At 41.9% G+C, this 70,738-nt stretch overlaps 5 protein-coding genes across 7 annotated transcripts in view; 4 read left to right on the top strand and 1 right to left on the bottom strand.

The window, feature by feature from the left end:
* The first annotated feature begins 571 nt into the window (after positions 1 to 571).
* ubfd1 (ubiquitin family domain containing 1) lies at positions 572 to 6,104 on the top strand. 2 transcript variants are annotated; one of them, XM_080486986.1, is made up of 8 exons: positions 780 to 819; positions 1,801 to 1,889; positions 2,546 to 2,818; positions 2,898 to 3,106; positions 3,419 to 3,484; positions 3,583 to 3,688; positions 3,791 to 3,873; positions 5,597 to 6,102. In XM_080486986.1, the coding sequence occupies exons 3-8, from the start codon at positions 2,563 to 2,565 to the stop codon at positions 5,705 to 5,707; spliced, it is 831 nt and encodes a 276-aa protein (XP_080343112.1). In that variant the 5' UTR covers positions 780 to 819; positions 1,801 to 1,889; positions 2,546 to 2,562; the 3' UTR covers positions 5,708 to 6,102. The 2 variants fall into 2 exon arrangements, with proteins under 2 accessions (XP_080343111.1, XP_080343112.1); XM_080486985.1 differs by lacking the exon at positions 1,801 to 1,889 and having other exon boundaries at positions 572 to 819; positions 5,597 to 6,104.
* Positions 6,105 to 8,603: 2,499 nt separating this feature from the next.
* On the top strand, positions 8,604 to 9,959 carry rmi2 (RecQ mediated genome instability 2). The gene is made up of 2 exons (XM_080488666.1): positions 8,604 to 8,896; positions 9,656 to 9,959. The coding sequence occupies exons 1-2, from the start codon at positions 8,626 to 8,628 to the stop codon at positions 9,805 to 9,807; spliced, it is 423 nt and encodes a 140-aa protein (XP_080344792.1). The 5' UTR covers positions 8,604 to 8,625; the 3' UTR covers positions 9,808 to 9,959.
* A 1,126-nt stretch (positions 9,960 to 11,085) lies between these two features.
* zc3h7a (zinc finger CCCH-type containing 7A) lies at positions 11,086 to 26,108 on the bottom strand. Its single transcript, XM_080487059.1, has 23 exons — positions 25,992 to 26,108; positions 23,601 to 23,706; positions 21,748 to 21,787; positions 21,434 to 21,637; positions 18,807 to 18,965; positions 18,547 to 18,627; positions 18,260 to 18,313; positions 18,135 to 18,174; positions 17,700 to 18,037; positions 17,365 to 17,614; positions 17,250 to 17,278; positions 16,993 to 17,137; positions 16,694 to 16,846; positions 16,122 to 16,327; positions 14,196 to 14,293; positions 13,878 to 14,059; positions 13,715 to 13,785; positions 13,469 to 13,602; positions 13,284 to 13,389; positions 13,092 to 13,200; positions 12,889 to 13,022; positions 11,939 to 12,102; positions 11,086 to 11,833 (listed from the first exon to the last, which is right to left on the bottom strand). Exons 2-23 carry the CDS (start codon positions 23,666 to 23,668, stop codon positions 11,644 to 11,646), a joined length of 2,955 nt encoding a protein of 984 aa, XP_080343185.1. The 5' UTR covers positions 23,669 to 23,706; positions 25,992 to 26,108; the 3' UTR covers positions 11,086 to 11,643.
* A 5,737-nt stretch (positions 26,109 to 31,845) lies between these two features.
* On the top strand, positions 31,846 to 41,709 carry pla2g10 (phospholipase A2 group X). Of its 2 annotated transcripts, XM_080488739.1 has the most exons (5): positions 31,898 to 31,990; positions 36,761 to 37,357; positions 37,770 to 37,938; positions 38,517 to 38,623; positions 40,708 to 41,709. In XM_080488739.1, the coding sequence occupies exons 2-5, from the start codon at positions 37,318 to 37,320 to the stop codon at positions 40,854 to 40,856; spliced, it is 465 nt and encodes a 154-aa protein (XP_080344865.1). In that variant the 5' UTR covers positions 31,898 to 31,990; positions 36,761 to 37,317; the 3' UTR covers positions 40,857 to 41,709. The 2 variants fall into 2 exon arrangements, with proteins under 2 accessions (XP_080344866.1, XP_080344865.1); XM_080488740.1 differs by lacking the exon at positions 36,761 to 37,357 and having other exon boundaries at positions 31,846 to 31,990.
* Positions 41,710 to 65,332: 23,623 nt separating this feature from the next.
* The window catches only part of axin1 (axin 1), a gene marked incomplete at both ends in the record, with an annotated part of 20,255 nt that continues 14,849 nt past the window's right edge, over positions 65,333 to 70,738 (top strand). Inside the window, 2 exons of the mRNA XM_080488653.1 lie at positions 65,333 to 66,219; positions 70,729 to 70,738. The exon at positions 70,729 to 70,738 is cut by the window's right edge and continues 116 nt beyond it. Coding sequence (XP_080344779.1) covers positions 65,333 to 66,219; positions 70,729 to 70,738 — 897 coding nt within the window. The remainder of the gene's footprint in view (positions 66,220 to 70,728) is intronic.

Raw genomic sequence — 70,738 nt, forward strand, 5'->3', positions numbered from 1 at the left:
TGCCATTTCCATTCTTCCATACATATATTAATTAGTCAGTGCATTGTACATATCAATATCTTTTATCTACTTTTTCCATTTTTATTCTAAATTGATATTTTAACGTCCTATTCTATTTTGTGTTCCCTCTGGCATTAATAAAACATTTTCAATTCTAATTATATCCTGCTCTACTCGACTGAATGGGACTGAATTGTTGCACTATTACAAGTTTAAAATGCGTGTATGTTTGCTTGAGAAAAAAAAGATGGATTGCATTTTATTGCCAGAGCTGGAGATAGTCAGAGATTAATAGCCAAGAGGAAAAAGCAAAAATGTTCCTCCTGGTGTCTTCGTCTGCTGCCACAACAACAAAGACGCTCAGTGAATCAGGATGATTCACTCCTCCTTGTTTCCGTGTTCGCCATCACTGCTCCATGGCTACAGATCACATGTTCAATTTTCAGTCAGTTTTAATGGAAATACTTATATAATGATTTTTTTTCCCGCTGAAATACGACTCTCAAATCATTCACTATTCACGAAAACTTCAGAAAAACAACTTAATATAGAACGCTTTCCCTCTGCGCATGCGCATTTTGAGTCTCTGTCGGCGTAACGGTTGACTAAAACTATGAACATTTTAAAAATATAGCTTTAGTTGTTACGCCACTTCGAAAAGCGAAGTTATTGATTTATTTCTGTGGCACTGTCACTTCAGAACGAGTGTTTAGCCGTGTTTTGGTTGACTTTTGTTTCCTGGGTATCGGATTCACGCCGCTTCCGGCTGTTAGCTCTCCTACAACGGATTGTACACAATCATCATGGCGACCCAGGATGGTGGGTACTGAGAACATTCAGCACAATTATCTTCATATTTTCGGCTTGAGAGGCAATATTAACAGGAAAACACCACGTCGTTATAGTAGAGCAGCTTTCGTGTAACGTTATGGACGGACTGTAATGTAACGGCGAGTTTTCTCCGTAACGATATTCTTCAAATGTTGACCAGTGTTGCTGCTAGCTCACGTTAATGCTAACCTCAGTTTTAGCTCCATCTGATGAACGTCAATGTTTAGGATTCAGCAAATGTAAGGGTTTAGACCTGCCGACTGTGGCGTTTAATACATCGATTTGATAGGACTGAATCGGGGATGATAAATACGGTGTAATACTCGGTGTTATACGGCAGCAGTTGAGTGTCGAGTGAGGCCAGACGTGAGAGAAGATGCGGTGTTTTAGTGGTTGAAACGAAACATGTCTGAGGTGGTCTTCAGGCGTGGTTCGCTCTTTTTCAGCCCATCGCCCACTAAATTATCACGGTTCCCGAGTGGACGAACAGAAAGAAGGGTGGAAAGAACTACAGAGAGAAAGTATGGGAGCAGTAAAAGTGAAACAGGAGAAGCCAGACGTCATTTTATCAATCTCATGTTGTCAGTTTAAAACTGGTTATTGTTATCTCTCGAGACAATCAGCACATGTGCAGCCATAGATGTTAAAAAAAAAAAAACAAATCCCTATCATCAGCTTTAAAATGAGGAGCTTATTTTGGATTTATACATTTTTAACTTCAAAAACATACGATTGCATCTTAGTTATCCAAGTCTGTACATGTCCAGTCCAGTCTTGTGGTTAAATTTGTGCAGTTGGAACTGCTACCAATACGTTTTAACCAATCAGTTCATAACTAGTATGAAGAACAATTTGCTGTTTTACCCGAAACAGATATCTATTGTCTCATTTTAGTATCTAAAGTCAGCTTTTGTTTTGTTCATTTGCTGTTGTGTCCCACATGTAGATATGCCTTTTGTGTTATTCTAGTCAAGACCACCTCACCTGAGACCGAGTCAAGACTTTAAAGGCTGCTACACACTGCGATTTCCGTCCATCCCAGACGAAAGATAACAATCGTGAGAGTCATGGTGATATCTTTGGTCTTGGCTCTACATCGGACCAACGTCACACTGTCAGACAGGTTTAAGAACGGAAGTTGTTATAGTCTTGTAACAAAAGACAGCATGTGACCAAATTCTGGCAGTGTCTGAAATTTGGAGTGATGTTTTATCCACTTTAACTCACGTACATCGTAGGCTGTGACTCAGCTCGCGTTTTCACCATGCAATCTGCACACGTCAAACTTACTGTCATGCCCAAAGTTTTTAGATTCATGTCATATTGTGCAGCTTGCTGGGAAGTGATTGTCAAAATCACAGTTTGTAGTCAGTCGAAGGGGCTGAGGCCGAGCCAAGACCAATACCGGTCTCGAGTACTACAACACTAGTGTCTTTACTTATAAGTTAGTGCATCAACTTAAAGCTTGACTACTTAATGTGAAGGATCCAAGTTTGTCTCATGGTTTGCAGCAGGAAGGTTTAAATGTTTTTGTAGCAAACGTTGAGCAGATTCTCGTCCTGAACGGCGTATTGTCAGGCGACGTGATCACCTGCTTTATTAAAAACACTAGGAAGTGCTCATTACAAGCAATGAAACATGTGTGACAGACTGCTCGGAGAGAGAACACACTTACAGCCACACAGATTCATTCAAAGATCTTGTCCTCTTTCAGGCGGTGAGGAAGTCATAATGGAAACTGAGACGAAGCCAAAAGAAGACGAATCACTGGGTGAGGATGTCGAGAAAAGCGACGCAGAAACGACGTCTCACTCAGATGCAGGAAATGCCACAACTCAGGACTCTAGTATTAGCAACGGGGACGATACGGACGACTCGCAGGAAACGGTGGACTTGAAGATCATCTGGAACAAAAACAAATATGATCTGAAAATTCCCGTGGACAGCACGGGCGCCAAGCTAAAAGACAAGATCCATGCCCTCACTGGTAAGAGTCACTGGAAACCTGAAACCGCGCGTCACGGCGGATGTTTTCGGCGGCTCACTCTTCTCCTCCGTCTCTTCAGGTCTTCCACCGGCAATGCAGAAAGTGATGTACAAAGGGCTGCTCCCAGAGGACAAGACGCTACGTGAAATAAAGGTTACGAATGGGGCGAAAATCATGGTGGTAGGCTCGACGATAAATGACGTATTAGCTGTGAACACGCCCAAAGAGGTCATCCAGCAGGAAGTGAAGGCCGAGGAAAACAAGAAGGAGCCTTTATGCAGGCAAAAGGTAGATTTCCTCATGTCACTGCGGGGCAGAGGTTTTCAAAGTGTGGGAGCATGAGCCTCAACGTAGAGCTTTAACAAGGGGTGTTAAACATAAGCGCCGTGGGCCAAAAAAAAGCCTGCAAGAGGCTCTAATGCAGCCCAGGAAATGACCACACAAATTGTATGAATTGCAGTGAAACTGCCTTTTTCACACAGTTTTATAAAAAGAAAATTCATGCGTCCCTCTGCTTCGCCCCACATTTTGACAACCGCCCCTACAGAGCAGATACCGTCTTTCATTCAGCGTTATTTTAAACGTCCACTGTGTTTCCAGCAACACAGGAAAGTTTTGGATAAGGGTAAACCAGATGACATCATGACATCTGTCAAAGGAACAAAGGTGAAAGCCGCTTCTGCCGTGCTTTTCCAATCAATGTGCAGCACTTTGCCTCGCACTGACCGCTGCTTTGTCCCCCCTCCCCCCTCCCCCCGACGCAGGAACGATTACCAACAGTGCCTTTATCCGGGATGTTCAACAAGTCCGGAGGAAAAGTTAGACTCACATTCAAACTGGAACAGGATCAGTTGTGGATCGGAACAAAAGGTAAGACAGCCGGCTCTCATTTTCTACAAGGGGCTCGCCGCTGTATGAAGGTGCTGATGATGAAGACTTCTCCCCCGTTTGTCTGTGTTTTCTTACCTGCAGAGAGAACAGAGAAAGTCCCAATGGGCTCCATTAAAAATGTAGTGTCTGAACCCATCGAAGGCCACGAGGATTATCACATGATGGTAACTGCTGCCTGCTTCCCGCACATCACACTTCACGGTTTTATCAAACAAAATGTCCAAGTTTTCCTCCGTTTTCTTCTTCAAATTGCTGATGGAGAGAGAAGGGTTTTGGAAATGGAGTGTTGGTTGCATTGGACTTGGTTATGCAGAATTGTTGTTATGTAATTAAAAGTGCGAGTGATATTAAAGCTCATATTGCCTGTTTGGTGAAAAGTGAAAGAGGTAAACAGCGGGTGTAGCTGTCGACTGGAGTGAGCACAAGTGCATCGACGCGATGGAGTCATCGCGGAGCGGGAGAATGTCAGCGACTTCTCCAGATTAACCTTTATGTCTAAACACACTTGTTATTGTCTTTGTCTGAAATGGAGGCTCGGGGACAAGTGATGTAATCGAACCAGGTAGTTTGAAGTAAATGGAGCTGTCTCTTAGCAGCACCGGGAAGGTGCATCGTCACGTCTTTATTGTGTACTAGGTTTTTTTTTTGTGTTTTGTTTTTTCTTGAAGTGGAATTATTTATTAACCATGAATTCATTTGGCGAGAATACACTTTTGTGGTTATACTGCTGTTTTATATTATTGCAGCGAGCTGAGTGCGTTTGTCCTAATCTAATACCGTTGAGGGACTTGGGTGTGGTTCAGGGTTTTTTGTTTTTGCCGCCTCATCACACTTCATAGCCTGTGTAGTCAATCCAATCCCACGTACGGTTACTTCTTAAGAGCAGAGATATGATGCCATAATGTGGAGCGGTGGCATTAAGACAGCACCGCAGTATAAAATGTGATGGCAGGGGTTTGAGAAAAAAGAGCTACGGGCATAATTGTAAGATGAAACAAAAGGTAATTTGAGATAAATGTTTCTCTCTTTACCAGTTCTTTGGTCATATTTATTTGCAGTATGAGTCCTTTTTGCAAAACGTATTGGGACTTAACAACCATTAATTCTTCATTTACACCCGCAGCATTTAGAGTCAGGTTAAAGAGGCTTTTCTAGCTGACTCATGGGAAACTGTAAGTTATCCATCCATTACAGTTCTGGCGAGAATATTCTGGACAGGAGTTTTTCCTTCAGTGTTGGCATGTCAAACATAAGGCCCGTGGGCCAAAACTGGCACACAACTGGCTCCAATCCGGCCAAACCACCAAAGTAAAAAGTCAACTTTTCAAAGAAAACATAGCTTCTTTTTTTTTGAACAGGTTACTTGAGACTGGAGCTAAGATATCGGTGTTGCTCCCATGAAACATAGCAAACTAGTATTGGCCTCTAAGCCGTGTTCTCAGGGAGAATTTGTAAACCCATTCCGAATGCATCAGCAATAGAAATATTTTGAACATTTCACTATATTTGACAGACGGTTTCATTAAAATTGGCTTCATGTTGAGATTGTAGTCATTTTCAGTAGTAATTGTTTGGTTTTGTGAAAATATGGACATTTTCATCACGTGTACTCTGCGTGACAACAAATAAAACCTTCAGAGTTTAAATTTGAAGATTATTTTGGCACCATTTTACTGGTCCAGCCCACTCAAGATCCTATTGGGCTGTATGTGGCTCCTGAACTAAACCGAGTTTAACACCCCTGATCTTCGACTCTACCACCTCCTGTGTTGTAGTCAAAGTAGCTCTTTTAGAATTCAGAGTGTTTTCATTTATTGATTGAATTTTCCCAAGCTGTGTTACTTTCGGAAAGTACTCAACATATTCACGAGTTCCTCTCCTCTGCAGGCTTTTCAGTTGGGTCCAACGGAAGCGTCTCAATATTGGGTCTACTGGGTGCCTGCACAGTTTGTGGATGCAATCAAAGACACAGTCCTTGGGAAATGGCAGTATTTTTAATGTGCCTCTTTTTTTGACAATGATGAACTTGGACGGAGCGGAGAAGCCGACGGAAACAGAAACTGGAGTGGAAGAGCGAGGCTTAAGGAACTTGTCAAGGAATTTATTGGAAGGAATCTGACGGATGCCTGTGGACTAATAATAATCTTTTTAGGTTAAAAGTGCACTATGTGGCAGCGTAACAAATCTCAGCCCTGTTGATCATTCAAAGGTTTTCAGCAAAATCCAAGGGAAAACAATAAAAAAAAACAAAAAACTACAATTGTACAGAAATTGCTAACAACTTTTCTTCAGTTATTCTTAAAGAAATAAAAGTTATTTAATGAAATGAATTCACCAGCTCATTGTTGTTTGTATATTTCATCTTTTCCCATATTAAATCCACTCAAACTATGTCTACATTTTCAATTTCTTTGGGGGCGTTTTCTACCTGCTGTGGATCAGTTTGGCGTCTGGAATAGATCATCTCAAAACGTCTCAAGCTCTCCTTGTGTGATTTGGGCTTTTGGTTTGCAATTGCAACACGTTCCTACAGAGTTTCTCTGTTTACCTATTAGCCCTGCTGTAATGAGAGGCATTCTCCTCATATTGAACAGCTAAATTACAAAATAATTCTGGTCTCCGACCATAAAACTTCTTAACACTTATTCCCCCCCGCCCCTGGTATCCCACATGTGCAAGAGGTTACAATGGAGTTAATTCTATAAGATACAAACCACATTAAGCAAGTGTTCACAAGTGAATTCTACAAATAAAATCATTTATCAAATTGTAGTTACAGCTAGAACAATCTTAATGAGTTTCCGCACAGCACGACCGGTGAATAAACCCGGTGAAGCTCTTGGCTGCAGCACTTTTCACAAGGAGAACCGTCGCACTGTGCGTTTGCTCGGTCTCCTGCCACCTCTTTGAGCATCAGTCGCTGTTGTAATATGCAGCTTTACACTGCAGGTACGAGCAGTGACCCTTCAGCACTTTGCAATTTCCCCCACACACACACACTCGCATAGCTGCCGTGCCAAACGCACAGAGACGTGAAGGAGGGGGATCAAACTGCAGACGCATCAATCAACAGAAGTGACAGAATCTCAAGAAAAGTCTTTTATTTCAATCAGAAGAAAGCCTTTCGTTGAGCTGCGGTTCTTTGTAAAAGTATCTGAAGAGCGAATGCTGACATTCTTTCCAATCTGTAGACTTTCAGCTGCTCTACAGGAATCTTTCCATTATTTTTTTATTGTTTGTTTTAATAGTTATTGAACTCTATGGTTTTGGTAATTAGTATTGCTTTGTTTTGCTCCTCTTGATATTGACAGTTTTAGATTGTTATTCTACTTTATTGTTAATACCTAATTAATTCAGTTTTGTTTGCACGGTTTGTTTATTTGTTCTGTGTGTCAGTTGCTGTAGCAGTTCCTTTGTATTCTCATCTTGTTTTCTGGATGCTGATTTGACGCACCGGTGTCAGACGCATACAAACCTGAAGGCTATTGATGTGGGTGTCATGAAGAGATAAGATGAGCATAGGCTATGTGCAATCTAACTTTACTTTTAAACAATAGACATGGGCACTGGGAGGTGACGGGGTCATTTATGTAAGCCATACGTTGGTGTTTCATGTCATAATAATAAGTGAGAATAAATAAAGGTTAGATAAATACTCTTATGGCACCTTTGGGTTAAATGATAGAGCAGGTCATATTCCATTCTCAAGGTTGGCAGTTTGATCCCCCATCTTGATCTGTTATCTTATGGGGCTGCAGTTGCAGTATAGAGGGCAAGGAGGCCCTGACATCTCTGTACCCCAACTTCCACCAGCTCTTCTGGGGGGACTCCAAGTCACTCCCAGACCAAACCAGAGATACAATATAGTCTCTCCAGAGAGACCTGGGCTCACCCCGGGGCCTCCTCCCATTCAGTGAACCTCTGATGAGAGACGACCAGGGGGCATCCTAATCAGATGACTGAATCTCCTCAACAGGCCTCTCTCAATGTGGAGGAGTAAATTCCATGACATTTGATTTTTTTTATGAAATGACTAGCCATGATTCTGATAAAATCTTGTGGCCCTCGATAGTGAGGATGATTTCCTTGTGACTCTCACAATGGTCAATGTTCTTTATCGCTGCTAAATAAGTAAAGATGATTTACCTGGTTTGGGTTTGTTCATTTTTACTTTTTTTTCTGTTGACAGATGAGAACAGTCCCCCGTCAAATGAATCAACTAAATGTATTGCATTTCAATCAGGTTCTATATAACCACATGAAGTTTGTATTTGGTCAAACTGGATTCTGGAAATGTGTATAAGGGAATACTGCCTGATTTCAATGAGTTGGGCAGTTGAATGCTGGGTTTCCTAAATCTCACAACAACATAAGTTTTGAACAGCTGTTGCGATCAGATGGCGATAAATAAACAGAACTCCTCGTGATAGGGGCTTATATAATATCTGGTAAATCCTCATATATAGTGTGCAACTGTTGTCACACTAATGGTTTTTGAAACATATTCTAAGATTTTAATTACTTTACTTTGCACTTATGGTAAATTAAGTAATAATGAATTGTGTCTGAATTAAACTATCAAAATTTCTTAGTAGACAATAAGAGGAACTCCAGATTTCCCAACAGGAGCTCCCCTCTTTTTAAAAAACAGTACATTCAGTTAATTATTTTCTTTAATCACAAAGTAAAACCCAAACATTAAATCTTATCTTTATTTACAGTCATGGCCTTGTAATAGTACCAAAAGTATTTTATCTTTAAATACAGTACTTAAAATAAACAGGTGACAAAATGATACTAAACTGTCGCGTTAGAAAATCCGTCGTCACTTCCGGTTTAAGCAAGACGTCTCGCGGCAACACGTACGCGCGGGAAAACTTAAAATTTTGCGTCACGGCGTCAGAGGCGCGCCTGCCATGTCGGACCCGGGGAGCTCGGAGGTGGAGAAGAAGCGCCCCCCTCCCGTGAAGGTCCTGTCGGGTCAGCTGAGGACGGCGGGCAGCGGGGAGGGCTGCGTGCTGAGGCTGGGCAGAGGCCGCGTCTTGCCCGTGTCGATGGTGTGGATGCAGGGGACCGTGATGGAGGTGCAGCTGCACGCGGACAGCGTGCTGCTCATGGACGAGACCGGAACCTTCACGGTGCAGGGCGTCAGCAGCGTGCCCAGGGGGAAGCCCTGTCTGTCCCCAGGTGAACAACGGCCTGCAGTTTGTTAAAATGGACCGTTTTTCTCTCCAAGGCGACATTGATCCAGTGTAGTGGTTCGCACTCTTGCGTCACAAGATAGTCCCCGGTTCGAATCTGGTTGGGTTCTTCCTGTGTGTGCATGCATACCCATACCCATAAGAACATGCAAACTCCTCACAGAAAGGCCCAGCTGTCTCACTGTGAGGCGATGGTTCAAACCACTGCACCTTGGATTGAACATAAACTCTGGAATTGTTTTATTACTTGAGCAAACTATAAAACATCCTAAACATTTAGTGCAAAGTCTTTTTTTTTTTTTACCTGAAGGAATTGATCAATAAATGTGCTCTCTGAAGCTATTTTTAACGTGTCAATCAAACAACGCAAAACGCGTTAAAATGCTTAGAAGAATGCACAATTGTCCATAAAAGCAATTTAAAATATTTAATACCTATCGTTTAGCTGATATGCACTAAAACTCACTGTAATGCAAAATATGTTCATACTCTAATTTAATTTCTCTAGATCCTCTCTGTAATTGCTCTGATTTGTGAAATTACAGCATTTATAAGATTCCCAGTTAATTAAATGCACCATTTCTCACATCCTGCAGAGAGAACCACTGAAGAAAAAAGAAAACAACTTTCCATCCACACAATAATATTTTGATCTCTGTCTCCTAAACTGCCTCATCTCTCGTCATGCTTGTTCTCCTGGATCTGCTGTCAGTGACCAGTCGGCCACCCGCTGCTGTTTTTGCAGGGAAATATGTCATGGTGATGGGTGTCATCCAGGCCTTCTCCCCGGAGCCAGTCATCCGTGCGGTGAAGATGGCAGACCTCTCGGAGCTCGCCGCTCTTCACAGACGCATGTGGAAGCTGGAGGTGGAGGACCTGCAGCACGCGCTGGCCTGAATGCAGAAGGAACGGCCTCCAAGAGCTGAACGCCACTCCCCCCCCCCCCCAACCCCCCCCAACCTGTGGGCTCGAAGCGTGACACTTTGTTTTTGTGCATACTGTATTTATTTTGTAATGTTTTAATAAGTAAACTTTTTGGCTCGTATTCCAAGGAGACAATCTTGTATTTTATGTAAGTTTATTTCCGATAGATCAAACACGAGATATTCACCCACCCTAAGGTAACTGATTACTTATTTAAAGACTTACTTCACTGATAATTACTGAGCTGTAAACAAGTGTGGGTCAGTCTGATTTGCACAGAAGCTTCAGCCACATTATTGGGAGGAAGACGCTCTACAATCTGGACGTTATGGTTAATATTCAAATATACTCATGTTGATTGTGAAGCAGCAACTAGACCGCCAGGTGAATGACCAGCATGCAGACTGGACTCACGACAGTAAGTCGTGTTTGAAATGGCAACTGAGGGAACTTCTCTTGAAGACGACAGCGCAGTGAGCAGGACAAACCACATACCTGCAGCTTTGTTTACACTGGCAACAAGAGTAATGAGCCCATCTCAAGTCATGGTATACCAGAACAACCTGGATTCAAGTCCAATCTTGGGGTCGAATGTGAAAGCGGTGCGCTTGTAGTTTGAAAACCTGGAAGGCTGAAGGAGGCAACGAAGTAGATGTTCTTCAACAGGAGCCTGCAGACTTTGGTGCCCAAGAAGAATCTGTAATGAGCTTTGGAAATAAACTGCAGCAGCAGAGGACGAGATAAAACAATGTGGAGTTAATTCAAGTCACTATATAAAGGCGTGTAGTTGTAAACAATGGTAGAGATTCTATGCAGTTCAAATTCAAGCTTTTGTGTGGAGTTTTAATTCAGAGAAACTCGGGCTTTGGACATTAAATTGCTCCAAGGTGTGTCAACATGTGTGTGTGTGTGTGTGTGTGTGTGTGTGTTTGCTCAGTGATGGACTGGAGACCTGTTTAGGGTGTATACTGCACTCGCCCATGTTTAGCTGGGATCGGCTCCAGCGTCCCACAACCCTGCACGGCCTAAAGCTGTATAGAAGATAAGTTTAATATCACAGTCTAAAGACATGTTTTTAAGGTGGGTCGAGTTTAAATGACACAATTTCATGAGAATCCGTCTGCGTTTCTTGTCCACTAAGATTTAAAATGTGTTGCATCACTGCTGACTTAAGATCTTAATCTTCTTGATTGCGACAAAAAAGAAAAAAAGATCCACACGAACACATTCCAGTTAAATAAATCACAGGTTTACAGATTACAAAACAATGCTTTATTTTGGTGTTGTGCCATTACACTGGTAACACTATTAGATAAATGGAAACGTGAAAATGACCTATTTTGACTGATTAAAATAAGAGAGAATGTCAACTGAACGTTTTAATTCACACTGAAAACAGCAATGGTCATCAACATACACAAATCTGCCCGTGAAAAAGAAATTACTTTTGAATTTTAAGGTCAACTGTTTTTAAGTATTTGAACTCGTTTCTGATGGTGGTTTAACACATGCTATTGTCGCCGCCACTTTCAGGTTCATCTACTGAATCGGTGCATAGCAAAGCTGCAAAGTGTCTCCCACTCATGATTTGCTAATATTGATAACACTCCAGCAGTTCTGCACAGAGAAACCCAGCCACCAGTGGGAGGGCCGGTCCTGAACGCCCTCCTTTTATAAATCACACCGATCAGGCCTGAGCACATCAGAGGGGGCCCCTCCCCCTCGCCCCCCTCCCAAAGGGCGACCTGACTCAAGACTGTTTGAATACTGGATCATTTGCAAGTAAGCACGAGTACTGTCATCGCATCATTATTTAATGTCTTTAAGCAGAAAACTGTATTTCCCAAAGTCATTGTCATTCGGTGCTATAAGATGATCTTTTCTGGCTTTGGCGAGTTTCATCAAAAGGAATTCCCTGCGCTCCATCCACTCTTTCAGCTCCTGCTCCCCGTGAGCCAGCTTACACAAGTCGTCCTCTGTGCACGTGCCTTTAAGGAACCTGTCGGAACACACGGTCACACGTCAGCTCTCACAAACCAGCAACCTGAGGCCCGCCTCCGTCATCGTAACCCCCCCCCCCCCGCCTCGCGTCGCATGAACTCACCTCTCACAAACTTTGAAAGTGCCTGTGGGAAATCGATACTGCCAGCAGTTCTGATCGTCCTCGGAGTTAAAAACTCGGTCTTTGTGTTTCTCTGAGGTTATATGCTGCTGCCACTGCTTCTCACTGTTGCAGTTTTTACCACACAGCCAACAATGATTGCCAGCCTGCAAAAAGGAAAGAAAACAAATTTGAGGACCATCTGTTTCCCCACACATATTTATTTTATCGAGTTTTTACAGCATCAACAGATGCCTTGACTAATAAGATGCAGAGAAAAAGACTGTTTTCATAACAGGGCAGTGTACACACGGGTCCCCCCTCCCTGCTAAACACTCTCAGTCATGTGTGGAGTTCTAAATCGACTGAATGTGTCAATGTGTTTGCTCTGTGAAGGACTTCACCCAGCGTCAGCTGTAATCAGCCCCTTTTACTCTCAGTTGGATGAAGTGACGTGGATGATGGGCGGACGTTCTCAAGCTGCAAACATTCCCCAGGATGAGGACTAAGATCCATTTCTGTGAAGGTTAGAGCTAAAGAAACTACAACCGATTCGAATAATGAGGGGGAAAAAACAAAACAAAATAGCATAGCTTAAAGTATGTCCGTACGAGCTTTATTGTTACTGGTAACAAACTTCACTGGAGAACGTCGAGCGCTCTGCCATCTAAACATGGAAAAACTTCAATGGAGCTGGTGTTATGATGGACCTTCATGTGGGATTTGCACCTAAAGTCTCCTGATATTTTCTTTTTGCCATGTTTTTGAATCTCTCTCACCAAGTCCTAAGTTTATACCCGGGGTATGAAATAACAAACAGTGACATAAGGACCAGTTTGGAGCGAGCGGAAGAACGATGACGAAGAGTTGAACGTTTGCTCGACTGCCAATGAGAGAGGTGCGGCCGTGCGGCGCTCACTGACCAGTTGCTATCCACCAGCCTGGTGACTCACCACTTCTTCAGCGTAGTCCGTGGGCATGTGGATCTGCCTCCCGTTCTCTCTGACGGAGTTGCTGGAGGTCTCCTCGCCCCAGCCGGGCTTCTGAGACAGCAGCCACTGCTCGTAGAGCTGGTCCATATCTGGAACTGAACGCAGGGATGGGGTGAGCGCCACGACAAGATTGTCCTCGGTGCATTCAAGTTCTCCACACTCACTGTTGTTTTCCTTCATGTAGGTCCAAAGGTCTCGTTCCTCTACGCTGTGAGCAAATGTGCAAACCCCGACGTACTGACACTTCTTGCCGGCTGTCACGTGCATGCAAATCTGAGTAAGTCGAGAAAAGAAACGCTTTCGTGAGCTTTTGATGGAACATGTTCCGTGGTTTAGAACACCAACTGACTCCGTACCTCAAATTGAGATGGGATGGGTTTTTTGGTTGGAAGAGGCCTCACTGTGGTCCACTTTTTTCTTTCGTGGGAGCTGACAAGCACCACCCGTCTGTCTTTGGCCCACCTGAGATGAGACAGGAGCAGGCTTCAGTGGAGGAGCCATTCGTCATTACGCACATTAGAAAACCCTCCCGAGGACTCACGTGTGCCTCGCCTTGGCTGAGCAATACTTCTTGTTTTTGTCAGCTTCACTTAGTTGGCCATTTCTCCAGCACTGACCACAAACAAACATCATCTTCAGGTTTGGAGGTCCGAACCTTCTCTGTGCAGTGGAAAGCTGCAGAGGAGAATTGGCGGGTTATTTTTGAATCATTCCAGCCGATAAACGGTTCATTTCTTCACGTGGAAATATGGGAAGAAGTTGTTTGGGAGCAAGACGCCCGTCTCACCTGAGGTCCCTGAAATGAATCCGTGTTCCAAAACCTCTTCGCCTCCTGAACAATAGTTTCATGTGTGATACCTGGACGACGCAGGACGGACCAAAATTACCAAGAAACTCCAGAGAAAAGCCCGAATCCCCAGCATCTGTTGCATCTGAAAGTGCGGCCTTACCGAGTTCATGCTGCATCATCCACACCTTGAGTTCGATGAGGCTGTGGGCGTAGAAGCAGTCGTCCTCCCTCACGCAGCCATAGCGGACTTCATGGCGACAGAGGTCCAGCTGGCTGTGTGGACTCAACGGCCGGATTTTGGAATAGCGCACAGTCTTCTCCTTCAAAATGTGTACCAGGCACCTAAAAGACAAAACAATCGTTATGCCCACAATTTGCACCACTCTCTCTTTTCCCCCCCCTGCAAATTATGTTCCCTTTTTTTGGGGGGAGCGGGGGGGGAATGCAACATTTTCAAACACCTTTGATATGGACTTACTTATGATCTTCAAAGTCATGCTTTGTCACAGGATGGGAACAAAGTGAAGTATCTTTGTTGGTGTTGCTGATTATTCTGGGTTTATGGTCAAAGCACACCTGCAAAACAAACAAAACCACACAGAGCGGAGTCAGATCACAGCCGCGACTCTGCAGCTCGTGGTTTTACACCGGGCGCCATTCATGTTATACACATCACACATTTCACAGAAAGCTTTAACACTGCTTAAAAAAAAAAAAAAAATCAAGTAAAGCAAATGAGGAGAGAAATCCTGGAGTGTGAACAGAATCAATTCTTTTCCATGCAGTTTTTGAAGGAAGCTTTTCTAAAACAGCTTTAATCAGTAAGTGCAGATCTCTGTGGCTCCAAGCCTTTCGTCTCTTCATGTAATCCCAGACAGACCCTGCGACGTGAACACCACAACCTGAGAGAACCAAATTATAACCTCCAGGAAACCGAACTCACGATTTCTTAATGACTCTGGCTCGATGATTGGGATCATCGCTACCGAGGCAATCTGGAAACAAGTTGTCTTTTCAACATGCCTAAAACCTCTGCACAGTACTGAAGTTAGTTCAGCTGATAAGTGAACTACTTTAAGATGGAAATTTGGCACTTGTCACATTGCATTTTAAATGTACTGCTGTATTTTTTATTTATTTATAAAAAAATTTTGTTCTCCCACTTCTGGTGCGAGTCCTGATGGATGATGTGACTCAATCATTTACAACTGCCTGCTGTGCTGGAAGCCGAGGAACACTTTCGTTTTCGAGAGGCATCTTTGAGGGAGGAATCAATTTACGATGAGGCGAGGGTTTCTCACCCTGCAATAAAACCGTTTCTTTTTAAAAAGCTGCCGACAGGCATCACCCAGAAGCTCCAGTACAACACCGATCGGGTAACAGTCACCACGCTGAGTATATGGACTGTTTTGTTTTGTTCTTAGGAATAAAATAGTTGTGATCACTTGCAAAAGTTTCTGAAATAACTGAAGTAGGTGAATCCTGTGAGCAGCACTAACATGTCTAATGTTCCTTTAATACATGAAAAACTGGCGGCAGATATTGAGGACGTATAAAACCTTTAGAGGAAGTAGCTCTGATATGGGGTAGAGGTATTACACTCGTTTTAGGTCAAAGGCCACCAACAGCTCAATTTAATCTTGAGGGGCCGAGCCAAGAGAGTTGGAGTCATTCTTTCACTCATCTATTCCCTACCTTTTCAAATTTGAAGCACATTTTTAATTTAGTGTCAAAGTGTCTTCTTGTGCTCAGTCATGTATTCATATGGTTACATTGCTGCCCCCAGTGGACACCTTAGGAGCAGCAGTTAGAGAAATAACAGGTGATGTCCTGTTTTTGAATTTGCCTGCAGGCTAAATGTTTGCTGCCCAAGGGCGAGCGCATCAGAACAGACTACTTAAACCGACACACTTGTATTCAATGATAATTCCACTGTTGACCGTCAAAAGAATGTGTGCAGAAGCGACCCGACACTCGAGACTTGCATTCCCTCATTTGTCTGAACAACAATCTGGTCAAAGAGCTTTTTGGGAGGTAAAGACGCGACGCCTCGGTCAGACTGAGACCCAGCAATCTGGTTGAAAGCTGAAACTGAAGGCAGTGAAAACCCCGATAATGCATCACTAAGGAAGCCACTGAGAATTGTGCTTGGTGTTTGTAGATCAAACATTTCAGGTAGCAACAGTTGACCAAGTATTCATTGTGTAGTAGCATACGTGAGGCTTCGTGGGTAACTGGCTAACCTAGAAAACTCTCAGCTGCTCATTCCATTGTTTATTACTCAACATGAAACTGAAACTTGGCTCAATGACGTAGAGGTTGTTTTGTTTGTTTTTTGTTTCAAACTGCACTGAAGAACCGCATTGTCCCACATTCATTTCCATTCAGAAACCAAAACACTCACCCCACATAGAAACATGAATATCCCTTGATGCTCCTGTAGGATCTTGGGAACAGTCAACCTGACATTAGAGTTTGGCCCGAAAGGATCAAAGAGCAGCTCTCTGGAGATAAACCCTTTCCGCTCCATAGTCCAAACATCAATCTCCTCCTGGCAGTATGCAAATGTGCAGTGGCCAGGGTACAGGCATTCTTTTCCAACAGCCACCTCTGAAACAGGCAACGTCACCTTTGTTTAATACGAGCGGACACGACTCGAAGCAAAGAGAAGGACAGTCAGACACTACAAATATCTCAAGTGTTCAGTATATGTGCACTGAGTGAGGATAAGAAGGAGCACACACTACCAGTATAATTTAAATAAAATAAAATAAAAAGAAAGTGATCATTTTCCGAGACAAGTCATGCAAATCCAAAAACATACATTTCATGGCCAGTTACTGTACTGGCAATGAATGTGATTTAAATATAGGTTGGACATTTGAATACATTAAGACAACTGGTTGAACATCAAAAGAGGAATTGATGCATTTTAAAAAAAAAGAAGAAAGAAAGAAAGAAAGAATGAAAAGTAACCTTTGCAAATGTAATAAGGGCCAACATATTGCGTTTTTGTTGGTCTGGGCCGAATGAGCTTCCACATTTTGTCTGGCTTGAGCCTGCCAAGTAATACATCCTTTTTGCATTTATGCTCTTCGGTGTGAAGTGCGTAATCCAACACTCCGGGCCCTGAGGGGATCATGAAAGAACATGTTACACCAAACACTACTTCCCTCTCCCGACAGACACCGACCAAATGCAGAAGAGAAAAACCAATTCCAGCAGAGGAATCGAACAATCTGCACAGATTTGTATTGTCGACATAATGTTCTCACCGGTTCGGACGTAGCACATGGCGCAGGCTTGTTTGAACTCGTGTGTTTCAGCTAAGGGGTTTTTGGCTAAATCCACAGCAGCGGGAAGGCCCTTAACATCGGGCATACCCACGGCCATTCCCATCGGGGTTTCATTATTATTGAGCTGCAGTAAAGAAACCAAAACAAAAAGAAAAGAAAAAGAAAAGAAAAAGAAAGATAGTTTGAGACTGTGGCATGGTGCTGATGGGATGTAACTTCAAACAAACTTGTATTACCTGTGGAATGAATGGACTAGCAGAAAAATCTGAAAGTTTTGACAGAAGCACTGATTATTCATTGTGATAGTGATTTTAAAGTACATCTCTGAACACGGAGAGTGAAGTAACGCACCTGTTTTGAAGTCTGATAGGCTGAGACTGTCTAGGGAGTTCAGGGGTGGAAGTGGATCGAACGTGTCCATTCCGAAAAGTGTACTAGAGCCCAACTTGTGATAAAGAGGCGGCAGATTTACGGTGCATGGCTGAACACCGCCGTGGAGAAACGGGTGAATGTGGGAGGGCATCAGGAATGGACTCGACATGGAATTGCTCGAGGTGATACTTGTTGGCAAAGGAAGAGGCCCCTTGACTGTGGGAATAACCTGCGGGGAGAGACGGAGACACACTTCTGTTCAGACGTCTGCACTTCCCTGCTCACCGCAGCGTCCTGCCGCTCTCTCCGCTCACCATGTTGGATTCGGGGCCGGCTTGGTCGAGCAGGTCGTCCAAATCGTCCCCGATGATGTCGGCGTCGAAGTTCTGACTCGTTTCGAGAATGTTGCGAGGCTTGCTGGTGCGGCACCCGTTTGAGAATGTGAGCGCGGAGAGGGGGGCCGAGATGGGAACGGGCGCGGGTAGGGGGACGGACTCGAAGCCCGGGGGCTCCGACAGGGTCACCGACGAGATGCTGTTGGGAGAGAGTTCATCCACCGCCACGTCGCTGAGCGGCGAGGGCGCCGCCAGCGGGGCTTGAACCGGTGACGGGCCCGGAGCCAAAACGCTGTCCAGGGTCAACGGAGGCACTTCTGCAACACGCCGGGAGCAACAGCATCGGTTATTGTCTTTTTTTTTACGTGCAAATCAACAACAAAAATAAAAAGCTTTTCTGAAACAGACACTCACCAATGTCTATTTCTTCTACCGAGGCCGGACCAAGAGAAAACTGAAAGCGACAACCAATAATTGTGTCACTGCAATTCTTCAAGTTAGGAACACACCGTCATTGTTGGGCAGCGGATGCTGCTTACCTTATCACATGACGCATCTGGATAAGTTGATACTCGTAAAACATTCAAGGCAGGCTGTGGAAAAGAACACATGGTCATTTCCTGTGAATCACGTGTCACAGCCAACCATGTAGACATTAATCATATTCAACATTTTAAGCACAATGTGTTCAAATTTCACCTGTTTAAATAAGTTTAATCAGACATATCTAAGTAGGTTTATTCATATACCATCATTCACAATGTAAGGCTTTTGAAAATGCATCAAAACAAACTCAACTTAAAAAAAAGAAAAAAAGCCCACATACCTTACTTCTCACATAAGCTTTACGGATTTTCAACCCTAAAATTTTGGCAATGTCCTGAGTCAGCTGTGTGACACTGGAATCCTGCAGGAAACACAAATCTGGCTCGTTAATATTGTCCAATAGGCAGAAAAGGAGCTTGCATAAATGCTTCTCCCCATCGCGTGTGGGATTGCATGTGTTGGATGACATGTCAAGCTGGTTAATATACATTTACGGCACATTGTAAGCATGTAGGGCACAGAGGGTCGACGTGTGGTCACCTGAGGCACTGCGAGAGAGCATTTGGCAACAGCCTCGTAGGCCTCCTGATGCCTCCCCAACTCTTTCAAGGCTTTTGCTTTTCTGTACAGTGCTTTGTAGTTCCCCTCGTTCAGTTGAAGGGCTTTTTCACAGTCTTCAAGTGCTTGGTCATAAAGTCCCTGCGGAGGAATAAAGTGGAAACGGGAGTTGAAAAAGCTGCACTTAACCGGAGCGTGCCGGTGAACACGGAACAAAGAAACTAGTGATCATAGATTGGCTTTACGAGTTCAGTGAGTGGAGACGGTATGGGTGTGGCCTCCGGGAACACAGCATGGAGTTTTACTGCCATAGAACACGAGTCAGTGCACGAACAGATTGATCAAAACCTCACCGGAAGAGAGTGTCTTAACCAAGTTAACAGAACACTGTCAATCAAAACAACATTACATTTTCCAAAATGGAACTCAGATTGTCGATGCCTGACAGTACAACAGGGGAAAAAAAATTAACTACCAAATTAAATATTTAACAGATCCTGCCATTGACAAACTGCAGATTTCAGGAAACACTCATTGTTTAGGCACAGCGCAAAAATAATCAAGAACTACAGTAAAATATCAATGACCTCTTGGGGAAACACCTAAAATCTTGTTTGGATGAACCGAAACTAGCAGCAAAGATTAACCAAAAAAAACAGCAGCTGTATCCAACCGAGAAGAAAAAAGAAGAAAAAAAAAACATTAAATATTTGCGTTCTTTATTTAGACTCATACCAACATTTCTTTTAATGTGTTAGTATCTACGCAAGGTTATTCAATTCCCAACTACCAACACCCCCCCCCAAAAGGGAGATCCGATCCAAGGAGCCTAATGCACAGATTTTCTCCAACAATCCATTGATATAAGGTGAAAGAACAGATGTGAAGACTGTGCGCGACAATTCAAATACAGAATCGAGAGAAAAAACTGAAATCACATGTGCATCACCCCACAGAATAATAAAGATGAATAAACCTACTAAAGTATGCATGAAGTGTCAAAGGAGAAAATATTCATGTTACTTAAGTCAGCCGCACCTCATCATGATGTCAAATAAACGGCGCCTGTCCTCAGGCATGAACACCGTGTCAGAGTGGGACGTTAAAGACCTTCTGTGAACGGCAGCGTGGCCTCCACAAACACTGCTTGTGACACGCGCCTGACTAGGGAAGGGGTGACGACTGAATGCAAATTAACTGTCGATATGAAACCAAAAAAAATAAAAAATAAATGCGGCCCACATGTCAGCCGTCTGCCATTATTTCACTCAGTCTTGACATTTCCCCGAACTAATGTACATCCATTAGAAAAACCTGCCAGCAGCGCGCAGTCACAAAACAAGGTAATGGTTAACGCTGCCTCGGGGGCCGGATGCAGCGCGGCTCCTGGAAAAGAAATGTTTGATGCATCGAGGACATTGAGGGGGTGTAGAAAACAAATGCGCCGAGCTCTCTGTAACATTGAGGAGCCTTCCTCAAAACAAGTGAACCAGGTCAGCAAGACGTCAGGATGCGTCCGGCTGCTTTGACATGCATGGATATCGAACAGGCCGCTTCAGATTAGATTATTTTGTCATGAACCAGATTGGAGAGCGGCAGCCTGGAACACATCGCACCAAATGCGTTTCGTCTCACAAAAATATTTCTTTGTATGAATCCCAGTAACAAAAACATTCTTTTCATCTTAATTTAGTCTATTTCCACTTTTTCTTAGCTATTCTATTGGTCTTATCTCTATTTAATTAACTACGAACCTGGAAGAATGTTTCGTTCTTATCATGTCATGTCATTACACTAACAATAAAGAGTCCGAGTCTAGAACAATCTCTTTCTCATCAGATACTGTTAATTCAGAATATCTCATAAGTCTGTATATATAGTCTGCAACTTTCAGAGATGTTGTATTTATCATTTTGAACTAAAAATAAATACATTCAATAACTTCTTTGTAAATTTCAAGGAAAACGTTACCTAGGGTGAGGCACACTGACCCCGAAATTTGAACCATTATAAAAAGAAATAAGTAGCGATTGAGACAATAATTCTTTTTTGTTTTAAAGTCCACTTTTTTTAATCACTGAAATTGTTGTAAGTGCAATGGAGATACATTAAAATCATTAGATAATCTTTAGGGGAGCTCTAGCTTGTACACATTGCGAGTTTGTTTCGAGTCTGCCATGTTTAAATATGGTTAAATAACTTCTACATACAATAGGGCTGGGCAATTTTTTTTTTTAATTTATTATGCAAATGAGTTTTTGGGTGATTTCTCATGTTCCATTCTACCATTCCTCGTGGGTTTCCGTAGTTACTGTTGCACTTCTGCTTAAACCTGAAATAAAGCTTGGACTTGATGATGACAGTGACTCATTTACTTTTTATTTTGGGATTGTTTTTTATGCATTTTAGTTCTGCGGACAAGCATGTTATTAAATGACCCAACAGCAATGAATTTCCCTGATATACTCTCCATAAAGGCGACAACTTGATTCATATTCACGTTTCTGTTTTACACTATATTGAATCCTGTTTCGTATATAGCTGCACGTCTTGACCGTGATGGAAGAGGAAATTCAAAGTTTATCAAGGTGTGGTCGCCGTCTACTCACCGGGACAATATTTAAGTATGCGGCGGCTCGATTTGCATACAGCTTTTCCAGTAAACCTGTTGGAACACAGATTTCTTCGGAGTCGGCGTACTCTGCTATGCTCAGCGCTTCGGTGTACATCTCGATGGATTTTGTCCATTCCCCTTCTTTAAACACGTCATTTCCCTCTCCAAACAGATTCCACACGAGGTCCTTTATGAACACCTGCGCAATTCAACAGAAGCAGATCCAATTGAAAAAAACCCCAACCACATGGGCAAATTTACATTCAAAAAGAAAAAAAGAAAAAATGGATTCGAGTGAGTGTGGCTTACCTCGTATTGATCTTGACTTCCAGGAAATGGAAGGGTTGATCTGAAAGCAAATAAAGTGCAAAGTTACAGACCTTTAAATTCTCAGAATATATGAAATAACACAATTAGTTAAAAAAAAAAAAAAAAAAACCTTGATGGGAGCCCATAGTATAAGCTGGTCCAATAATATCTAGTTGTTTTGTTTCTAATTTTAGGTTTAAAAATAAATTAAAAAAAATAGTCACAAAGTCACCCTGTTAAGTCTGTTGTTCTTGTTTCTTTCTAAAGCATCAGTGTTTGTGTTTCTCTGTCATCAGGTTGATCGACTTTACCTGTAATTTGACTGATGCTGTTCTAAAAGGTTGTGTGTGCAGGTGCTGACTGTGTTCGCCACAACAAACCAACAAACCATTTGAAAAGTCAACACTGGGAACATTTTGGTGTCTCTCAATACACTTCTATGCAAGAGTGGCGCTTAAGAGAGGAAAAGCATTTTAATAAAGTTGCCCCAAATATTCATTATAAAAAAAAAAAAAAAAGGAATAGATTTTGTTCTGCAGCTTTCCCGCTCAGCTACTTCCAGCCATGTAATGTTTTATTTCCTGTCATGCACACTGACCCATGAAAATACATTTTAGATGGTCACACTCAAACTGAAACAAACTGAGTTGCTCTGCTTACAACCAAAAAGGCAAACAGCTGCAACAATGTTAAAAAAAAAAGAAGAAAAAAAAGTAACTCATTCCACTAGAAATTAATTCTCATTTCCTTCTGTTTGGGCCTCTCCTTCAGAGCGGTTTCAATTCCTATTTGACACCAACATAGATCATTTGAGTAACAGACTCTGGACTTATCTATGACAACTTAACACAACATGACACGGCATTGAAGTTTCACTTTCCTTTTGACAATGAAGGCCTCCAGTCATGTTGGATGAAACTTAACTCTCAGACACCTGGCACAGCTTGTAAACAAAACCACAAATCTGGCTGACCCACTAATGCAAAGCACACATGCCACATTAAAAACTGAACCGATGTCAGAACGGTAAGCAGCTGTCTCAACAATCTGCAGCTAAACAATGCATCTTTGGTACACATTAGACTGTTTAAAAGAGACCCAGATAATACAACATTTCTATAACTATCCCTCCTGCTAATCGATATCAGTTTAATATTTACCTCAGTATGTCACAATAACACTAGAAAACTACCAAGTTAATAGTCAGTGGGCGCTCCGGCTCTTTTCAGGTTTAACTTAAACTTTCAGATCTGTCAAGTTCTTCAATATTATCGACTCTTCTAAGAAGTGCGGGCCGCGTGGAAGTCCCAGTGTTCGCGCACAAAGCTTTATTTCTTTGTGACATCGTAGTTTGTTTTATTTTCCCTTTCTTCTAGACATCAGGAATGTTCAATGACCAGTAATCCTGTCAAATCCTAATCAGCGGTGATAGTTATGAATGAATGGGTTAATGAGCAGGTCAGGCTAAGAGTTTAATCCCCATGTATTTCCAAGAGAGGACTAATGGTTACCGTCATTATCAACAAAACCCCTCAAATTACAGTTTTTCAATGTATAAAATGACAGACTACTGTGAAAACCGTGTGATTGTATTTTTAGCAGACAACGGTGAGGTTTTCAAACCTCCTCCCATATTCAGCTGGTGTGTTCCGTTACGCCTCATGTGACTAACAGCAGATGAAAAACTGATCGGTTGTCAATTCCTATTAATTGGCAACCTGAATAACCGAGTGCAGCTCTGGAGAGAAACAGCTGTGGGAATGGCAGCATGCGCCAAACACAGGATGAAATATTAGCGACATGTTTCACAAGTGCGTCCTACTTCTACAACAAGTAATCTGAACAACACCTACTGGATGAACTGTAGGCCTTTCTGAATCTTGTGCCAGCGAGTCCTTCTGTCCTGACACGGTCCGGACATGTTTGCCTGTTTCAATGTCTTCTCGCCACAGTCAGCACCTGAAAACACACAATTCATAAACTCATAACGAACAACACATTGACTGTGCAAAGGTGACACAGACTGCACGAGTGCTTAACCAATGGCTTTGTCATTCAGAGATTAAATTATTTCGCTGAAGGTCTTTCAAAAAAAAATAAAAAATTCATCCTGCATTGTTTGGGGGAAATTAACACTTAACATCTGGCGTCATTTAGTAAAGAAAGAATAGTAAGGGAGCAGATTTCCCAAATTTCGCATAAATGACTGACGCGTATATATTTAAATTGGTCTGACCGAGATCATGTGTAGAAGCCTGTATATAGGACATAGGCAAATGAAAAGCCAATTCAGTGTGCAGAACTATACGCAACGTAAAGACACCAGTGTGAGAAAACAAACTATCCATAACTTTTACAAACGCATTTCTACACATGATGACAACTGTATTGAAGGTCTACAAGATGATAAACAGTAGCTTTGTTCAGGAGGAACTTTCAGTCTATAGGATATCAGTTGGAGACAGTGGTGGCTTAGAGAAGACTTGGGATCGGGAGTTTACAGGTTTGAATCCCACAGTGGTCAGGTCATTGCTGTGAGTCCCTGAGCATGACCCTCGAGCCCCATTAGCTCCCAAGAGTGCTGTAATGTGGCTGCATCACTGAATCCTAGAAATAGAATGGGTAAATGTGGAAAAAGGAATTTCCCCAAGGGGATTAATAAAGTATGATTAATAAGTTACTTTGGCCCTGGTCTGTTTCTTGACGTTACAAAGATCCACAAGTGCAGCTAAAGACACATTTTAACTTTCATAAGGCATATTATTCTTTTTTAAAAACAATTTACTCAGTAAAGACAACTTGAACCTTTAGACCTGAAGGAAAACATGACCCGAATAAAATTGATAATGCTCTATTTGAATAGATCTGCATCCAATAAAAAAAAAAAAAAAAAAAGAAAGTACTATGACCTGCACAAATGTTGATTGTATCTTGACAAATCTGGATAACTATTAGAGTTCCGGGGTTTTTTGAACCTCTAGAATAAGTCAATTCTTGTTAGGTAAAGCTAAACATGACCCATCATGCCTGGCACCACCGCTATTTGTTATAAAAACAAACTGATAGCGACCTTTAAGCTCGGCTAAAACATACTTTCTTTATAGATTTTCTTGATCAGCCACAGTGAAAAGGCAGATTGTGTTTGTTGTGAACCGGCAGCAGCTTGCTGATCAACTGTCACATGACAAAAGTGTTCAGGAGTTTCATCCTGCTTCTGTCCATCTTCCGTGCTTAGTAATGACGACACGCGCACAGTTCCGGATATCGGGGCCAAACAATCTTTGATATGGTAAAACACGCATAAAATCGGTTTCATTTCTCATAAAAAAAAAAAAAATTACTTCCTAAGAGGTGGGCCAAAAGGAGGAGGGGGGGGTCAGCCATCAGCGTTGAGGGGGATCGCTTAACTTAACATATGAAAGCTAGAGGTCCATTATCGGACAGCAGCTTGGCATCACTGACATACTTTCTCATTGTGTCTGGTTTGATTTCAACCCGATTTCCGCATGTTTGAGGCGAAGCGCGTCGATATGGGGCACAGATCATCATGGCCAATGCGTTTTAAAATGCACATTTTCATTTCAGCGCTCCAAACCAAGCACTTGACTATACGAGCATATGAACATTTAAAAAAAAAAAAAAAAAAGCTTCAAATTGAAGCATTTTTTCTCAGTTCTAGTAGCTAACCAGAGTAAAAACCTGAGACAAGAGTGATGTTAGCTGAGATGTGGTCAGCACAGTTGACATCAGAGAAGGTTAATCAGCGTTTACAGTCTCAATACTTGAAGCTCGTGTATACCTACACACAAACAAGGGGGTCTGTGATGGATTAAACATCGAAGTTAAGTTTAATATCAGAAGAAGAGAGTCGTGTAGCAATTTGTCCGATAATGGATGCAGAGTAGTTAGCACACGTGTGGTACCCGCAGCCAGGGATCGCCGACTACGGTTTCGCAGTTTTTCACCCGCGAGCCACCGTTAGCAGCCCCCGCCAATTTGACAGTCTTAACATATGCCGCCACAACATGATGTGATTCGACTCAAAAGCAGTTTTCTCCCCCGGTGGAGGAAACACGGGAACTCGAGCTGAAGCGTGACGCTATCCGTCCAAGTTTGTAGGAAGTAGCCTAACAAAGCCCGGGCATGTCCAAGTTAAACTAGTTCCTCAACGCGAAACGAGCGCGACGGGAAGACTCGTGGCCGAAAGCAGGTAAATATCACAGACGTTACTGGACAACACTTACATGAATGTGTCTTTAATCCCGTCGGGGATCTAAATGGAGGGAAAGTGATTTTCCGTTCCGGCTAAAACAAGTTAGCTCGCTGAAGGCCGCCCTTTCTTTCTTCTTCTACTCTGACGTAATGGGCGCGGGATTTTACTCGGACGTGATGTCGCCTCCTACATGCAGGAATGCGACACTGCATTGTTCAATAGACGTTGAATAAAATAGAATAAAATAGAATACAATACAATACAATACAATACAATACAATACAATACAATATAGTAGAAGCACTGATTTCCCAACCCTTGTCTTACTGGACCGAGATTTTTACCATTAACCAAGGCGACTCCACCTTCACCACACCATTCATACAAAATAAAGAAGAAGGTACCTCATAACACACTATAAATGAAACACAGTTTCTTTATTATATTATGTAACAATCACTTCTATTTTCTGTGGATAAACTCTGGGTTTACACACTGTCTCGGGGTGTTTAGTGGACTGCTGTTGCTTCAGCTGACATGTTTTCAAGCTCTCATTTGCCAGTTTTTCATCCCAAAAGATGAATTCAGCTCTGATTGTGTCCATTGCTTCAATAAATGCATATGTAAACCATCTTGGAATCTTCTTCTTTTTCTTTTGACAGATTCCACTTTTTCTTTGGCCTGGTACGCTGCCATTTTTCTCCTTTTAAACACTTTTAAATAGGTTTTTTTTTTCTATTTTTGAAATAAATTAGACACCTTTAACTGAAATGCTCAAACTTAATAGTTTTGTGACTCAAGTGAATTAAATGCGGACTCACCTAATTTTAGCTTACCTGTGTGCTTGGGTTTATTCGGGTTTGAGGGCCATTAGTGGCTCTAAATAGCCTCTCGGTGTGTAGTTGTCTGTCTCTGTGTTTGTCCCGTGATGGACTAGAGACCTGTCCGGGTGTATCCTGCCCTCACTCATAGTTATATTTAGCTTGGATTTGCTCTATCGGCCCTGCCCAGGATAAAGCGGTATAGAAGATGGATGATTGGAAGATACTGGAACTCATTTAGCTATTCCTCATAGGGCTCTGAAGCATCTGATTGAATGGTTGAACATTTTATTATAGAGCATATGAAAGCAGAAAACTCAGTTGTAGGTCCAGCAAATCTTCAGATGCTTTGCCATTGCTTCAGTGAAATATACAAACCACAGCACATGTCCAACCTTTGAGCTTAAAGGAGATTAATGAAACTTATATGTGAGATTAACGCTTTATCAGGCAAGTTGTCCTATTTAGTAACCCTCTCGTTTCTTCATGCTTCTTCTAAACTCACACAATGATGCGCTAATAGTTGTTGTAATAAACACTGAGACGAGAACTCCTGGAATTCTGGCATTTGTGAGAGTTCTAGAATGTACTTAGGGTGATCCAGTGTGTGAGAGGTCAAGGGGAAAGCTCAAGAATCTGTGGGATTTCTAACTAGAAAGTTTCAGAGTTGTGGATCGAGTCTGGAATGGAAATGTCCACATTTCAGGTTGGAAATTACTTAATTTCCAAATATTGAAATAAGAGACCTATAAAAGGTTAAAGTTCTGAAACGTGAGATATGTTGGTCAGTTTTACATTTGCTGTGGGTATTTATAGACTTTATTCAGTCCCAAAATAAAAAGGACAAAAGTGTATTTTCTATGTTTTTAGGTTGCCAAAGGGGGTGCCCGTATAGCATAATATGCCTTATTTTCATAGTGGTTATTTATTTATTTAATTTAAACATTGTTCCTCTTTACTTTAGATGATGAGTCATATAAGCTATCTTCGAGTAATTGAACTAAATCTCAACAGTGACCTCTTAGTTGACATTAAATTCCACACATCAAAGCAAGATCAATGTGTTAATAGAGCACCATTTAGACACAAGAGCATTCACAGTGCTTGACAAAGAAATAAAATAAATACATCAAAACAAAGCGATTAAGAAAGGCCTAAAAAGGAGAATGCCCTGTGACGAACTGCCGACCTGCTCAAGGATGTATCCTGCCCTGTTAATTGGAACGCCTGAGAAAATAATAATGTTTTAAATCCTGATTTAAAAGAGGACAGCGTGTCAGCATGTCAGGCGAGGAACGTAGGAGTCCATAGTTATAACCAGATTTCTGGCTTGACTCGTTGGCTAAAGTGACATGGAGTCCAGATGAGCACTGACCTTTCCACTTTCCTCTCTTGGTTAAGTTGTAGAAAGATCCGACACAGCCACTCAATAATTTCATTCATGCGTTTACTCAGCAGGTATAGGGGGGGCTGTGGTCATTCACTGGCACTGATGGGTGGGCACATAAACATCCCTCACTTTTACATAAAGATCAATCACCATTTCCTTCAAGAAAGGAGAAAATGTCTCAGTCGTATATGTTTATTTAAAAGAAACAACAATATATGAAAATGTGTAATGCTTTTAGTTGTTATAAGTGAGCACATGTCAAATAGTAGATTTAAATTTTCTTATGCTACCTATTGTCGGTGAGTGGGAAAAGTCTTGTCTAACGGTTTCTTTTCATTTCCCATTAGATATCAGGTGAATACTGAATGAAGTTGTTGAGCAGTCAACACACCACAGAGCTTCAGATCTCTGCGAGGAGGCGAACAGCCAGCGACTTAGATTGGTTCTGTTTCATCACTTCCCAGCAACTCTTTCTTTCCTCAAACGAATCCAAAATCTGCTGCCTGATAGTCATTCAGGGAGGTTCGTCACAGCGTTAAAGCTGGACTGATAATAAACTGTTCCGTTTGCTTTAAACAAGACAAGTAGAAAATGGCAGCAATTATCCTGAGTAAAATGTTACCTTTGAGAGATTTCCTCTTTCTTCAGTTCATTCTGTGGCTCTTTCCATCGTTATGTAATTAATTATTTGTCTTCATAGATTTTCTGTCCGAGCAACATTCAGCTTGTTCTTCACTCATAACTCGTAAAAGAATTCAGTGTTAGAAAGTTGGATGGATTCATTCTTCCTTTCAGGAGTGAGTCTGCCGTATCACACACGTCCTGGGATTCTACTTTCTGGTCACTTTATTAAAGAATTGCAGCCTATTCAGGTTTCATAGCAGACATTAACATTTTCAATCCTGATACGATCACAGTGTTGAATGGATGTTTTGAGGCAATGGGTACGCTGAGATGAGAGTAAAAAAGATACGCGGCGATTTGAAGAATGTGCCTCATGATGCGGCACAGTCATCCTGGTAAGATGTAATAACTGCCAGGAGGAGGCGCTTATCTCACATTGTGCAGGAGCGTCAGCGAGAGACGCGGCCACAAAGAGAAAGAGAGAGGGGGGGGGGGGGAGAAATGTCTCTAGTTATCAAAACCCAAAGCGAGTGCCTTTTTTTTATGATTTAGCTGCCCTGACATTGCTGCCTGATAGATGACAATAGAATTGAACACAACAGAGCTGAAATACACTCTCTGGAGAAAACATAATAAGAAGACGGAAAGGCAATGCACGACACAATTCATGTCGTTTCCGGATCAGGCCTCAGATTTGTCAAGCAAAGCATTGCTGCGGTTAAAGTCGGACAGCTGCCGCTCAGTAAATCATCATGACAACAGTGATAGCTGCAATATGTACCGAGAGTTTCATGCTGAACTCACTGACCTGCTCATTTAAAAGACAAAGAAGATTGATGAGGACCATGAGCACGTCTCTTTATAATTAAGTAAGACGAGGTGTGTTATTAAAGCATAAACACCATGATTGTCTCGTCTGGTTGCAAGCGTTGAGAAAGTTGAGACCGCAGCACAATTGCAGTGCTTACACTCGGCAAAGCTGGGAACGTTTACGCTGAAATTAGCCTGTGAACTTCACACAGCTCCCATACAGCTTGAAGGTTCAGCGCGTAACACCCAGGCAATGCCACTTGTGTACATTAGGTGGCAGTGCTGAGTTACAGTCATAGTCAGTTTGTCTTCAGTCCGACTCCGTTGAGTTTCTGTCAATTTTTAAAGTTTACTTCTAGGTTTTTTTTCCAAAAAACTTTTACATGGCAATCGGTCGAAGTGACAACAGGAAACTTTTGTTGTGTTTTGGATGAACGAACATGACAACATTGCTTGGAGCCGCTGAAAATGCAACTTTCTGAAAACAGCTCCCAAGGTGGACCTTTTTTTGAAACGCGCACCACGGCTGTAGTAAATAGCCTGTTGACTCGTCATTGTTAATATTTGCAGCGCATTGTTTTCTGTGCTCCTGTGTGTGGTTTCATCACAAAAACCAACAAGAGCGCCCACTAGTGGCCCTACACAACAACTATGTTTTCAGCATTTTGACTGTTTCTATATAAACAGACATCCTTTTTAAAATGTTGCTTTGAAAACGCAAACGTTTTTTATTTAAGCAAAAACGCAAAAACAATCACTTAACCAGCATCCTTAGTTATAAAGCAGCAGAGTTCCAGCCTCTGTGTTTATCACACATTCTGCCATTTCTTATTAGACCGACGACGGACTTGAATGAACTGGTTGAAGCGAGGTGGTTAGTGTCAGTAGAGTACCACAATATTTTGAAGTCAATAGATCCTTATCATTTATCATAATGCGAAGAAAAATGCATACTGTAACTAAGTTATGTTTAACTAATTGTAATAATGGAGTTTTAATAAAGCAAATGTGATGTATTTGAGTGAATGTCCAAGAAATTCAACAAATACCAGTGTAATTTACTCGCCGGTCTAACTAGTGACCTGACAGCATCCCAACACCAAAACACAACATATGCTGGAAAAACAAGCTGATTTTGCTGCTGATTTAAGCAGGTTTTTTTTTTTTCTTCTTTTTTACCCGATAATTGCTGTTTAACATTGAGTTATTGTCTGAGTTCTCCTTTCTGCACTTCACGATTAACAGTGACTTTTATCTGCTTTGGATCATTTTTGAAACACTATCAGCTTTATTGAAAATTTAATAGCTTCAGATTAAAATAAGATGATAATTGACAAATTGCTTCAAGACTTGGAGCAGTTTAAAAAAACAAAAAAACAGAAACAAAATAAATGGCATAAACTGTATTTTATGAATTAATTGGCCCAATGTGAAAGAATTTTTTTTTTAAAAACACAAGGTGCTCCTCTCTTGGATGTCGAAATTTAATATAAAATCAAATCAAATACTGCTCAGAGCAAGTGTTATTTGAAAGTGGAATCAATGTTGAAATTAAAGGTCAAACTACTTTCAAAAGGTTTTAATGTACAACAACAGTACACACAGAATGACAAACGAAAATAAAAAATAAAAGTGCAACGATACAAATCAATAAATTCTACAACAAGGGTCGTCAGCATCTGGGAAACTGAGATCTACTTCAACATGTTGTAAAGAGTTATGAGTTATAAAGCAAGAGATTAATTAGAGTTTCACACCCTGTTTCCTCCAACCACTAAGATCTGATCTGAGGACAGTTCACACGGTGCTGCCAGGCGCATACGGGCATCGCTTTGGAAACCCAATAACAAATAATACATAATACCATCATGAATATGAAACTACAAAAACAATAAAGCAATTAAACGGATTCAAAAACAGGTGAAACAAAACACACACACACACACACACACACACACACACACACACACACACACACACACACACACACACACACACACACACACACACACACACACACACACACACAAAGAACAAATATGAGGAATAAAGTTAGGAGAGAATAGCCTCAAACCTAATGTCAACGCACATATTCAATTTCAAATAACACACTCCAGGTTTAATGCTGGACATGGAAGAAGGAGAACAAATTAGAAGAAATACCGGGGAACTCCAGGCAGTTCCCTCTAGGGGGAGCACTGCATGAAAAAGACTAGGATAAGCCTTTAGCCAATGGGGATGCTCAGGAGATTACTCAAACAGCATCTAAAAAAAGCTTGCCATGCTGCACTCAGAGAGTAGAAGTGAGGAGCACTTGCTGTGAGGAGTTGAGCTGCCTGTTGCATGCCATGGCAGCGTTTCACCGCATACTTCTCCTGCTATCTGGTAAGTTGATTACTGACTCTGAAGTGGAGTTCTTGCCGGAGAAACAATGCTTGGGGAATTATTTAAAGAACACGCAGAAGGGAAGCCTGAGCAGGTGAGAGGCTGGAGATGAAGCTGCTTGATGGTGATTGTTTTCCTCCATGACTTTAGGAAATCTTGCTGCTTTGCAGTGTGATGACTTGTAGGTCTCCATGTGATGGGATGGAATTAAAAGTACTCTTAAATAGAGGTGCAGATACTTGTGCAAAAAAAAAAGACGTAAGCAAGACTAAGGTAAGGATTAAGTGAAGATCGAAAAAGAAATGTTTTGTAAGACCCTGTTAATGTATGTGAATAACACAAATGAAACTTGGATCATGGTTTCGAGTCAAAAAGTAAAGTTCTTCCTGAATAGAAACAAAATGAAAACAAATCATGGTGTTACACCCGGAGGAGGGACGGAACATATCTTGAAGGACACAGGGAAACGGTAGGATTTTTATTTAATTTTCTTTTAATTTGCTCGTTGGTTTTTAATTTTAAAACAAAGTGTTGAGTCTGAAAAGCAAGCGGGTTATGTAAAATCCAGAACCCGACCAAACCCCATAACCACGCCGTGTCCTAACTTAATTATATATTAAAAAAAAACAGGTTGGGCAGGCAAAAACTAAACAAACAGGTGCGGTGCCGGGCCAACCCTGTACAGGGCCGTAGGAGCCGGCTCCAACACCCAATCTAAGAAACCAAAACCCTGAACTACTTCTGAAGGATGAACAAAAATGAAAACAGGACCACTGGCCCCACCAGGGAAAAGGGATCTGAGCCAACCCCACACACACCGAAGGCGGAAGAGCCGAAGAGGGCAGCCGCCTGGCTGCGAGTCTGAACGGGAGTGATCGAGAGAGAGAGAGAGAGAGAGAAGCAGCCTACGCTTCAGCCGCCGCCTATTTATAGGCGGAGAGGCGGGCTTCAAAAAAATCTACCAAAATAATAAATATCAACAAATACTGAAATAATCCCACAAGAAAACCAACAAGGGGATATAGAGATAAATTTACTTCCAGCCAAAAAATATTCCTTTATATATATAACAAACTAAATAAATTGACCTCTCAACGGAAGTAGAATAATAACAAATACGAAAAAGCCTTCCCCAATACCTAACACATGGACACAGGCAAATACCTTCCCCAATACCCAACACCCCCACCCAGTGTCACTGAATAAGTATGAATAGTGGCCGTAACAAACAGAAAAAAAACGGTCACATTCAATTTATTCTGAGCCCTCGGCCCTCGCATAACATCTTACAGACGTGAAAGTGCGTCGGCGAGGACATTGTCACTCCCGCGAATGTGCGTGATCACAAGATTAAATTGTTGTAAGCGCAATGACCAATTCATCAGCCTGCGGTTCTTATTACGCATCCTATCAAGAAAAACCAGAGGATTGTGGTCCGTGTAAATGACCACAGGTACACTCGAACCACCGACGTAAACCTCGAAATGTTCCAAGGCCATGATCAATGCCAGCGCTTCTTTCTCAATGGTGGAACACCACCGCTGGTGCCGATCCATCTTAATTGAAAAGAACGAAACAGGATGTTCGACGCCATCACAGTCATCCTGCGGGAGCACGGCACCCACGCCCGAGTCACATGCGTCCACAGCAACCTTAAAGGGCCCGTCAAAACAAGGTGCAGCAAGCACAGGGGCGGTAACAAGCAGCAACTTGGTCTGGTCAAAGGCAGATTGACAGAAGAACAGAAGTCAACTTTTGGGCTGAGAAGGTCAGTTAAAGGAGCCGCCACCGCTGAAAAGTTCTTACCAAAACCCACGGTAATAACCGATCATAGCCAAGTAAAGTCGGAGCTCCGTACAGTTAGTAGGCGGCGGAATTGCTAAAATCGCCTCAACCTTCGCCTGAACCGGTCGCACCTGACCTCCCCCCACCCTTTTCCCCAAGTCAGTGACAGTCGCCTTGCCAAACTCACACTTTGAGAGGTTCACAGTCAGGTTGGCCTCCCGCAGCCACTGGAAGACTCTGCCCCAAATGCTCCACCCGAGATGACGAGCAGATCACTACATCGTCCAGGTAGGCTTCACAGAAAGGCAAACCAGACAACACCACATTCATAAGCCTTTGAAAAGTAGCTGGCGCGTTGCACATGCCAAAAGCCATCACAATGTACTGAAGGAAGTCATCGGGTGTGACAAACGCAGATATTTCTTTGGCACGCTCTGTCAAACAGACCTGCCAGTAGCCCTTTAACAAGTCAAGCTTACTGACGTACTCTGCCGCGCCCACATGATCTACGCAATCATCCATCCGAGGAAGTGGATAACAATCCGGTTTAGTCACCCTCATTTACCTTCCTAAAGTATGTACAAAACCGGTCATCTCCATTGGCTTTCAATGTTAACAGACATGGCAAACTCCTTGCACTGCTCCTATTCTCGGCTATGCCATGTAGCACCATGTAATCAACATGTTATTTCAAACGAGCGCGTTTTTTCCGGATTGACGCTGTAGGGATGCTGTTTTATAGGTTTAGCGTCCCCCACGTCCATATCGTGGTAGAGCACGTGCGTCTGGGAGGGAACATCCCCAAACAGCGAATCATATGTCCGGACTAATTCGACCAGATCACACTGCTCCGACTCACACAGATGGGAACACAACCTCGGCAAATTTTTCAACGCCACTGAGTTGGCAAACCTCCCCTGAGCCAACGCCACGGACCCGTGATCCTCCTCCGGATGTGCGGAAACGGACAGCTCCTGGTCATCTGTCACCAAACTGACACAAACTTCAGCGCGTTCAGCACCACCGGCAGCGGACAGCTCCACAGGTGCGGCACCATTTTCTGACGGGGACCCCACGGGCTTAACCCGCTCGAAATACGGCTTCAACATATTCACGTGACACAACCGCGTTGTACGGCGACGTTCTGGGGTGGAGATTACATAGTCCCTGTCACCTACTTTGCGTTTCACAAGGTAAGGACCACTGTACCGCGCCTGCGAACTAGAGCCAGGAATTGGCAGTAGCACCGATACCTTTTCACCCGGTTTTAATTCCCTTATTTTAATCATGTTTATCAAAAAGAGACTTCATGCGGGCCTGCGCATCTTTAAGATTTTCCCTGGCAATTTCACATGCACGGCGCAGTCTGTGTCTAAACCGACTGACATAGTCCAACAGATTCCTTTTAGTTTCCGCCCCGAGCCACTTTTCCTTCAGCAGCGTTAAAGGATCACGAACAGTGTGTGCGAAAACTAACTCTGCTGGGCTAAAACCAAGGGACTCCTGCACCACTTCCCGTATGGCGATCATCTGCAAATGTACCCCCTCATCCCAGTCCGTTTCGAACAGTAAGTGCGAAGCATTGTTTTTAGCGTTTGGTGGAAACGTTCTAACGCGCCTTGACTTTCGGGATGAAACGCACTTGAGTAACAGTGTTGTATGTCGAGTTGCTTCAGGACCTTTGGCGAATATTTTAGACATGAAATTCGAGCCCTGATCAGACTGCAACACGCGCGGAAACCCGAACAAGGAAAATAACTTTGTTAATGCTTTTACAACAACTGGAGTGGTGATCTTACGCACTGGAAAGACTTCTGGAAAACGTGTGTTCGCGCACATAACCGTGACAAGGAATTTATTCCCAAACTTGGTTCGAGGCAGCGGACCCACACGGTCAACCAGCACGAGCTCAAATGGGTCACCAACAGCTGGGATTGGATACAGGGGCGCTGGAGGGATTACTTGATTTGGTTTCCCAGAAACTTGGCACCAATGACACGCCCTACAATAACGCGCAACATCGCCTTTCAACCCGGGCCAGAAGAAGTGACGTAGAACGCGATCATAGGTTTTCCTAATGCCAAGATGACCAGAGAGCGGATTGTCATGGGCCAGTTTTAGTATCTCAGCCCGATACGAAGTGGGAACAACCATCTGCGTAACCACGCTCCACTCTTCAACTGGAGAGACATTCAGCGGCGTCCATTTACGCATCAGTAAACCCTCGTTTACGAAGTAACCCGTAGACATGGATTCCTTCAAGTCACCAGTCACCGCGACTTCAAACAGACGTGCCAAACTTCCATCTCCTTTCTGGTCAGCAATCAACTGCTGCCTGGACAGCGACAGATTACTCGAATCAGGCACGCCTCTTTCACGCTTCACATTGCCCTGTGTAGGTAACATAGGCTATGCGTCTTTAACAATGTCGGCTTCAAAGTCACGCATGAAACTGTCACTCAAATCAATGTCTTCTTCTGACGTTGCACAGCTGCGCGCGTAAAGGCGCAAGATGTAAAAACATGTAGATATTCCCGTGCCAGCTCGTCAGGACAGTTGGACACAATAGGGACAGGTGTGACTTCAGGCGTAACAAGCACTCTGCCTCCTGCTAAATTATTCCCCATAATCACAGACACTCCATGTATCGGGAAATCAGGGCGCACGCCCACCACAGCGTCCCCCGATCACAGGTCTGACTGAATGATGATTTTATGCAGGTGAACGCCAATGTCCTGCATATTGAAACTACGCACAGGGACAACCGCACCAACCGCAGTGTCATTGTTCAGCGGCAAAACACCCTCCAGAATAAAAGACTGAGAGGCCGACAGAGAGTTTACATTCACCGGACACCGACACAAACCCGTCCATGACAAATGGCTTGAAGTCCGCGTAATCACAGGCTTTTTGACACGGAAGTGGCTGCTCAACCTCACACACAGTTTTGATCAGAGCAACTGGCCTTGTATTTTTCTTTTTCAGAACAGGACAACCAGAAATGACGTGCAAACCCCAACCTACTTCTGAAGGATAAACAAAAACGAAAACAGGACCACCGGCCCCACCAGGGGAAAAGGATCTGAGCTAACCCCACACACAACGAAGGCGGAAGAGCCGAAGAGGGCAGCCGCCTGGCTGCGTGTCTGAACGGGAGTGATCGAGAGAGAGACGCCGACTACGCTTCAGCCGCCACCTACTTATAGGCGGAGAGGCGGGCTTAAAAAAAAACTACCAAAATAATAAATATCAACAAATACTGAAATAATCCCTCAAGAAAACCAACAAGGGGATATAGAGATAAATTTACTTCCCGCCAAAAATATTACTTTATATATATATAACAAACTAAATAAATTGACCTCTCAACGGAAGTAGAATAATAACAAACACGAAAAACCTTCCCCAATACCTAACACATGGACACAGGCAAAAACCTGGCTCAATACCACAAGCTTCAGAGCCATTTCAGTGTAGTGGTTTGCACTCTTACCTCACAGTGAGAATCTCCCGGGTTCGAGTCTGGACTTGTATTTTTCTGTATGGAGTTTGCATCCTTGTGCTTGGGTGGAATTTCTCCAGGTATTGTGGTTTCCTCCTACTGTCTAAAAAACAGGGATTTTGAATAAATAACTTTCTTTACATTAACCATAGGTGTCCATGTAAGCGTGTCCAACTCTTTGTTCACAGTAGATGGTAGAGAATAGATGGACACTTGTACTGAAGAAGCTTTTTCTCTAAACAGAAAGTCTTGAAATAAAACCAATATGGGTGCAACTTGTTGCCTCTTTAAATTCATCACTTTTTGCAGCTTCAGTATGGATAACTGCCCTTGTCCTTTCACTCTAACTTCAACATGAATACTCAGGTGAAGTGCGTGTTATTGTGTCCAAACCAAAATGCACAAAACAAACCACAAGTGACAGACTTTGCTGGAAAGTAGACCAACAGATAACTTTGTCCCCCATCTTCTGTTGTTCATTCCTCTCTGCAGTGGCTGTTGCTTCTGCGGCAGCACGCAGGTCCCAGCGGACAAGAAGAGGGCTCCTGGAGCTGGCGGGGGCCATCAAGTGCAGCACGGGGCGATCTGCTTTGTCCTACGTGATGTATGGTTGCTACTGCGGACTGGGTGGTCAAGGCTGGCCGAGAGACAGAGCAGACTGGTGAGGCAGCAGCTTTTATCACACTCATTTAGGGAACTACTTTTCACTTGTATCTTGACAGAACACCATGCCTGGACTTATTATGAGTGCGTTTGTAACGCTGACTGTGCCAAAGGTTATCATTCAGAGATGATGGTTAGCCCTGCTCTCCATAGCTGGTGTGTACACATCATTTCTTCTTCCTGGTTGGTTGTTCCTGCATCTGCATGCACAAAAACACACACATGGACACAGAGTTTCCGTTTATGAATGAGTCGACTGAACCACAAACTCACATCGGTCCAACGGGACCTTTCAAAATAGTCCAAGAATTCCACACCCAATTCCTAATTACCGTCTCCTTCTCTTCCTTCTCCACCACAAGACCTCTCACCCCCTCCAACCAGTGAACTTGCTAACTATCTGTTGTGAAAACTGGTGCGGTGATCCTGCCCTGCCTTTAAAATAGCCGCGTTGTGATGTGAACCACAGCCCCGTCACCACCCACCTCACGCTGCTTTTGTAACCTTGTCTCCTCCAGACTGAGCTCGGCCTTCTAATGATACACGCGTGTTTGTCGTTCATCTCTCCGAGTTTAGGTGTTGCCACAGACATGACTGCTGCTACGGAGAAGCAGAAGATCTGGGCTGCCAAACCAAAACAGACCAGTATCACTGGACATGTGAGGACAAGAAGGCTGAGTGCGGTAATGTCTTTTTTAGATTCTTGTTTGTTCTTCTGGAATGAAAACAGCTGCCGATCTTCCTGCTTTACAGCATTTTCATATGTGAAAACAGGATTAATGGAAGATAAATCTGCTTGTTTGCACACACAATAGGTCTGGTTTTGTTGTGTAGTTTGTCTAAAACAGGTGTAACTTAATTTAAATTTCCTTGCATTTGTACAAACATGATTAGCCAGAGACACCACATGGTTTGTGGTTCATATTCTTAAATGATTTCACAAAAGCTTGTGTTGTAACACATCCGTAGGCCAAGAGAGAGAAAGAGGCAATGTGTTTTTTAAACCTGTAAGAAGGCAGCTGATTGCTCAACGAAATAGGACGTACCATGTACTTCTAATGAAATTTACTGAATCTATAAACTGTGGTATTTATTTCTTGTATACAGCAAAAAACCATGTTAAGAAAAAATAAATAAAGTAAAAAAAACAACTTCTTTTAAGCACTTTTTTAAAGCAGATTATTGCAAAATATCCACAATACCTAACTTTCTTAGGGATACCCCTAAATTAGGGGTGATAACATAAGGCCCATGGGCACATAAGAGGCTCCAATCCGGCCAAACCAATTAGCAAATCATAAAAATGTATTAGAAAACACTGATTATTTAAAACAAACTTTGTAAGAGTAGGAGACACGACACACTGAGCCGAAATATGGGTATGTAAGACAGCTACCTTATCGTTATCAAACTAGCCTCAAAACCACGCTGTCAGGGTGAGTTTGTAAAAACCTGCATAACGCAACAAGATTTTCAAAATATTCTGCATCAGAAAGTACAAATAAATTGGTTTTAAGTTGACGTTTTAGTCATTTTCTCTAGTAATTGTTTGGTTATTGTGAAAATATAAACATTTGTATCACGTATACTCTGTGCCACAACAAAGACACAATTTGACATTTAAATCAACATGATATGGCACTATGTCCATCACTCAAGATGAAATTGGGCTCTATGTAGCCCCTTATCTAAAATGTTGTTGATATAAATGAACATTCAGAAACTAATAATTCAAGCTGAAATTGCTGTATTATCAACCAATAATGACTCCCGTTACTAAGGAACAGTATGGAAAGCCGATTGAGCATTTATTTGATATCCTTGATATCAAACTTAAGGTACATGTACTAGTAAGCTCTTTGTCCTCACGAGTAAGACAATACCGTGCACTAGTAGAACAACTGGGGAACACTAGTAGAAGGACTGTGCCTTACTAGTAATGGTTTTTCCACTACAAGTGTAAGTAAGTAGTAGTAGTAGTGTGTAGTAAGACATTTTTGACCTCACTAGTAGCTCATCCAAGTTTAAATTGTGCGTCCGTCCACAGAAATATAAGTTCTTGTTTGCCGTGTCACTGATGTTCGGTTAGTATTAGGTTGCTGTAGTTTAACTAGCAGCAACACGATCGCGGCTGTAATTGTTTGTCTACCTGTAGTCAGCTCATGTTGCTCCGTGCTCATGTTTATCTTCCAACATGTGAATACACAGTACAGTTCCACAGTAACCCATGTGTCTTACACAGCCGTTGTGCTATGTGTGATCATTTGTTGAGGATAATATTCCTTTTGGACTAAGGATGATATTCTAAATTATGAATATTGCTGACATTTTGTTTGCGGAGAGATCTATGTTCTCAGTTCTACCAGATACTCAACAAACCTTTCAACCTGATCCATAGATGGCCAACTATCCCATCCATGCGTTACTAGTGCAGCACAGGAGTACACTAGTGAGGTTTGATTGCGCACGAGTAGGCCAAAAGTGGCACTAGTTGTGGAAAAACCATTACTATTAAGACACAGTCGTTCTACTAGTGTGCCCTAGTTGTTCTACTAGTGCACGGTATTGTCTTACTAGTTAGGACAAACAGCTTACTAGTACACGGACCTGAAGTTTGATATCAAGGATATCAAATAAATGCTCAAACGTCTTTCCATGGAACAGGAAAACCAAGTACTAGTACTCACGTGCTGTAATGTTGTAATATAATGAAAGCGCCTCCTTTCAACGGGTCCCAGAGAGGAAACATTAATTCTTCTCCTTGCAGATGATCTGGACGACAAATGTGAGAAGTTCCTGTGCAAGTGCGACCGAGATGCTGCCAAATGCTTGAGAAAAGCACCTTTCATCCAGAAATATGCCCTTTGGCCAGATTTCATGTGCGGCTCTGAACACCCGATGTGTAGTATTTACTGACTCAATAAACACACCTTCATATCCTATGTGCCTTGTAGAAAGACAATAAAATACAGTCAGATGCGACTTACAATATGCTTTCTATTTTTTTTTTTTTAACATTATCAGACTGTTTTTAATGAAATTGTGCTGTATTTCTCTCTTTTTCTTTTTTTCTTTTTTTTTAAAGAAAAAGAATTCGCAATAAATTTGGGGAAATCCCTGTAATTTCCTGGCTAAGAATTATATAAAAGGGGACTTCCTCTTTGGAACCTCAGTCAGAGCTTGGCCTCAAGGTCAGATGTTGATGGGAAAGAGGAAAGATCAGGTAACCAGTTCTCACAACTTTTATTCTATTTGTTTGAAACGTGCACCTGAGCTGTACCTGCCAGTTCCTGCTTTATTGCTCTGATGTTGACTCCCTGTGCTCGGGGAGCGTTAGGTTTCTGACTGTGCTTCATTCATAAGAGTTGAAAGAAAAAAAAAAAAAAAAAGCATTCGGAAACTTAGTGAGGTACACTGAGGTTTTTCTTGCCATTCTATGTAAAGTCTTCAGTGGCACAACTTCCATCCCTGAGTTTTATTTTTAATGCGCATGACGTGCCTAGGAGGAACTGTCAAACCCAAACCTTCAGCTGCTTCAACTTCTGGAAAAAGAACAACAAAAACAACAACCTTCAGCTGCTTATAAGGTTTTCAGAGTTATGGATGATGGATGATGGATGGATGGATGGATGGATGGAAGAAAGTCAAGCCAGATTCAACACATCAGATGGATCACAATGTGTAAAGTCAAGGTATCCACCTGCAGATGGCACCATATTCCCACCTAAACACTTGTGGAAACAGCCAAACAGTTTTTACTCAATAAGAGAACAAAAAAAAAAGAAAAAGAAAAAGCATATATTTTTCCTTAAGGTTCCTAAGAAGGATCTTTTGACTTGTTGGTCCAGCTAGAAACCATTGCTCTATTTTAATCCACCACAGTTAACTCTTGTTTGGTTTGGGAACCTCTTCCAGGCTCAATGTCAAGTTAAAAATCTTAACTCAGTCTGATTCCCAGTAAACAGTATCGCCACCTGTAATCAAAGTGACTGAAGCCCCCCCCCCCCCCCCCCCCCCCCCAAGATGTTATAGCTCCCTGTCCCGAGCCTGGTCTGTGAGTTCACACAGGAAACACACAGTTTCTTTTGTTGGACGCGCTCATGACTGTGGACTGAAATGGGAGATGATGCCAAGGTGCAGCGTCCCAGCTTCTAGAAATAAGTATTTGGGTCATGGCCCTCAAACACTTGCCCGATTGTGTCCAACCTTCTCGGGGTATCTGAGGGTTATAGAAAACGTAAGCTCAATGCGCCGCCTGGCAGACAGAGAGAGTGATTCAAAGTCTCTGGCTTTTGTTAGGATGGAGCGATGATTGTTATAATTCTGCCGCTGAGCTGATGTTGCCAACCTGTTTGTCACAGATACTATAATAAGACCAGGATCTTTAACCATCTTGATTCTGTTTTAATGACATGTTTTGTATGTAGTAGAGGAAAGGCCATAGTTTGAGGCTTGAGACATTGGAAAATGTGTGTTTAATTCATTGTTTCCGTAGTTTTCTCATTTATACATCTCAACAACATAATTACATTCTAGTGTAAACTCTGTTTGTAGGGGCGCTGGAGCAAATCTTTAGGTAAAAAATAGGGTCCCTCAATCCAGGGCACAGCCTGGGCAGGTCACCAAAACAATTCAAAGTACTACAAGAGTAAGTACCCCGCACATCTGAGTGAGTTAAAGTTATTGGCACACAGGTTCCCGGCATTCTCAAGTGTTTTTTGTTTTTGATTGCAGCCATGTTCTCCTATAAAATATCAATTAGGGTCCACAGTGGCAGAGCAGAGGGGTTGGCGCTCCCATCCTGGGCGTAGGGGCCTCACTGTGACTATTTTTACATGTTGCTTTCTCCTCATGTGCACATGAGTTTTGTCAGGGTGTTTCTTCCCACACTCAAGAAAAAAAAAAAAAAAAAAAAAAAAACATTAGATGGAGGTGGTGAGAGGTGGTGACTCTGAAATTGCTGGTAGGTGTGAATGTGAGTGTGTGTGTGAGGGTCCTGCCCTCTGAGGGACTGTTGACCTGCCCATCCAAGGCACACTCTGCCTACCAGCCAATAAAACGCTGGTCGCCACTCCTGCACGCACATGGCATTAAAAACAAAAAATAAGGTGTTGTTTATTTTCTGCCGGTGGGCTGACAGAACCTGTTCCATGCTAATTGAGTTCTTTAATCAACTATTTTGGCTCCCAAGTCGAGAGCCAGATGGCTCGCAAGGAAGTGATGGCATTGATCGCGTGGATCATAAACAATGATAAACGTGTGCAGAACATACGTCAGGGCAGCATGAGATCTGTGTGACTTTAAGGTAGAAGATCGCCTATTTATTCCATATATTGATGAATATGTTCTTGGGAGTAATGTACACTACAATTCTACTCCCTGGTAAACGTTTATTTCATTGTTTCTGTAGTTTTCTCATTTATACATCTCAACAACATAATTAGGTTCTAGTGTAAACTCTGTTTGCAGGTTGGGCTGGAGCAAATTTCAGAAGTTTTGTTTCCATTTACTTCAAAATGTTTATGGTACATACTGAACAGCTCACCAGAGTCACACGGTACCAATAAACCTTAAACACAGGTTTTTGGACAGAGAGAAAATGTTGAATCTTCACAGAAAGGCGCCTCAGTCTCTCAAACCAGAGAAAATCACACTGTGAGGCAAGAGTGCGAATCACAGATCCAAAGTGAATTTTGTTATGACAACTTAGCTTTACTCCATGCCATTCCTTTTTGAGATAAAAATCAATGTGTGAACAGCCTGGACCTGCTGCAACGGTTACACAGTGTTTTGTCTACCTCCTTTCATCCAACATCTCCTCCACTTCACCGAAATTCACAGTTTGTCCGCCACCATCCAGGTTTAGAGTCTGGGTGTCATCCTCAACAGCACTCGATCGCTTTCAAGCCTACATCATTAATGTCACTCGGTCAGCTTACTTCCACCTTTGCAACATCAACTGCTTTCGCCTCAACACCACCACCCTGGTCCAGGCCCTGGTCACTACCGACCTGGACTCCCTCAACAAATTTCTGTATGGTCTCAAACTCACATCCACTGAACCGATAAACTCTAACTGGTCCAAAACTAAATGTATACAGTATGTATATGGGTGTCCTAATAAATAGGCGCTAATAAATAACTTTTTCTTCTTCTTCTTCTTCTTCTACTTCTTCTTCTTCTACTCCTTCTTCTTCTCCTTCTTTGTCTTATTATTATCTGAAACACAATTTTATAACACATTTTAATCAAACAAAATGAACAACAATTAAAAATGATCCACAGAATCTCGTCAACAGCGTGACCAAACTATTATTGTTGTCTTTATAGCTGACACAGAGCTGCTTCAAGCATGTGTACATCATCAGAACGCATTTCAACTTGGAGGCTGACTTTATAGTATTCTGTTTTATTCCGTTTTGCTCCAGGCTGCGTGTATCCTACACTGTGCTTCATAACGGAATAGACAGCTCTTATTCAGTCTTTCAAATCAGCACGGAGAAGTATAAGACTCAATGAGTCCCAGTGAGGATACACCCTCAAGTATTTTTCCCCAAGCCCCCCCACTCCCTATCTGTTCCAGTAAAATATAGTGGAAAAGGTGTGATACAGTACATACACGTCCTCTGTTCCTATAACTGGCGTTTGAATATTGGTTGTGAAAGGCAAAAGTATTTCTAAGGAGGTTGAGAATTGCCTGTCAAGGAAAACGTGAAGTGACTCACTCTTGACTTGTGCTTATGTAGGTTTACTGTCTTTACGGTGTTTGTTCATGAAATCCTCTTTTTTTATTTAAACCCAATAGCAGCAAATGTTCAATAAAGGTGGAAAATGTACATTATAAATCCATCAGAATGTTAAAATGTTTTATTTGACTCTATTCAAAAAAAAAAAAAAAAGTGAAAAAAAAAAAATCATCCAGGTTACTATGGAAACAAGCTGTTAGAGCAGCAGAGACAGCCAAGGAGTCAGCCACAATGGCCTTGTCTGCATGGAGTTATTCCCAAAGGGGGAAGGTGGTAAAGGTGAAGAATAATCACAGTTGACACAAGTAAAGAATATCTGACATTTCTTCTTAATAGCTTGGATTTCAAATCATTCAAAGGCAGCATTTCATTTAGGCCTGAGTCACATAGGATAACATTTCCTTGCTTTTTTTTCTGATGAACAAAGCTCAGAACTAATGATTTTTACCATCTGGATCCTATTGTCAGTAACCAAGATACTAGGTTAGGCACTAAATGCAGCATTTACTCTCAGCTGCAATTTTGACATCAACCACTGGTGATGTGTTGTGGACTCTGCTGACTCAAGATTGTTGCAAACCACTGCAGCAGCTTCAGTTTTTTCCATCAAAAATGATAATACGTCATTTTTACGAAGCACTCCTTCAACAGATGGGACGTGATGATACCACAGCACCAACCAGATATGAATCCTTGATGCTGCAAAGTGGAGCGTTACCCTGGAAACTGCACTACACTACTTCAGTGTCATCTGACTGACTGTGACTCACAGTGTTACACTTCTATGACAATATCAAGGATGTGGAAATAGAAATGCTCACATTTTGTTATAACTTGATGAGATGGGGTGAATCTCAAAAACACACTTCTTTTGAATGATGCGCACCAAAGAAGCTGTTGCTATCATGTGCAAAAATGGGAGCTAATACAATGAAGTGCCAGATTTTGCAGTACATCAGGTTTTTAAAAACCTCACGTCTTATCTGGATACAGGCGCAGTACATGTTTGCATTCAGTACACTTCAACTATTGTGAAACTATTGCAGACAATGCCACAAAGCTCTTAATCTTTGATAAAAGGCATAGGGCAGTTCTCAGAATCCAGTAACCTAAGACTTTTAAAGATCTGTAAATTCTGAATGATTGTAGGATCGTAATTAACTGAAGCTGTAGATTTCAGAGTTGTTTAAGTATAAACTCATAAACAGATTAAAAAGGCACGGACGGGGTTCGAACCCGCGATCTTCGGTTTACGAGACCGACGCCTTACCACTTGGCCACCGCGCCTGCGCTGTGGTTCCGCGAGACAGTGTTTTTATAGCATAATGAACAGTTTCCATTTACATTTCATGTTTTTGTAGTATAAATATACAGTTTTTAAAGTCGCATGTTTGCCATATATATTTTGGAGATCTGCCATCTTGTCTGAAGAACTCAGCCCATAGTGATTTGCTGTGAGCGAAAAGATTAGACGTATTGTTTTAACCGGCCACTAGAGGGTGCTGTTGTCTACCATGAGAGCACACAGGCGTCTTCCTTGTCAAGCAGAAGGTTTCACACATGCTGCTAAAGTTGGCAGAGGACATCGGAACAGGTGAGTTTCTTTTCTTTTCTTTTCATTTGGTCAAAGAAATGTTGGTTATGTCTCTATACTAGCTTCCCTGTGAAACTGCTAAGTGAAAACAACCTGAACCACTAAGAATTTGGCTTATTAAAAAAAATAAATAAATAAATAAATAAAAAAGGCCAGTGATCTACTGTATGAATATTTATTTATACACTTTTCTGTAATTTGGAGAGCTGGTTCTGGGGTGCTCATGAAGAGGCCCCGTTGACATGACAGCATTTCAAATGAAAATGCATTGTTTTTGCATTTTTGTTTCAGTGAAGTTCAGTAAATTGAATTGTTATTACGGGTGTCTCTCGGGAAGAAAACTACCGAGTCCCAGGAGAATATGGACTGGAAGTCATAACACTCTGGAAGCCGCCATTGTTGTTATTGTCCATCTGGTAGTGCATGTGCACAAGAACTATTTAGTATGGCTGGCATGCGCATTTGCAGTAGCAGAGCAGTGAAAAGTTGCGTTTTTCATTGTTTACACACAGACAGTCGAAATGTTTTCCAAAAGTTGTGGCTTCCTCTGTTTACATGGATACAGAGTCAAAGCGTTTTCAAAAAGTTCCACCTTGGGAGACATTTTCTAAATGTTCCATTGGAGTGACTCCTTGTCACCTAAAAGGACACCCAATATGCAATCTAAGTTTTCCATTTTCACTTGAAACCGTCGTCATGTCAACGGAGCCTTAGCTTTAAGCGTGTTTATTTTTTTCTACAGTCCATAAAGAAGTAAGTGCAGAAAACTTCTTTGTGCTGTGAAATCGAAAATGCGTCTGTATCATGGTAGCGCTTCAGTTTCCTTGGAGCATGTTCCTGCATTAGTTCATCCATCCGATTTCAGTTTTCATTCTCTGAGATGTCGGTAGGTAAAATATCAGAGGACTAAAGAAAATCTAGCAGCTGTAGTTATTCTGTGCAGGTATTTTCCGCCCTGCAGACCATCCTCTCATGCCACTCACCCGATTAAGTTTGAACTCAATCAAGGCGGCAGGAAAGGGGTCAGGGGTCACAGAAAATTAACCCATTCCTTGAAAGTTTGACTAAAACTAGAAATTAGGAGGTATTTATGCAGCAAAAACTTTCCATCAATCAGTGTCAAACTGACAGAGATGGGTTTGCATAGCTAATAAATACAAGAACTAGTAGGCTGATTGTAATTCTTTTCAAACCAATACAATATGCATGAAGCCAGACTGCAGCTCTTCGCTGTCTTTCTTTCCAAAACATCAAAGATGAATGTTTGCCTGTGCGGCTTTTCTTCTTCTCCCTTCTTTCTTTTTTTTTTTTTTTTTTTTCCTTTTTGTGGATCAGATATCCTAGAGGCTGTTTGAAAAATGAATAAGACTCATTTCCATTGGGAATGACTGAGCAGTGGAAATCATAGATGTGGAGTCTTCACCTTGACCTGCTTATAGCACGTTGTGCTGAGCACCAGAGCAAGAACAGGGCTTCTCTTGAATAAACTACATTGCCAGATTGAATTCAGAGCACCATGAATGTCTTTTTAAAGTGCAGTACAGATTAAATAAACCGAAAGAAGCCACTTTTTTTTTTTTTTAGATAAGGCTTCTAAATCACTGCTGGGCCATTCAGATTACTCTATATTACCAGGTACTGACCACTTTTTTTTTTTTCATTGAAAAACACCTAAATTATCATAACATGTTAAAAACAAAAAGTTCCAGTTGAACATCAAACGGTTTAGTTGCATTCTTGCTTATATGGGGAACACCCAGGAGCTCACTCCCTCAGAGAACAAGTATTACTTTAGGAGTCTGATTAATTATTTATTAGTTTGCTCATGTAAAAAAAAACAAAAAAAACATTTTTTTTATTTGCTCAGCTGCCTGCAAAAGAATCCTCTTGTGCCCAGAAATGGTGAGAATATATATGTACGGCGGAACAGTTTCTGTGCTGTTTGTACTTTCTGTTAACAAAAGTCAGACTGAAGAACATTTGTGATTTCTGAATTCCTATACGGATCAACGGAGTGAGATCCTGCAGCAATCGTCTGACTGGAACACAGTGTGTCACACAAGACTGGGCTGTAATAAAATGAGTGAGAGAGTCTGACTGCCATCGTGCGAGTCCACTGTCCAACAGAGATGAACGAGACTGGGTGCTGGTTATTGTTGGCTGATACCAGCTTCAAAATTAAAGTCATCACTTAAAATGAACCCAGAGACAGGCCAAAATTAGTCACTTGTAACATAGATTATTAGCTTCTTTTTTTAAAGGATGTATTTCATATCTGAATCCCCCTGATCGGCCACCAAAATGAGACCGTTAACACCACTGAATGGTAAACTTGATTTGTTTTGGAATTAGGTGGAAACAAATGTGGTGATATCAATATTAGAACTGACTTTCTCCAAAACGGTGGAAAAAAAGGAACTTGGATGATTTTTGCTGGGATTAATGTCGTGTTCTCTACAATACAATTCTGTTATCTGTGCAAAAATAACAATGCAATAACAATTTTTAATCAGATGTGTTTCCAAAGTTAGACATTTGCAACACCATGCATTTAAATCTAAATCATGAAAAAGAATCAAACTAGGGTCCCATTTACTCTGCAATGTTTTCAAGCGAAAATGGGGCCACTGAAGACAACATTTTGGAAAACACACCAACTGCGTCTCAATTTAGACGGATGAAAACACAATTTATTGAAAACGCTGCTGCTGCACATGTGCACCACGATCCTCAGAAAGAGTGCTTCTGCACATGCGCGAGTAACAATAACAACAATGGCGGCCTCCGGAGTGTCACGACCATAGACTTATACACTAGACGCCGCGCAGCCTGTGTCCGCCCCCAGCTCCGACACGTCAGAGCGGCCGCCATCTTGTGAGGGGCAAGTCTGACCCGTCAGCCTAAACAAGTCTCTGTGACCGCGATGCGTTTTCTGAAGAAAACCACGCAAATATACATTTACATGACTGTGAAGAATCATTGCTTTCATTTTTAATTTATTAAATTAAAAATGATTTCATTTATTCAATGTAGCATACTTATAGAAAGTATTGAGAGGAAATGGAAGAAGTTTTGCAAATTGGACATTGGAACTGCTGTACTCTCCTTTTAGAGCAGCAACATGATGGAGCCATGACAACAATATGCAAAAGCGTTTATTTAAACACAATGTGACATTTTTGTACAATGAACCTGTACATTAGGGCACAAGTTATAACTTTTTTGTGTAACAAATTTAGATTTTTTAAAACATATTTACACACAATAACATATTTACCTATTATACTTTCATTCATTTTTACATAGTTACCCTTAATATTACATGGAAAATAATTGTTACATATTTACCTATTACATATTTATTTATTGTTACACATTTATCTATTATTCCATATTATATGACATATTCTCTTTCAGCTCTTCATTTATTCGATTTTTCACTCTCAAGTTCCTCCAGAAGACCACACACTGTGCTCTTTGCCCTCCGTTCTCCATCTTTGGCATTCCTCTTCTCTCTTCTCAGACTCTCCACCTCGGCCATGGCTTCACTGAGTCTGGCTGTCAAAGCATCGGGACATGTGGGCAGTGAATAGGAGTGGTCCTCGTGGGAAAAAGGATTTACATGTTCAGAGTCCTGTGTTATCACATTAATTCACTGCTTGTGCGACGTGCAATCAATTTATCTGCTATCCTAATCAATTTATAGAATAATGTTTGTGTAGATGTCAGGGATCAGGCTGAGGTTCTCCTGCTGTAACAGGCGGGGAAAAGTACACTGACCGGTTCTGAGCAACTGATTTCTTTTGAAATGTAATATTCTACACACTGCAACTAAAATAGCCTCCGTTAGATGAACCGAATAGACGTTGATATTGTTGTTGTTGTTTGAGGGCGAGCTTAAGCCTGGGAATAGAGAGCATTTTCCACGGCTCCAGCTCATCTATGTCCCAAGTTAATGTTATATGAGCTAAACATAACGACAACAACAAAAAATATGTTTTTCCTACCTGTGGAAGGTAATCCCACGCAGTCCATTGTCCTTATTTCGTCTGTTTGTACAACCAAAAGCAGAACAGTGATGCGATATCGTTGCTGAAGTCCTGACAAATGCCACTCACAAGATGGCGGACGCACTGACGTATGTTCCTGCCGGTCGGTGAGGCGTCTAGTGTATACGTCTATGGTCACGACTCCCACTCCATATTCTCCTGGGACATGGTAAGAGTTAAGACTCACCCATAATAGCAATCCAACTTTGCTCTCTGTGTGCTCACCATTGTTAATGTTTACAGTGTTATGTTCTCTGCACGTATGTGTGTGCTCTCATTGCAAAAACTACCAACAGCACCAGCGTGTGGCCTGGCATGGTCACTACATCCTTTTCAGCATTTCTGGCGTTTCAGCGGAAACGGACATTGTTTTCAAAATGATACCATGTAAAACTTTTCAGAAACAGAAATACAAAAACCATGCAGTTTCACAGATTTACGAATAAAAACTCAAATTTGCAGACAACTTCTTGCGCAGGTTATCTCAGCTCTTATCCATATCAGGGAACAAATACAGTGTCGGCAACAAAGAGAAGCTCTTTACTAAGCTTTGTGAAGTCTCTCTTGTCCAGTAACTTCCAGCTCAAAGATACTTTCAATGGCATTCTTTTAGTGATGGACTCTTTAGCTTTCACTGCTGTATTTGACACAGTGGACCATGAGGTTCGGGATCAATGTATTGGCATATAAAACTTTCTCTGTCGGCCCTGGTAAGTGTGTGTCTGTCACCGCTTACTGCTCTTGAGGTGTTCCACAAGGTTCCGTTTTGGGTCCTCTCCTGTTCTGTCTTTAACTCTTGCCCCTTGGATCCATACCTAGAAAATAAGATGTTTCTACTTCTGTGCAGAAGACAGTTAGATATATATGCGTCTGAAAAAGTTGGACTTTTATAGGAGCAAACTTGACAGTCTTGGTGATAGTAAGACCTGGATGGCCTTAAACTTTTTAAGCCTTAATGGCAACAAGACATAGGTGATGTTATTGGTGGTACCACTGTGTCCCCCTCTTTAGATCCTGGTCCTTTCAAGTCCACCATAAAGAACTTCCGTGTCAAAGATGATTCAAACAAAAACCTTGCCAGGCACATTCAGGAGATGTTTAAATTAAGCTTTTTTTCTTCTGAAGCAGTAATTCATGCTGTAATTACCACTCGGCTGGATTACTGCAACGCACTTTGTGTTGGGGTTTGTGGGTCCTCTGTCACTCGTGTTCAGTTAGTTAGTTCAAAATGCTGCTGCACGCCTTTTAACTGCCAAAAGTAAGCTTATGTATTTGCTTTTAAATTGATCTCTGGTCTTGCCTCATCCAACCTTTCTGAACTCTTACACCCTTAAAACCCTGGCCGTTCCCTCAGGCCCGCTGATCAGCTGCTCTGGGTCGAGCCTAAAACCAAGCTGAAGCTCTGATGGGATCGACATAAAATCTAAAATAAATCTTAAAATCCATCTCTTCTCCCTGGGTTTTTTAGCACCACATACAGTACATTGCTGATACTAATGTCTGAGCTTCTTATTTTACTTTGTATTGTATGTGTACAGCATGGTGTGTTCATGTGATTGTTTTAAGTGTTTTAAAAATGAAGATGAATTGGATTTGAATGGATTATTTCTTTAAACAGCTTGATCCTCTTCTTTGGACATGGTTTGGATACCAGCAATCACACTGACATAAATAAATCCCACTAATGTAACAAATGTAACAGATAATCTCAACTGGAATAAATGATGATGGATGTGAACGCACCATCAATACAACTCATTTGGAAGAATCACTCTCATATAATCCTGATTTTGACGATTCAATTTCCCATCGGAACTCATCAACATGTCAAAGTACCTTAGGACAAGACACTGAACCTTTCCATGCTCCCAGTGGTGAGGCCTTGGTACGTGAATGCATCGATTATTGTGGGAGTGAATGGGTGCATGAGAACATGGGAAGTCTGTTGCGATTGCTGAAGCAGGAAAATGAGCTTGATAAGTAAGGTCCATTTATCATTTGAAGTGGTCCATCGTTTACCATACTTTACATCTCTACTCCCACCATGTTGGTCAGAGAATCTTCAACAGCCTTTTACTGATCAGAGGTGCACACCATTTCGAGTTTGATCAATCACCTTGTGTATGCGATTTGTTGTATGTTAATCTCTTTCTGGACTGTGTGTGTGGAGTCTGTCTGACTATGGTAACATGTTGGTGCAACTAGGTGGGAGGGGTAAGCTGGCAGGGACTTTAACTAAATGAAATCACGGCTCTTTCCTCGATATGTGTACTTTGGACTCAAATCTGCACTCAGGACGTCGATAATGAACGCATGAACAAGCAGACACATCGTCAACACATTGCATCATTTTTTTTTCTCCTGGTATATCCTTGTAGGTTCAGTTTAGTAACAGCTGCAAACAAAACATTTTGTGCCATGGCTCATACTGCTGTGTGTTCTGCTGTTACTCATCTCGACAAGGAGACAACACGACAATGTCAAAAGACGATGGTAAGTGATGATGAACACTGTCGCCAAGGTTTTACTTGAGAATTAGCACAATATCATATAAGTTGGTTCTAGCTGTAATTGAGATACCATTTCTTATCTATAGCTGCATGTGTCCCAATTTCCTTCATACTGACCATTTAGAATGAGACGAGACCTCAGGGTCAGACTGCTCATTGCCAACAAATCCAGAGAAGATTCGGTGATAAATATGATTTAAATGGGTGATTCTACTGCTGTAAATAGGACTGTGCACAGTTGTATGATTGTATATTTTTTTGTAGGTGTGAGGGTGAGGGTGTGAATATTGGGGAGAGATGCACTGTCTGAATTAATATCTATCTGGGTATGAATACAAAACTAAAAATATATTCTTCATGACTGCAATATAAACAAAAACCGCTTTCTTAAGACCTACTAATAAAACAATAGCACCAGGGTTTGTTTTAAAACGTCCAAATTTATGACAAGTGTGACTATATTAGGCTGTAATTTGACTAATTTGACCAAAATTATAATGTAAGTGCGAGTTGAACCCTCTAAGGCAAAACGGTGAATACACAATAGTGAAATTCTATTATGAGGAGGTTGAATTGAGAATTTGAATTAGAAATTGAAGCCACTGCTTAATACATTACCTAGTTATCATATTTACAAATCTCACAAAAGACCTTTCTTTTATATCTTTTGACTATCAAATCAAACTATTCACCTATGTGGTGTGTTTTGCTTAATATAAATGGAAATAATGTGTTTTCAAATGTACCCGATAGGTTCCTGCTGGTGGAGTGTGAGGAGAAAATGGGTCATTGTGAGGAGGGTGCGCGCGACCTGACCCTGGTCGCAACCAGACGTGCAAGTGTGAAATCCAGTTGAGAGGTGAGGAGCTGATGAAGCTACATAACAAAAGCAATATCATCTTTATTCTTTCTCGGGAAAAAAAAAAAATCTCACCCTGTTCCTCCTGTCTTTTCTTTGCATTCCTTGTTGTACTAATTGGGCAGTTTTTTTACAAGCTAATACGACTTAAAAGGTGATTTTTTTGGATGAATCAGCTTGTGCTGCAGTTGATGGAAAAGCTTTAATAGCTTAAATACCATACTTCGCAATATATGTCTCTTTTTGTTACTGTTGCTTACAATTAGGTGTACATCCTCATCCGCCTGTTGGGTCTGTTACCATAGCTACAATGTGATAGTGCAGACAATGATCTGGTCCTTGTTTCCTCCAATAGGGTCCCACGGCTAAAGCTGTAGCATGAAGTAAAGATGCTCATCTTACTGAATGAGAAACAGGTCCAGGAGCAATAGAAAGTGAAGCAGAGTGGCAGACGGGACTGCGCCCAGTCATGGCGGACAACAGAAACAAGATCCGACGACCCGGACAACAGGAGAGGAAGGTGAGAGCGTCGACCATTTTGAAATGTAACTCTCCTTATTGTATGTTGAAAGAGTTTGCCGGAACAAAACAGTGGCGGTAAACAAGATATGCCTTTGTCCCCAAGCTTTGAAAGCAACAAAGGACCAGGATGGACAAAAAAGGAAATGTCACTTTAAATGAGATGCTTCAGCAGACAGAGTCTTCTCACACTTATAAATGTTGATTGAGTGTGTCGAGGTTGAATTTAGCTTCATCAATGAAATTCCAGTGGAACTTTGCGAAAAAAAAAAGAAGACGCAAAATCCTTGGTGTAAAGTGTGTCACTTAAAAACCTGGAAAAAAAGGTTGATAAAGGTCCACCAAAAACAGTTTTTGGGTGATCTCATCTTTATTGTAAACGAATTGTGGATTTAAAAGCAGTTACACAGATGTGGCCTCAATCAAATCCCATCAGAAACATCTGAAGAAAAGATGCATTCAGGGACAATCATGGAGAAGCTTTGAGGCCAGGCTTGTTGAAATCAAAGGCCTGAGAGCTGGAATATTTATTTATTAATTTATTTTTTATTTTTTTGCCGGCTATCCATACGATTCTGAGGAAAAATAAATGTGGTCAGTTAATCTGCGGCTTGGAACAGGACAACAGCCAATGCAGCATGTTCACGCTGCCCCCCTACTGGGCGGCCCATGAGCCTGTCGATATGGCGGTTTGATGTCGGATGGAAAATAAGAACCCCCCACAACAAACGGAGGGCTGGAACAGAGAGACTGGAACAGAGAAAGAGAGGGTAGAAAGGGAAGAACCATCGACAGATGGACTCTGTTGTGATTAAAGATGGCGGCAGTCTTCACTGCAGACTACGATGGACTGTATTCGACGGCTAGAAAAGCGGCGGCGGTAGTCTGCGATTCAGCACAACAAAACCAAGAATCTCACAGGAAGGTAAACCAGCAGGTACGACGTCTGCCTTTGAGTGTGCGAGGGTTAAAAACCGCTGTTACCAGTAACTTTCCATTGTATTGTGCATCGCTCTATTATGTCTGCTACCGTTTTTTTTTTTTTTTTTTTTTTTTTTCATGTCAGTGCCATGCTGTTTTGTTGTGTCCTCCCTCTCATCAAAAGCGAAGCACATCATTTGATTTGACTGGTGAATGTGTATCCCATGAGCAGACTACTGAGGACCATGAGAGGATGAACACTTAGATTAATTTGAATTTTCTCATGCCGCCAGATGTCTGCTGGTGTACTTTCGCCGTTTGCTACATGCTTCCGTCTGTATGTCTTTGGTATTATCGCCATAGGAAATGTAGGCCTTTTAATAAGATTTCCCGTCCTTCTTCTGGGAATACGGCGCTCTCAAAGCCGTAATATCCAGCAAAAATAAACTCAATTCTCTAAATTGCTCAATCCCGTGTGCCTAATCCAGTCCAAGACTAGTTAGTCATGATCTATTCAGCCTGGACAAAGGACATCAGCAGGACTCCAGAATACATTTTCTGACAGTCTTTTGATTTCACCCCTTTCTCAGAACTTAAAACAAACGCCGAATCGCTTTAATAACTGTGCCACCATTTACTTCCCCCCCGAAAAAACTTTGTTCGTCGCATTTCACTGTTTTTCCTGTCTTCGTTTTGCGTTCAAATGCCTGCCAATGTGCTTTGTCCTGTTTGTTGTTTCTGTTGTCTTTTGTAACTTTTCCGTGAAATCTAAATTTCCATTGTGCACATGCTAAATGGGAGCATTCATTTAAAACGTCTTAATGGGCTTTTGTCCATCAGGGAGTCTTCAGTGGAGATAAGCCTGTTTCAGTCTGCCAGTGAGTCTAAATCCACACTGACAGGTGGAACAAAAGACTGAAAGGACTGAAATGGGAGACATGAAGTTGTCCTGTGGTAGCACTTCACTACAGCTGGATGCTTGGACATGTGTAACCTTCCTTCTCATGCTTGAAATAGAAATAAATCCCATTTAAACAATGCATCTCAACACAGTGTTGATACCCCTTTATTTGCACGTTGGAGGTTTTATATCCACGATAGCGTTCCGGACGCAGGAAGCTCTCCCTCTCTGCTTTTTCACGACGGCACGTCTGTAACAATTCCAGTTATTTTTCATAAGTCTGACGGATTTTAGACCCCTGCACCTCGGAGCTGAACACAGACACCCCTTCCATTGTTCTTCCGGGTGCAGAGCAGCTTGTCGGGGCCAGTCGCTCTGGGCTTTTTGTTTGTTCTTCCTGAAGAAGAGAAGATGTTTTTTTTCCCATTCACCTTCCACTCTGAGCCGTTTCCAGCTAACCGAGGGAATCGGTTTGAAAGCCTTCCGGTTACAGGACCTTTTGATTTTTGTTTTACTGGAGCCTTTCAATAGAAGTCTAAATGTGTTACACTTTCCTACTGTAATGAAATATTCACAGTTGTGAATTTTGGTCCATTCTGTTTTAATTTGTGTGAACAAAGATTTAGATTTTTCATTGCGACTAAACAGCCACTGTAATATTATATTCTGTCATAAAGTTTATGCTTGAATGCAAATATTGTGAATGTAACGGAATGCAAGCGACCCATCTTTAAAGACGATTGAACTTTATGAGACAAAAAGAAAGATGAGAGTCTATAGTTGCTCTGCGTTGTTGTGGTTAGTACTTTTTCCTCACAGTTAGAAGATCTTTGTTTAGAGTACAGGCCCGGGAGCCTTTCTGTCTGGTGTTTGCATGTTCTTCCTGTGCAAGTGGGTTTCCTTTCACAGCCCAAAATAATCGTCCGAGGTTGATCTGTGACTTTAAATTGTCAGCCGGCCTGAATGAGTGTTCCTGTGGTCAGCTGCAACACAACTGTCAAACCACCAGTCAGAAACTCAAAATGAGCAAAGTCAGAGATAAAATACTGCTTCTTAAGAAGGACTGCATACAAACCAGTGAGTCTGTCAACATCTGATTGTTGTTTTTGACTCGATCTTTTAACTTTGAAGCTCCTGGTGATTTTTCCTCAGTCATATAGCCTCTATGAACCACTTCTGCTTCGAGGGACTGCGTGTGGCCATTTCAGTTTTGATGGCCCTCCGCTTCTGATGAACTACGAAACTGTCCATCTTGAAAACAGCAGTGGTAACTGATCCTGCTTGGATGGGTTGAGGAGGGCAGTGTGTGATTTACCTGCTTTGTGGCTTTCACCTGTTCCTACGCCATCTTTAATGTCATCCTGTACAACTACGGGAGCTCTCACAGGGTGTGGATGGAATCAGCTGTTTGAGAAGGAAACTGTGGAATTAGATTATCTTTGTTTAGCAGCTGGAGGTTTCATATAACCTTAAAACACTGTAAGAAATATTTGATTCTGGCAGTGTGCTGTGAAACTGAAAATATACCCTCATTATTAGGAAACGCAAGAAATAACCTACAAAGTAAACATTCTTGGTTTTGTTTCTTAAATAAGGGAAAAGCATGTACATTTGAGGGTGAAAACATCTGAAGGCCATTTTTTCAAATTGATTATTTATTTCATATTTTTGAAGAGAAACAATGATTAAAACAAATCTGTGAAGAGTGAATAACATAATTATCCTATTTAACATCCATTTATACCTGCATTTATTTCAGGTGCATCATAGATGAACTATATAATAGGTTTTAGTGCAAGAAAACAGTAACAACAGTCGCAGACTCGATATAAAGATTCACAGAAGCGTCTTAACGGGTGCAGGAACTATTCATTTTCTTTTTCGTATTGCTTGTAGAGCCCAACAGCTTATAATGTAAATCACGGATCACTCCTCGAACACTCCAGAACCAGGAGTGTCCACCACAGAACGTAAAAACATAAGAATTTCTATGTATTCAAGCAATTTTATGGGTGAAGGTAGGACACATCCTGACAACGAGAGGAAGTCAAGTGCTTGTTTTTGGGAACAAACTAGGGTACATAGAGAAAGTAAAGCCCATGCACACACAGCAAAAAACACACAGAAATGTCATGATCCTGGACTCAAACCATGGAACTCTTGGCGTGAGGGCAGAGTGCTAACCACTACACCACTTTGCAGCCCTTATTCTTAGTTCTTATTCCCGCCATTTATTCTGTCATCACTAACCAGACTAAAACAATTTTCACTTCTTTCTTTCAGAAACAAATGGATGGTGAAGACAGGGAGTTACGGCCGAGTTGTTCCCCTTTCAGGCGTTTCCTTTTCACCAGGGCGAGAAGTGTTTTACCATCACAGCTGCAACATGTGATGAATGACCTCAACATGGACCCTTCAGCAGAAGCGTGTGCAGCCGGAGGATGTGTGAGGAAGGCGAGCCAACTCACGGTAGAACATGGATTTAATCTACAGCCAATATTCTCTCCTTTTTTAATTGACACCGTTAATAAAAAAAAAAAAAAAGACAACATTCACAATATCCATTATGCTTTACGAAAGCCACTAAAAACTGCTTACAGCAGTGAAAATCATGAAACTGTGGCAGCCTGCTTGAGTCTCAAAATAGATACCTAATTCATGGAGAGGGATCATCTGCGAGAGCTTTTTGGCAGTAAATATTTTGCCCTTTACTTTCTGAAGACTTGTTTAAAATAGCTGATGTGTCAGAATGGTTGAATAATTGGTTTTTGTTTGTGTTTTGAAGTGCAAGTGTTTAAGAGATTACAATAAAGCATATGCAGTAAATAGCCAAAGAAGGCAATTAATGCTATAAAGTGAAAAAGCAGTCTGTGAATCAGGAAGCTTAAAGTGTTCCTGCACAAAATCAATTTTGCCCGGAGGAGCCAGCAGCGTGTCGAATCTTTTTTATGTTTTATGTCGGCGGCATGAATGTTGTAAGTACTGTGCGCAGTTAACACCTTCACAGCTTTCCAGGTTTGAGCAGTCATTTCAGGTGATAAAAAAAAGCACGGAGTGTGAAAATGCACGTTCTCACTCATTCGGCTGTTCTCAGGTGGTTTTATGTAATTACAAAAACGCACACAGTTTAAATCCTTTAATCTCACACTCAGTGAAAGTGTTTGAATGCCGGCCGATCGCCTGGTTTCAAAGCAGTGAGATGGATAACTGCTTTTATTGCTGCATGGGTTTGTACTATGAAGCCATAACCACAGTGAACGTACGATGGCTGATCTGACACAGAGGTGTACAGGATGCTCATTTATTCATAAGGAATGATTTACTGCTGATTTATAAGACTTGTTCTTACTCACAGCTGCTGAAGATGCCATTTAATAATAGAGTGGCATGTCGGTGGCTTTCTTCAGTGTGAACACATTTGTGGTATGTGTTGGCTTTGTGCAGCTTTCACCCGAGATGCATTGATTCTTTTAAAAAAAACGCACTGAAACCCGAACCAAGACATGTCAAAGTCCATCTGAAACATGTCTTTGGTGAAAATACTCTAAATGTTTGTTTTCGTGCAGGGGTGTCAAACACATAATAGTTTTAGCTTCACTGAGTTGGCCGGATCGGTGAAATAGTACCATAATAACCTCTTAATTCAAGCTTTAAAATTTGTCTTTGTTGTGGCGCAGAGCATATGTATTGAAAATGTTTATTTTTGCATAAACCAAACAACTACTACCAAAAATGACTGTATGCTAATATTAGTTTGCTGTCTTTCATGGCAGCATCACTGATAGCTCAGCTCGGGTCTCAGTGTTGTGTTGTGTTGTATTGTGTTGTGTTGTGTTGTGTTGTGTTGCGTTGCGTTGTGTTGTGTTGTGTTGTATTGTATTGTATTGTATTGTATTGTGTTGTATTGTGTTGTGTTGTATTGTGTTGTGTTGTGTTGTGTTGTGTTGCGTTGCGTTGCGTTGCATTGTATTGTATTGTATTGTATTGTGTTGTATTGTATTGTATTGTATTGTGTTGTGTTGTATTGTGTTGTGTTGTGTTGTGTTGTGTTGTGTTGTGTTGTGTTGTGTTGTGTGTCCTACTCTTATGAAATGTGTTTTTAAAAAATCTACATTCTCTTTGAAATTCTTACTATTTGCTTGGTGGTTTATTGGGCCGAATTGGAGCCTCTTGCCGGACGATTTTGGCCCACGGGCCTTATGTTTGACACCCCTGTATTAGGGTCACTTCAACGCAAAAACAAGCTAAGCCTGTGTAGGAGTTGAACTCGCCATTATGCCTTTCTTAGTCATGTTTGAAGTTTGTTTGAAGCAGGAAATTATGTAAACATCAAGGGCGTCGTGTGCATTTATCCAAGGATGGGCTATTGTTGGTTATTTGTCCAGTATGTGTGAAAATAGAAGTAGAATGATTCATACATTAGCACAGCTGTTTCCTCCTCTAATCCTAAAATGTATAGCAAAAGCTGCCTGAAAGCAGCACACATTCAGTCAAGAGAAGGTTCTCCTTATTAAACTGGTTTCTCTGATCAAAGCGCCTCTTCCCCGCGTTCATCTGACGCGGTGGCAAAGTGCGGCCCACATTGCTTCTTACGTGAAAAAAGTGCAACACTTGCTGAAGTTAATTGCACATATTCACACTGTGTTTCATTAAAATCACTCCAAACATTTGGTGTTAATTGCTCACAATATAGATGGAAAATGTTGGAACTGTTGAAGTGTCGAGCCTGTTCGAGTGACTCTGTCATGTCTCCTGTGGCCCTGCAGGAACTCTGTATAGTCTCACTGAGATCAGATACCACGGATTTGTAATGAAAAGCGTGGACAAAACTGGAGAGCAGAAGTGTCAATCGTTTTAAATAGTTAACTAATAACCTTTGAATTTCTTTAAGTTTTTCTTTGTTTGAGTGCAGACTATACGTGATGAAAATGTTGAAATTACTTTGGAAAAGGCCTACTATCGCAAAATCATGCCAGTTTTAATGATACCTGGTGCAAAATACAGTAAAATGTCAATAAACTTCTCCGTTAGCTGTTGCATTATAGATTTTTATACAAGCTCACCTGACAGCGTGGCTTTGAGCAACGAGGTAGCAAGCATTCATTGAAATTTTTACAATTTTCAAGGTAGTTTGGCCAGATTGGAGCCTCTTGCCGGCCGGTTTTGGCCCACAGGCCTTATGTTTGACACCCCTGGTCTAGGATAGGTATCTTGAAAGCGTGACGATGACTAACAGAAGAGATGCATTGTGGGAATGATAAGATTCAACATTTTATACATTTGAGTTGTTTGTATCGTTTGTGGAGTCACTTTTTGTTTACAAGGTTTCTTGAAGTTCATTAGAACTTCTAATGTTTTTTGCAGGATTTGGTCTAAGGCTGTGTTCACCCTGTGACGAGAGGATGACTTGACCAGGATGTACCCTGCTTTTTATCAGCCACAGCATCATGCAACCCCTCACTGGAGAATGCAGTATAAAATATAGATGGGTGAATGGAACTATCTGCTTCCATTATTAATACGATTCATTTGGATTCATATGAATCCTCATCTAAACAAAATGCACACAGAAATACGCCGTGCTGGGATTCACGTCTTATATCACAAATAATAACCTTATATAACATAATATTATCTTCCCCCAACACAGGACAGTAGGTCCAATTTATTCAAAATGTCGGTGTTGTTAGGAAGGGATTTGAGAAGGAGTAAATAATTATTGTCACTGCTGGTGGAGGTGGAGACTCTCTTAGACAGGAACAATTCAGAAGTTTAATTAGACCATAAGACTAGTTTATCCTCTTTTTTCTGAACATAACCACTTTTCACAGCCTGTGAAACTAGTGTCTCTATGAGATGACAACATTATTATATTGAAAAAACACGAGTTGTTTGTTGTAGTTGAATTTTCAAAAATAGAAGAGCCGATGTTTCTTATTTGTTTACAATTGTTCATTTGTCAGGTGAATAGAAAAGGATTATTTTGTTGCTGTATTTTGATTTTCAATGGAGTAGATCCTTTTTTTCTCTTGAAGTATTCCACAACAGATGATTTTGTATCATTTATTTTGGAAGATGGATTATTTTAGGCATATTAAAGTGTCCTATCTTTGTTATAGTGGGACACCATTTTGTCACAATTGAATTTTCTATGAATATAGAAGATCATAGTTATATTAGCACTCTTTTGCGAGAAGGTTTGAGACTGGGCTGGATGGTTCTCTAAGTAGAGATTACATATTTTCTCTGTGCACGCATGACTTTTCTCCAGGTATACTCTGCTTTATCCCACAGTCCAAAAACACGTATTTTAGGAGTGACTGACTGTCTCTGTGTTTGCTCTGCTATGGACAGGTGTGCTCTACCGTTGCCTATTATCTGGTTAAATTGGATAATGATGGATTGTATATATTAAACATTCAATCAATACAAAACCAAGTATATTGAAGCCAGGTCAAGTGTCCTCTCTGTTTGTTGACCCTCATGTCCCATGTCATTTCCACCTTGTGGGTGTGAGATGCCATTTTCCAATGACTCAGTTCTCTTGGGGATTGCAAGAAAAAAATAGGAAGAAAGGAACCGAACTCTTCGGCCTATTTTCACATATCTGATCTGATCACTTGAGAGAGGGATGCAGGAGGAGGGAGTACCACATGTACCAACACCAAACACTGGCAGTTTGCGTAGTGAACGGGCGAGGCGCTGTGCGTCATCCGCTCCTCTGTGCAGCCTGAGCTCCGCACACAGACAGTGAGAGACAGCCATGGAGAGGCGCACAGCGGACTCTTTTCTTTGTTATTTCTAAAGTCTTGCAGCTCGTCACTATGACACTGCGTGCTGTCACGCGTGTCGGTCCAAACGCCCGATGCACCCGAGAGCAACAAGAAGATTCCCACCGGTGAAGTATCTGTCACTTTTCTTCCGCTCCCTCCTTCCCTCCCTCCCTCCCTCCCGCTCTGAGATTGGGATTGCGGTAGCCTGCTCGGGAAATATTACCATCGCTTTGCTTGGTTGTAAGTCTGCTCTAAAATCGGTGCAGGGTTCCCTCTCCGTGCGCGTAATTTGGATGTTTGCGCGCTTCGTGCTTTCCCTTCACTTGTGTGTGCCGTGTGAGGTTACGGGGCAGATATTAATAGTGTGACAAAGTTGTGCACTTGTCGGTCGGCTAGTGAAAGGCCTGTCTCTCCCTCTCTCTGTGTATGTGTGTGTGAGTGTGTGTGTGTGTGTGTGTGTATGGAGTTTGTTTCGGGCTCCCCTCCCCCACTCTCTGCTGCTGTTCTGCTCATTCTGGAAAGGCCAAGACTTGAATGTGACGAGAGGTTCATTTAAAAAAAAAAAAGAAAAAAAGAAGAGCAACTGTTAAAAAAATATAAAGAAAAATCAGGGATATTTCCGACAATTTCGCTTGTGATCGCACGTTCAAATCCAGAATCCAGCCGCCGTGCCTCACACCTGTGACCGCACATCCAGTGCGTCTAAACGCCGGTGCGCGATCCCATCACCTCGCGCTCAGGGAGGCAAGCATCACCACCATCAAAGGTAGTAATAACATCCTGCTTCTCCCTCATGATTTATTCCGTTTTCACCCCGGGCTCGACATGAAGCGCCCTATATCCCAGCGTTGGGATTTTCCTTCACGCACATCTGTCCTCTTACGCGCGGTGCACGTGCTGCTCACGCTCCAGGATTGTGCAGATTATAAACACTGTCGTCACTTTTGTCTTTGCTCGGCCTTTGTTTACTCAGATAAATGATTTGTGTCCGTATTGGACCAGACAGAGAGTGGGTGTGCCCTACAGGGAAAGGTGATCACAGCCATTCAATGTGTTTCGCTTTGCTGTGAAATCACAGCGAGAATAATTAAAAAAAACGAGGTATAATCATCAAGGCATGTTTCTGTAACATTTACCCTAATCTTTAATCCTTTTACTCAACAAGTGCCAGGAGCTATAAATAGGGAAGTAATTTAGATTTAAAGTGCAGCATAAAGTTCTTCACCCCTGATTGGGATCTGTGTGATTTTAAAACGTCAGCTGAGGTTACATTAACTCCTAAATTTAACCCTGACACTGTAGGCTATCAGGGAAGCTCAGTCCATAATCTGTGCAGTCTGTAGAGATGGAGATACATCTGCCGCTTCTTCTTTCCTCAGCAAAAAAGAGCTCTGTGACAACACACAAGGACCAGGATTTGTCCTTGATGGAGACAACCAATCCCCTAAACACATTCGCACACTGTTTTGTGGCTGATGTAGCATCTTCACTCGGAGCAGGAGGAGCAAAATAAAATGGAATTTCTGGCACTGGGATCAATAAAGTATTATTTTCAGTGTTGCTTATGATAGCAGATAGTGCAAAGAGAGAGGCTGCTTCATTACTGAGTTCCCACTGTAAACCCCAAGTGAGTTTACGGCTGTGATGACATTCTAGTACTAATGTGGACGAAGCCGGAATAGCTGTGTGAAGTAATTTTATGCCTGTGCATATAAATCAGCAGGAAATCACTGCATACTTTATTAATACTAAACCGTATTCATACTGCTGGCTAGAAGAAACAATCCCAGATTACCAAAATATACTTGCATTTTATGACTTCAGATTCAGGTTTCTGCTCAGGTTTGCAGATGCCGTGCACAAATTCTTCAGTTTTGTTCGGATCCATTTTTCCATTTAAAGGTTTTCCTCAAACGCTTTTGCCTTTTTGTATTTATATTCAGTCACTTATTCAAATGTCACATGCTGTACAGTCCCCGTATGCTACAGCTGCCACAAATTCTGCGAGATGTTCCCATTATAAAAGTGCAGGAAAACAGCTGAGTTCATCAGTCTGCCGTGCACACCATCCTGCGCTGAAAGGTGAAGCAGAGGATACGTTCAGGCTTTTCAGTGGCTCTTGTTACATTTTTTGAGTCTTCTGGATTTGCGCAGAATTTGCATACATTTTAATGTCCGGCCAGAAACAGGCTCCGTGCAATTCCATAAAAAGTGCACAGTGCTGAATTCTAAAAATTCCCCCAAGAGGCGTCAGTCCTCTGCAAATCTGTCAGAATTCCTTTGTGCTCATGGGTGTCAATAAACGGCCCCACTGGACTTAGTTTGACTTTTTTTTTCATGGGAAGGAGGGGGGCATTATTGTGAATATTCCCTGTGAGGGGAAATTGTTCATTTTTCAGTGATGTGATGAAGTTCGTCTCATAATATATTTTTCCTCCCCGCAGGAGTTTTTATGCAGTGGCATAAGTGTAATTCTGGATCGCATAGTTGTGCGGTGTGGGCTCTACGGGGACGTGGTTTATGGACGCTGGGACTATGAGCATAAGCGACAAAAGGCGCTACTTACCGAACCTGGGAGGCAGCTTCACTGAGGATGCACCCAGACCTCCAGTCCCCGGGGAAGAGGGAGAGCTGGTTTGTAGCGATGGCCACCAGCACGGCGGCTTCTCCTCCAAGAGCGAGAGCCTCAAGTGCGAGGCGTCCGGTGCCACGCCCAGGCGACCAGACCTGGACCTGGGTTATGAGCCAGAAGGGAGCGCCTCCCCAACACCACCCTACCTGAAGTGGGCAGAATCTCTTCACTCCCTCCTGGACGACGAGGACGGCATCTCCCTGTTCAGGACCTTCCTCAAGCAGGAGGACTGTGCCGACATGTTGGACTTCTGGTTTGCGTGCAGCGGCTTTCGTAAGCCTAAAGCTAACGAAGGTAATGGAGAAAAGACGGCCAAACTCGCAAAGGTTATTTATAAAAAATATATCCTGGACAACAATGGGATTGTTTCTAGACAGATAAAACCAGCTACCAAGTCCTTCATCAAAGACTGTGTGATGAAGCATCACATCGATCCTGCGATGTTCGACCAGGCCCAAACAGAGATACAGACAATGATGGAGGAAAACACATACCCTTTGTTCCTCAAGTCTGACATATATTTGGAATATACGCGGACAGGAGGCGAGAGCCCAAAGTCGTACAGTGACCAGAGCCCTGTGTCTGGGAGTGGGAAAGGACGGCCGGATAATTTATTCAATCCAGATAGCGAGGGATGGCGGTGTGACCAGGGGCCGGAGGAGCAGCCCGAGTTTGAGCCCGCACCGAGCGGCGGGCTCGCGCAGAAGGAGTCGGCGGATGCAGAGTCGCAACGAGCTGTCAACAGTGCAAGATCGCAGGCCAGTGACAAGTTCAGGTAAATCCTCCATCAGCCGGCTAAAGAGCTTCAGTCCAGCTTCAACTACAGAGCTTTTCCCTGCAAACTGCTTTAAAACCCAAATTAAACACACACCCCATTCCAACACCATAGCTGCTGTAAGATTGAAATGAAACAGAATCAGTGGAGCACAAAGAGTCGGCAGTGATGGTGTGAGAAGTCCATTCTTTGTGTTTTCAGCCAAAGTGCGAATGAGGAAATGTAAGAAGTTAAAGATGCTGTTTGTTGTTGGAAGTCAGAGCAGCAGTTGTACAGAGACTGGGGGGGGGTCCTGTTTTACCGCTGAGCACGGTTGGTGAGTTTGTGTACAAGCTTTTCTGAGACAAGCTTCTCCGAAATCATCAGGCCTGTGATCTGCCCTTTCCTCTTGCCCTTTTTATCTGGTCTGTCAGGTATGTTTTAAATTCATAACCACCATACAAATAGACTTGAGTAGTACTGTTTCACCTTGTGAACTTTAAACTACATAGTTAACACAAACATATATATAAAAAAAAAAATAAATCACAGGGAGAAGGTTATGGGTTCAAAAACCCTTTCCGTGTGGCTTTCCTTGCACAGTCCAAAAACATGCATGTGAAGTCATTTGTTGACCCTAAATTGCCTCTAGTTGTGAATGTGATTGTGTGTTTGCCCTGTGATAAACTGGTGTACCCTGCTTTTGTCCATATTAAGCTGGGATTGGCTCCAGCACGCCGCCACCCTGCAGAGGATAAAGCAGTATACAAGATGGATGGCACCCCCCCCCCCCCAAAAAAAAAACCCCTTCACAGCAGTGGAGCAGTTCGATTTTATCATGGGATGTTTCACGTTATCAAGACAGTTTAACAGCATAAATGATACAACGTGATATCACAAAGTACTGGCCTGACTTGATTGTAAGTTATTGGTTAAAAACATAACATGAAAGGCCTATTGTCATGCAGCAGAATAGATACACAGTATTTTATTAGTGTGTTGTTGTTTTTTTGTTGTTGTTTTTTTTTAATCTGAAGGTATAATTGTCCAGGATCAAATATGTCAGTCTGGACGGAAGCAGCTTGACTCGTTTCTTTTTCCTTTCTTGCTGCAGCGAGGCTCAACTGTGTTGAAGGGCTTTTTTTGTGTCCTCTGCTTTTGAAAAGCTTCCCATTTTTCATCCAGGAGGTCAAAGTGGATCCATCCAGATGTTGCTATAATCTCTGTAATACCCCGCTGAAGCCCGCCGTTTAAAGCGGAGAAATATTAGCTTTCAGTCTATTTAAAGCGCCTGGTGATCCATATTTTAGAAACCTGCACTTGCATTGAATATATTACATGGTTAATTGCGGCGGTGGCCGGCCGCACTTCCCTCCGTTGCTGTTCCACTGCTGTGATTTGAGCATTTTCAACTAATATTTGTACTTTCCGTAAATTGTAGATTTATTTAATATTTCACTATTTTAATGAATTCACTTTACTCCAGTATGACCTATCCTCAGTTCCCTGCTTTATTTACGATTAAATGAATGTATTCGACAATATACACTTATTCTTTGTTTCTACTCAGTCTGGTTACACATTAGCGTCCCTATAATGGATTTAAATGTTTTCACCAACACGTTAATGGCCCAGTCCCCTATAAATGATTTAAAAAGGATTATCTGTATTCCTCATCTCCTCAATTGCATGATTCATATATGAAATAGACCTTCTGGTTGTCTTTAAGCTACTTGTAGAATCTCCTGGATGCTGAAGTAGCAGTTAAATTCAAAGCTTTGTCGTTTATCTAATTCCCTACATATTGACCCACTAAAGAACGTGTGGTGTTATTCACCGCTTTAAACTGAAAAAACGTTGCAGGGTAGTATCATAGCCCACGCTGGCACTGTGAATACAGAATTTAATGAAGTGCCTGCTGCAGAGCGCTCGTAACATTCACTCTGTCACGAGACTTCCCCGAAAATCCCCTAAAAACAAACAGTCTTCAAAATGTGAGGTTCCTTACAATATTTTTTTGAAATTTAAAGATCTCCTGAATAAAATACTAATTTCTTACCACCAGACGTAAACCACTCTGGCTGCTAATTGCAGGTAGTCGACTAAAAACACACGCAGAGAGCACAACAGTCCGCGTAAAAAACAAGTTAAATGATTTTCCTGGGCATCTGACAGCAGCATGTGACACCTTAACGTCCTCGCCAGAGAACTCTTCTGTCAGACAACACAGAGACCTTCCTGTGTCTGACCTCTGCTGCGGCGTTATGATTGCAGGGCAGGAGTTCAAATCAGCGGAGACACGAGACAATACGTTTCAGACAAAACCCTCCGTGTGACAGAAACGGTCGTTCTCTATGTCAGCGGAGAATTTTCTCAGTTAAAACACAGATATGCAATCTTGTAGACTGGTTTTGTTTCGCCGCATCCTCCAGTGTGGCGCTTGAATGGTTGATGTCTGCAGACTCCGAGTGCTTGTTTGCACTAATAAGACTTTTAAAATATAACCAAAGGCGACTTTATTTGAGATCAATGTTTGAAATCGTTTCCAAAATATCACTGAAAAAAACAGGGGAGGGAGAAAAAGTCTGTGCCGCTAAGTACCTCAGGCGCTTCAAGCCGGCATGTGAAGATCTGCATGGCAAGCAATAAGAAACATGTTTTAAAGGGTGATTGAGCTGATTTTCACATCGTTATTTGAGCACTCAGGCGCTTGGCTGGAATCACTGAAAGACACGCTTCATTTAAAAAAAGAAAAATTGCCTTTTAGTGTCGCCCTTTGGGTTTTTTTGGGGGGGGAAGTAAATTTCACAGGAGTTGTCAGATCTCTTCAGAGAAGGCCAACAAAAGACATTAAATAGTCTTTCAGATCAGCTTTAAGGAGTGAGATGACTTGAAAGGGAATGGCCTTTATGTTCATTAATGTTCGGGAGAGATTTTTGAAATGGGAACGGCTCAGTTTTGTTCTCATTCAACTGAGATGTGAACTTCAAAGGCGAGGCTTGTCTTTGTGAATTCAATCACAGTGGTTGGCGTAATCTTAATGGCTCCCTAACGGTCTACATGCGAGGAAAAACGTTGGTACAAACAAGGAACAACATAAAAATTAGTTTATGAGGAATTATCTGGATTCAGATCTTGGAATCGAACCTGCTGAATAATAATTTGGAGTCTCAGATTTGACCTGAAATGACTTGTTTTGCATTTATATAACATTCACTGGCAGAATAGAAGTGAGCATAACCTAGAAGTTTTATATATATGAATCAGTGTGTCTAATCTGAAGAGCTGAAACGTTATTGTGAGTTGAATTCATTAGAATCCTTGCAGATGTCCTTGAAGGACCTTGGGCTGGGACCCCATGTGGTGGGTCATGATACGCAGAGAGCTTGTGGGAAGACGCAAACACACACTCAGGCTTACTAATAACCATAATAATAAGGATAGCAGCACAGGTTTGAAAGGAATCAGTTCTGTACGGCATGTCGGGTACATTCTGTTCTGAAAGGAGGTTGCTAACGTTCGCCACATTTAGAGTGCCACCGCGACGTGACAGCCGTGAGTCTGCAGGCATGAAAACATTCAAATGAAAAGTAATTTATTTAGTGAAGCCATGTGGTCCTTCTTTCAGTTTGGCACCATTCTACACCTCATCGATTTTCCCCAGACACGAATAACAACAAATAGAGAGATTATATGTTGTTGGTTTTTTTTTTTTTAAGTGAATAATGTGTCTGTCCTCCCTGGAAAGAGATCTAATGAAGCTACCTGCTATTATCTTTGTATGTATTGTTCACGGATGTATTTTGTCTTGGTGGGTGGTAGGCTATTAATAAATACTAACAATTAGGTATATATACTCTGTTTTCAGAATTTGTGTGCTTTAAATGGGTTACAAGGATGATTCCTTCCTTAACTATTGTTTCTTATCGATAATGAGGGATTCCTCTTTAATCTTTGCACTTCATTGAAGCAGCAGTTTGTCCTTAATTCTCTCCATATCAAAATCAGAACCACATATGATTATTTGAAATTCGCTCCCTGTACACAGCATTTCTCATGTGTTTTTTTTTTTCCTTCTTCCATATTTGTACTCTTCACCGAGCGGTAATTATTCGCCTTTGAATGTAGATGCTAATGAAAATCAGTCGGTCACAAAGGTTTCGTTTTGAACTCCGGCTGCTTCTGCATTCCGAACAGGGAGAAAGCTCGGGCAAATGCTTCGGGGAATTCCAATTTGAATAAAAAGTAATGATGCCTAACATCTATAATTCATGTGTACAAAGCCCTTCAAGAAGTGTGCTCAGCAAAGTCTGACTGAGAATGTAAATGGTGTCAACCGAAGTCTCCCCTTCTCTGCATCGGACGGTATGGGAGGATACAGTATACATCACCATTTGACCGTTCAATTTGGAATCATCGCGTTGCATCTCCTCGAAAAGATAAAATTCAATTTCAATATTTCAGATGATGCAAATGGCCAAAGTGAAACCTTTTCTCAGCGGGGCCCTCTTCTTTCCTTATTTTTTCCAGGCATGTGCTG

The sequence above is a fragment of the Lipophrys pholis genome (assembly GCF_963383615.2).
Source record: "Lipophrys pholis genome assembly, chromosome: 19".
Classification (NCBI taxonomy): domain Eukaryota; kingdom Metazoa; phylum Chordata; class Actinopteri; order Blenniiformes; family Blenniidae; genus Lipophrys; species Lipophrys pholis.

Excerpts from the sequence above, each read along its gene's own strand:
- ubfd1 (XM_080486985.1), top strand. Across the intron at positions 2,819-2,897 it reads CAAGATCCATGCCCTCACTG|GTCTTCCACCGGCAATGCAG; the intron begins GTAAGAGTCACT and ends CCGTCTCTTCAG. Across the intron at positions 3,874-5,596 it reads ACGAGGATTATCACATGATG|GCTTTTCAGTTGGGTCCAAC; the intron begins GTAACTGCTGCC and ends TCTCCTCTGCAG.
- rmi2 (XM_080488666.1), top strand. The coding sequence starts at position 8,626 with ATGTCGGACCCGGGGAGCTCGGAGGTGGAGAAGAAGCGCCCCCCTCCC. Across the intron at positions 8,897-9,655 it reads GAAGCCCTGTCTGTCCCCAG|GGAAATATGTCATGGTGATG; the intron begins GTGAACAACGGC and ends CTGTTTTTGCAG.
- zc3h7a (XM_080487059.1), bottom strand. The coding sequence starts at position 23,668 with ATGTCCGGACCGTGTCAGGACAGAAGGACTCGCTGGCACAAGATTCAG. Across the intron at positions 17,138-17,249 it reads CTAGTCCATTCATTCCACAG|CTCAATAATAATGAAACCCC; the intron begins GTAATACAAGTT and ends TCTTTACTGCAG. Across the intron at positions 13,603-13,714 it reads ATTCATTTCAGGGACCTCAG|CTTTCCACTGCACAGAGAAG; the intron begins GTGAGACGGGCG and ends TCTCCTCTGCAG.
- pla2g10 (XM_080488739.1), top strand. The coding sequence starts at position 37,318 with ATGGAGTTTGCATCCTTGTGCTTGGGTGGAATTTCTCCAG. Across the intron at positions 37,939-38,516 it reads CCGAGAGACAGAGCAGACTG|GTGTTGCCACAGACATGACT; the intron begins GTGAGGCAGCAG and ends CTCCGAGTTTAG. Across the intron at positions 38,624-40,707 it reads GGACAAGAAGGCTGAGTGCG|ATGATCTGGACGACAAATGT; the intron begins GTAATGTCTTTT and ends TTCTCCTTGCAG.